Here is a 72,089-nt window from a genome sequence, read left to right on the forward strand (position 1 = left end):
TATATATATATATATATACACAATAACTAGCACTTAGGTCTTTTAATCACATAAATGCACAAGTTATAAGCGTACTAATAATTAAGTATGTACCTTTAGACATGTATAGGAAAAACGGTGTAACGACCCGACTTTTTCGACATGCTTTTGTGCCTTGTGTTTTTGCGAAACTGCGTGCTTGTGCGTACTGTGCTATCTTATACTATGAAATCTTAATACACGTGGTTTACTTTCATTTATATGTTAAAACGTGCCTTAGAGTACATAGGATACTTAACTTGATCATCGGAAGCCTTATTGACCGTTAGTGTCACTTGACGTTACGAACAAACTGCGAACCGCGCACACGTTCAACTTTTGTCGTAATCGGAATATTATGACTACAAAATATTAATTATTATTTTATAATAATAATTACTTGGGTTTAGGATGCTTAATTACGCGTAGTAATTTAATTATGCTTACTAGTTAGTCTTGTTGGACTTTCTACCTTGTTGGACTTAAGCCCACCCTACTCTAGCTAGTAGCCCATTTATTTAGCCTACTTATTAATTACTAGTGACCCAATAATAAGTAAGATAAATGCTCATTTATTAGAGGGAACATACTAGCATTTGTGTCAAGTATTATCCTTAATGTTGCATGGGATCCCAATATAAGCACTTACTTTCCACAACCATTAACCAAAAAGTAAATCTTGTCCCCCCTCCCCCTACCAAAACCTACGGCCCTAATGGCCTCCCCCACCCTCATTTCCTATAAATACCACCCTTATTCCATCCATTTAACACTTGCTCTCATTTGTATTTCACACACACTTACTCTCTTATTTCCTTTCTAGTCTTTCTCACTCTAAAACTTGTAAGTTTTTGATTTTTCTTCTTCTTCTTCTCCTTTCCTTTTTGTGATCATCATCATTCTTTAAAAGATCAAGCTTTTTAGCTTTTGATCTTGATTACATCTTGTAGATTCAAGCATGAATCCTTCAAGAACATGGAAGATTTAAGCTTTCTAGCTTTGAATCTTCACCTACTTTATAGATCTACATCTTTTTATCTTTAATCTTGTTATTTTGTTGTAAAGATTCAAACTTTTGTTTGTAATCTTCATGTATCTTAAAGATCCAAGCTTTATGCTTCAAGATCTTCAAGAACAATCAAGATGCAAACTTTCTAGCTTGGATCTTCATATATTTTGTTGAATCTAAGTTTTCTAACTTATGATCTCATTATTTTATTATAAAGATCAAAACTTGTGTTTATGGTCTTCATATAACTTAAAGATCTAAGCTTTATGCTTCAAGTTCTTCAAGAACACTAAAGGTTCAAGCTTTCTAGCTTTGTGACCTTATAACTTGTGTGAAAGGGATCCAAGCTCTCTAGCTTAGGGTTTCATCACTTCATTTGATTTAGATTGTGTTAATACTTGTTTGATTGAAGTAAAGTTTGTAACTTTGTTTGTAAATAGGACTTGTATTTGTGTTAAGACTAAAGATATGATGTTACCTTGTTTCATCATTCATCTAAGACTCTTGAATGAGTTGTGTTCTTACTTGGTCTTAACATATTGTGTGTTGATGGTAGAATCTTGGTCAAGGTAATGCTAACCCATCAACGAGTTGTACACTTGAAGCTACAAGCATCAAGGATGAGAACCGTGATGAGCATCAAGCACTAAGAACCCCACCGGAGCACCTTACACACTGTTTTCGGGATCTGATCAGACAACTTGTGAAATGTCCCATTCTTATTGATTAAAAACGTTCCATATTAATTGATTTCGTTGCGAGATTTTGACCTCTATATGAGACGTTTTTTCAAAGACTGCATTCATTTTAAAACAAACCATAACCTTTATTTCATCAATAAAGGTTTAAAAACGCTTTACGTAGATTATCAAATAATGATAATCTAAAATATCCTGTTTACACACGACCATTACATAATGGTTTTACAATACAAATATGTTACAACAAATTAAGTTTCTTGAATGCAGTTTTTACACAATATCATACAAGCATGGACTCCAAATCTCGTCCTTATTTAAGTATGCGACAGCGGAAGCTCTTAATAATCACCTGAGAATAAACATGCTTAAAACGTCAACAAAAATGTTGGTGAGTTATAGGTTTAACCTATATATATCAAACCATAATAATAGACCACAAGATTTCATATTTCAATACACATCCCATACATAGAGATAAAAATCATTCATATGGTGAACACCTCGTAACCGACATTAACAAGATGCATATATAAGAATATCCCCATCATTCCGGGACACCCTTCGGATATGATATAAATTTCGAAGTACTAAAGCATCCGGTACTTTGGATTGGGTTTGTTAGGTCCAATAGATCTATCTTTAGGATTCGCGTCAATTAGGGTGTCTGTTCCCTAATTCTTAGATTACCAGACTTAATAAAAAGGGGCATATTCGATTTTGATAATTCAACCATAGAATGTAGTTTCACGTACTTGTGTCTATTTTGTAAATCATTTATAAAAGCTGCATGTATTCTCATCCCATAAATATTAGATTTTAAAAGTGGGACTATAACTCACTTTCACAGATTTTTACTTCGTCGGGAAGTAAGACATGGCCACTGGTTGATTCACGAACCTATAATAATATATACATATATATCAAAGTATGTTCAAAATATATTTACAACACTTTTAATATATTTTGATGTTTTAAGTTTATTAAGTCAGCTGTCCTCGTTAGTAACCTACAACTAGTTGTCCACAGTTAGATGTACAGAAATAAATCGATAAATATTATCTTGAATCAATCCACGACCCAGTGTATACGTATCTCAGTATTGATCACAACTCAAACTATATATATTTTGGAATAAACCTCAACCCTGTATAGCTAACTCCAACATTCACATATAGAGTGTCTATGGTTGTTCCGAAATATATATAGATGTGTCGACATGATAGGTCGAAACATTGTATACGTGTCTATGGTATCTCAAGATTACATAATGTAGTGACCCAAACTTTTCCATGTTTATATATATTAATTGAGATTGATATTTACATGATTAAATGTTTCCAACATGTTAAGCAATCAAACTTGTTAAGACTTGATTAATTGAAATATGTTTCATATAGACAATTGACCACCCAAGTTGACCGGTGATTCACGAACGTTAAAACTTGTAAAAACTATATGATGACATATATATAGGTATATATATATATATATATATATATATATATATATATATATATATATATATATATATATATATATATATATATATAGTTAACATGATACTATGATAAGTAAACATATCATTAAGTATATTAACAATGAACTACATATGTAAAAACAAGACTACTAACTTAATGATTTTTAAACAAGACATATATGTAACGATTATCGTTGTAAAGACATTTAATGTATATATATCATATTAAGAGATATTCATACATGATAATATCATGATAATATAATAATTTAAAATCTCATTTGATATTATAAACATTGGGTTAACAACATTTAACAAGATCGTTAACCTAAAGGTTTCAAAATAACACTTACATGTAACGACTAACGATGACTTAACGACTCAGTTAAAATGTATATACATGTAGTGTTTTAATATGTATTTATACACTTTTTAAAGACTTCAATACACTTATCAAAATACTTCTACTTAACAAAAATGCTTACAATTACATCCTCGTTCAGTTTCATCAACAATTCTACTCGTATGCACCCGTATTCGTACTCGTACAATACACAGCTTTTAGATGTATGTACTATTAGTATATACACTCCAATGATCAGCTCTTAGCAGCCCATGTGAGTCACCTAACACATGTGGGAACCATCATTTGGCAACTAGCATGAAATATCTCATAAAATTACAAAAATATGAGTAATCATTCATGACTTATTTACATGAAAACAAAATTACATATCCTTTATATCTAATCCATACACCAACGACCAAAAACACCTACAAACACTTTCATTCTTCAATTTTATTCATCTAATTGATCTCTCTCAAGTTCTATCTTCAAGTTCTAAGTGTTCTTCATAAATTCTACAAGTTCTAGTTACATAAAATCAAGAATACTTTCAAGTTTGCTAGCTCACTTCCAATCTTGTAAGGTGATCATCCAACCTCAAGAAATCTTTGTTTCTTACAGTAGGTTATCATTCTAATACAAGATAATAATCATATTCAAACTTTGGTTCAATTTCTATAACTATAACAATCTTATTTCAAGTGATGATCTTACTTGAACTTGTTTTCGTGTCATGATTCTGCTTCAAGAACTTCGAGCCATCCAAGGATCCGTTGAAGCTAGATCCATTTTTCTCTTTTCCAGTAGGTTTATCCAAGGAACTTAAGGTAGTAATGATTCTGTTATGAACATCATTACTAACTTAAGTTCCTTGGATAAACCTACTGGAAAAGAGAAAAATGGATCTAGCTTCAACGGATCCTTGGATGGCTAGAAGTTCTTGAAGCAGAATCATGACACGAAAACAAGTTCAAGTAAGATCATCACTTGAAATAAGATTGTTATAGTTATAGAAATTGAACCAAAGTTTGAATATGATTATTACCTTGTATTAGAATGATAACCTACTGTAAGAAACAAAGATTTCTTGAGGTTGGATGATCACCTTACAAGATTGGAAGTGAGCTAGCAAACTTGAAAGTATTCTTGATTTTATGTAACTAGAACTTGTAGAATTTATGAAGAACACTTAGAACTTGAAGATAGAACTTGAGAGAGATCAATTAGATGAATAAAATTGAAGAATGAAAGTGTTTGTAGGTGTTTTTGGTCGTTGGTGTATGGATTAGATATAAAGGATATGTAATTTTGTTTTCATGTAAATAAGTCATGAATGATTACTCATATTTTTGTAATTTTATGAGATATTTCATGCTAGTTGCCAAATGATGGTTCCCACATGTGTTAGGTGACTCACATGGGCTGCTAAGAGCTGATCATTGGAGTGTATATACCAATAGTACATACATCTAAAAGTTGTGTATTGTACGAGTACGAATACGGGTGCATACGAGTAGAATTGTTGATGAAACTGAACGAGGATGTAATTGTAAGCATTTTTGTTAAGTAGAAGTATTTTGATAAGTGTATTGAAGTCTTTCAAAAGTGTATAAATACATATTAAAACACTACATGTATATACATTTTAACTGAGTCGTTAAGTCATCGTTAGTCGTTACATGTAAGTGTTATTTTGAAACCTTTAGGTTAACGATCTTGTTAAATGTTGTTAACCCAATGTTTATAATATCAAATGAGATTTTAAATTATTATATTATCATGATATTATCATGTATGAATATCTCTTAATATGATATATATACATTAAATGTCTTTACAACGATAATCGTTACATATATGTCTCGTTTAAAAATCATTAAGTTAGTAGTCTTGTTTTTACATATGTAGTTCATTGTTAATATACTTAATGATATGTTTACTTATCATAGTATCATGTTAACTATATATATATATCCATATATATGTCATCATATAGTTTTTACAAGTTTAACGTTCGTGAATCACCGGTCAACTTGGGTGGTCAATTGTCTATATGAAACATATTTCAATTAATCAAGTCTTAACAAGTTTGATTGCTTAACATGTTGGAAACATTTAATCATGTAAATATCAATCTCAATTAATATATATAAACATGGAAAAGTTCGGGTCACTTCAGTACCTACCCGTTAAATAAATTTCGTCCCGAAATTTTAAGCTGTTGAAGGTGTTGACGAATCTTCTGGAAATAGATGCGGGTATTTCTTCTTCATCTGATCTTCATGCTCCCAGGTGAACTCGGGTCCTCTACGAGCATTCCATTGAACCTTAACAATTGGTATCTTGTTTTGCTTAAGTCTTTTAACCTCACGATCCAATATTTCGACGGGTTCTTCGATGAATTGAAGTTTTTCGTTGATTTGGATTTCATCTAACGAAATAGTGAGATCTTCTTTAGCAAAACATTTCTTCAAATTCGAGACGTGGAAAGTGTTATGTACAGCCGCGAGTTGTTGAGGTAACTCAAGTCGGTAAGCTACTGGTCCGACACGATCAATAATCTTGAATGGTCCAATATACCTTGGATTTAATTTCCCTCGTTTACCAAATCGAACAACGCCTTTCCAAGGTGCAACTTTAAGCATGACCATCTCTCTAATTTCAAATTCTACATCTTTTCTTTTAATGTCAGCGTAGCTCTTTTGTCGACTTTGGGCGGTTTTCAACCGTTGTTGAATTTGGATTATCTTCTCGGTAGTTTCTTGTATAATCTCCGGACCCGTAATCTATCTATCCCTCACTTCACTCCAACAAATCGGAGACCTGCACTTTCTACCATAAAGTGCTTCAAACGGCGCCAACTATTTTCGAAATCAATAACACATGCTCGTAGCATGTCTTCAAGCGTTTGTATCGTCCTTTCGCTATGCCCATCAGTTTGTGGATGATAGGCAGTACTCATGTCTAGACGAGTTCCTAATACTTGCTGTAATGTCTGCCAGAATCTTGAAATAAATCTGCCATCCCTATCAGAGATAATAGAGATTGGTATTCCATGTCTGGAGACGACTTCCTTCAAATATAGTCGTGCTAACTTCTCCATCTTATCATCTTCTCTTATTGGCAGGAAGTGTGCTGATTTGGTGAGACGATCAACTATTACCCAAATAGTATCAAAACCACTTGTAGTCCTTAGCAATTTAGTGATGAAATCCATGGTAATGTTTTCCCATTTCCATTCCGGGATTTCGGGTTGTTGAAGTAGACCTGATGGTTTCTGATGCTCAGCTTTGACCTTAGAACACGTCAAACATTCTCCTACGTATTTAGCAACATCGGCTTTCATACCCGGCCACCAAAAATGTTTCTTGAGATCCTTGTACATCTTCCCCGTTCCAGGATGTATTGAGTATCTCGTTTTATGAGCTTCTCTAAGTACCATTTCTCTCATATCTCTAAATTTTGGTACCCAAATCCTTTCAGCCCTATACCGGGTTCCGTCTTCCCGAATATTAAGATGCTTCTCCGATCCTTTGGGTATTTCATCCTTTAAATTTCCCTCTTTTAAAACTCCTTGTTGCGCCTCCTTTATTTGAGTAGTAAGGTTATTATGAATCATTATATTCATAGATTTTACTCGAATGGGTTCTCTGTCCTTCCTGCTCAAGGCATCGGCTACCACATTTGCCTTCCCCGGGTGGTAACGAATCTCAAAGTCGTAATCATTCAATAATTCAATCCACCTACGCTGCCTCATATTCAGTTGTTTCTAATTAAATATGTGTTGAAGACTTTTGTGGTCGGTATATATAATACTTTTGACCTCATATAAGTAGTGCCTCCAAGTCTTTAATGCAAAAACAACCGCGCCTAATTCCAAATCATGCGTCGTATAATTTTGTTCGTGAATCTTCAATTGTCTAGACGCATAAGCAATCACCTTCGTTCGTTGCATTAATACACAACCGAGACCTTGCTTTGATGCGTCACAATAAATCACAAAATCATCATTCCCTTCAGGCAATGACAATATAGGTGCCGTAGTTAGCTTTTTCTTCAATAACTGAAACGCTTTCTCTTGTTCATCATTCCATTTAAATTTCTTCCCTTTATGCGTTAATGCAGTCAAGGGTTTTGCTATTCTGGAAAAGTCTTGGATGAACCTTCTGTAGTAACCAGCTAGTCCTAAAAACTGGAGTATGTGTTTCGGAGTTTTCGGGGTTTCCCACTTTTCAACAGTTTCTATCTTTGTCGGATCCACCTTAATACCTTCTTTGTTCACTATGTGACCGAGGAATTGAACTTCTTCCATCCAAAATGCACACTTTGAAAATTTAGCGTACAATTCTTCCTTCCTCAATACTTCTAACACCTTTCTCAAATGTTCACCGTGTTCTTGGTCATTCTTTGAGTAAATAAGTATGTCATCAATGAAAACAATGACAAACTTGTCAAGGTATGGTCCACACACTCGGTTCATAAGGTCTATGAACACAGCTGGTGCATTAGTTAAACTAAACGGCATGACCATAAACTCGTAATGACCGTAACGTGTTCTGAAAGCAGTCTTTGGAATATCATCTTCTTTCACCCGCATTTGATGATACCCGGAACGTAAGTCAATCTTTGAATAAATAGACGAGCCTTGTAGTTGATCAAATAAGTCGTCGATTCTCGGTAGTGGGTAGCGGTTCTTGATGGTAAGTTTGTTCAACTCTCGGTAGTCGATACATAACCTGAATGTACCATCTTTCTTCTTGACAAACAAAACAGGAGCTCCCCACGGTGATGTGCTTGGTCAAATGAAACCACGCTCTAAAAGTTCTTGTAATTGGCTTTGTAGTTCTTTCATCTCGCTGGGTGCGAGTCTGTAAGGAGCACGAGCTATTGGTGCAGCTCCTAGTACAAGATCTATTTGAAATTCAACGGATCGATGTGGGGGTAATCCCGGTAATTCTTTCGAAAATACATCGGGAAATTCTTTTGCAATGGGAACATCATTGATGCTCTTTTCTTCAGTTTGTACTTTCTCGACGTGTGCTAGAACAGCATAGCAACCTTTTCTTATTAGTTTTTGTGCCTTCAAATTACTAATAAGATGTAGCTTCGTGTTGCCCTTTTCTCCGTACACCATTAAGGGTTTTCCTTTTTCTCGTATAATGCGAATTGCATTTTTGTAACAAACGATCTCTGCTTTCACTTCTTTCAACCAGTCCATACCGATTATCACATCAAAACTCCCTAACTCTACAGGTATCAAATCAATCTTAAATGTTTCGCTAACCAGTTTAATTTCTCGATTCCGACATATATTATCTGCTGAAATTAATTTACCATTTGCTAATTCGAGTAAAAATTTACTATCCAAAGGCGTCAATGGACAACTTAATTTAGCACAAAAATCTCTACTCATATAGCTTCTATCCGCACCCGAATCAAATAAAACGTAAGCAGATTTATTATCAATAAGAAACGTACCCGTAACAAGCTCCGGGTCTTCCTGTGCCTCTGCCACATTAATATTGAAAACTCTTCCGCGGCCTTGTCCATTCGTGTTCTCCTGGTTCAGGCAATTTCTAATAATGTGGCCCGGTTTTCCACATTTATAACAAACTACATTGGCATAACTTGCTCCGACGCTACTTGCTCCGCCATTACTCGTTCCGACACCATTTGTTCCTTTTGTTCTATTAACCCCTGGTCCGTAGACCTCACACTTCGCCACGCTATGACCATTTCTTTTACACTTGTTGCAAAATTTGGTGCAGAACCCCGAGTGATACTTTTCACACCTTTGGCATAGCTTCTTCTGATTGTTGTTGTTGTTGCAGTTATTATTGTTGTTGGGATGATTGTTGTAGTTGCTGTTGTTGTTGTTGTTGTTGTTGGGCCGTTTGTTGTAGTTGCGATTGATGTTGCGATTGTTGGGATAATTGTTGCGATTATTGTTGTAATTGCTGTTGTTGTTGTATTGGTGATTCTTATCACCGTTTTCCTCCCACTTTCTTTTGACTTGCTTCACATTGGCCTCTTCAGCAGTCTGTTCTTTAATTCTTTCTTCAATCTGGTTCACTAGTTTGTGAGCCATTCTACATGCCTGTTGTATGGAGGCGGGCTCGTGTGAACTTATATCTTCTTGGATTCTTTCCGGTAATCCTTTCACAAACGCGTCGATCTTCTCTTCCTCATCTTCGAATGCTCCCGGACACAATAGGCACAATTCTGTGAATCGTCTTTCGTACGTGGTAATATCAAATCCTTGGGTTCGTAACCCTCTAAGTTCTGTCTTGAGCTTATTGACCTCGGTTCTGGGACGGTACTTCTCGTTCATCAAGTGCTTGAATGCTGACCACGGTAGTGCGTACGCATCGTCTTGTCCCACTTGCTCTAGATAGGTATTCCACCATGTTAACGCAGAACCTGTGAAGGTATGCGTAGCGTACTTCACTTTGTCCTCTTCAGTACACTTACTTATGGCAAACACCGATTCGACCTTCTCGGTCCACCGTTTCAATCCGATCGGTCCTTCGGTTCCTTCAAATTCCAAAGGTTTGCAGGTAGTGAATTCTTTGTAGGTGCATCGTACACGATTTCCTGTACTGCTAGATCCAAGGTTATTGTTGGTATGTAGCGCAGCCTGTACTGCGGCTATGTTTGAAGCTAGAAAAGTACGGAATTCCTCTTCATTCATATTCACGGTGTGTCGAGTAGTCGGTGCCATTTCCTTCAAAATAGTCAAATGGAACAAGTTAATCATACAGAATATTAAGAGTAGTTAATAGTATTTCGTAGCATAATATGAACTCATTTATAAAAGCTTTTTCTTCATATTAGTGTTTTATAAGTTTAAATTCGGGTAGTACCTACCTGTTAAGTTCATACTTAGTAGCTAATATACAATTCAACTACTACAATTCTATATGAAAAACTGATTATAATAATATTTCGCGTTCAAACTTTTACACAATATTTTACAAACTTACAATACCGCTTATTTTACATATAGCATGAAATATAGCACACAATAAATTTGATACAAAATGGTTGTGAAGATAATTCTAGCTAGTACACAAGTCGTTCAGCAAAGGCAATAAAGACACGTAATTCATACGTCCAGAAACAAGTCATGCATTCTGTTTTACTAGGATTACTTCCCATCCTTGGTCTTGTGGAACATAACCGTTATGGCCTTTGATAAGACAACGTGTTGTAACGTCGTCAAAGGGACGAGGGTTACGTAATGTCCAACAGTCCCGTAACTATCTAAAAACCTCATTTCTTACCCCAATTACCGACTCCGTCACTTGTGGAAACGTTTTGTTTAATAGTTGTAGCCCGATGTTCTTGTTCTCACTTTGGTGAGAAGCGAACATTACTAATCCGTAAGCATAACATGCTTCTTTATGTTGCATGTTAGCCGCTTTTTCTAAATCACGAAGTCCAATATTCGGATATATTGAGTCAAAATAATTTCTTAACCCATTGCGTAAAATAGCATTTGGGTTCCCCGCAATATATGCGTCAAAGTAAACACATCGTAACTTATGGATTTCCCAATGTGATATCCCCCATCTTTCGAACGAAAGCCTTTTATAAACCAAGGCATTCTTGGAACGTTCTTCGAATGTCTTACAAACTGATCTCGCCTTAAATAGTTGTGCCGAAGAATTCTGACCGACTCTAGACAAGATTTCATCAATCATGTCTCCGGGTAGGTCTCTTAAAATATTGGGTTGTCTATCCATTTTGTGTTTTTATACTGTAAAATAGACAAGAGTTAGATTCATAAAAAAAATACTTATTAATAAGAGCAATTTTTACATATATCATAAAGCATAAGCACACTATATTACATATATTACACCACACGAATACAACTATCTTATTCCGACTCGCTTGTTTCTTCTTCTTCGGTTTTGGTTCGTTTTGCCAAGTTTCTAGGGATATATGATGTTCCCCTAATACGAGCCGTCATTTTCCACATTGGTTTAGAAAAACCTGGTGGTTTACAGGTTCCCGGGTCATTGTTACAACTTAAGGACTTCGGGGGTTGACGATACATATAAAGTTCATCGGGGTTGGAATTAGATTTCTCTATTTTTATGCCCTTTCCCTTATTATTTTCTTTTGCCTTTTTAAATTTAGTTGGGGTAATTTCTATAACATCATCGGAATTCTTGTCGGAATCCGATTCATCGGAGAATTGGTAATCCTCCCAATATTTTGCTTCCTTGGCGGAAACACCATTGACCATAATTAACCTTGGCCGGTTGGTTGAGGATTTTCTTTTACTTAACCGTTTTATTATTTCCCCCACCGGTTCTATTTCTTCATCCGGTTCCGATTCTTTTTCCGGTTCCGACTCTTCTTCCGGTTCCTCTTCGGGAACTTGTGAATCAGTCCACGAATCATTCCAGTTTACATTTGACTCTTCATTATTATTAGGTGAGTCAATGGGACTTGTTCTAGAGGTAGACATCTATCACATAATATCAAACGCGTTAAGAGATTAATATATCACATAATATTCACATGTTAAAAATATATAGTTTCCAACAAAATTTGTTAAGCAATCATTTTTTCAAGTAAACACGGTCGAAGTCCAGACTCACTAATGCATCCTAACAAATTCAATAAGACACACTAATGCAAAATTCTGGTTCTCTAAGACCAACGCTCGGATACCAACTGAAATGTCCCGTTCTTATTGATTAAAAATGTTCCATATTAATTGATTTCGTTGCGAGGTTTTGACCTCTATATGAGACGTTTTTCAAAGACTGCATTTATTTTTAAAACAAACCATAACCTTTATTTCATAGATAAAGGTTTTAAAAAGCTTTACGTAAATTATCAAATAATGATAATCTAAAATATACTGTTTACACACGACCATTACATAATGGTTTACAATACAAATATGTTACAACAAAATAAGTTTCTTGAATGCAGTTTTTACACAATATCATACAAGCATGGACTCCAAATCTCGTCCTTATTTAAGTATGCGACAGCGGAAGCTCTTAATAATCACCTGAAAATAAACATGCTTAAAACGTCAACAAAAATGTTGGTGAGTTATAGGTTTAACCTATATATATCAAATCATAATAATAGACCACAAGATTTCATATTTCAATACACATCCCATACATAGAGATAAAAATCATTCATATGGTGAACACCTGGTAACCGACATTAATAAGATGCATATATAAGAATATCCCCATCATTCCGGGACACCCTTCGAATATGATATAAATTTCAAAGTACTAAAGCATCCGGTACTTTGGATGGGGTTTGTTAGGCCCAATAGATCTATCTTTAGGATTCGCGTCAATTAGGGTGTCTATTCCCTAATTCTTAGATTACCATACTTAATAAAAAGGGGCATATTCGATTTTGATAATTCAACCATAGAATGTAGTTTCACATACTTGTGTCTATTTTGTAAATCATTTATAAAACCTGCATATATTCTCATCCCAAAAATATTAGATTTTAAAAGTGGGACTATAACTCACTTTCACAGATTTTTACTTCGTCGGGAAGTAAGACTTGGCCACTGGTTGATTCACGAACCTATAACAATATATACATATATATCAAAGTATGTTCAAAATATATTTACAACACTTTTAATATATTTTGATGTTTTAAGTTTATTAAGTCAGCTGTCCTCGTTAGTAACCTACAACTAGTTGTCCACAGTTAGATGTACATAAATAAATCAATAAATATTATCTTGAATCAATCCACGACCCAGTGTATACGTATCTCAGTATTGATCACAACTCAAACTATATATATTTTGGAATCAACCTCAACCCTGTATAGCTAACTCCAACATTCACATATAGAGTGTCTATGGTTGTTCCGAAATATATATTGATGTGTCGACATGATAGGTCGAAACATTGTATACGTGTCTATGGTATCTCAAGATTACATAATATACAATGCAAGTTGATTAAGTTATGGTTGGAATAGATTTGTTACCAATTTTCACGTAGCTAAAATGAGAAAAATTATACAATCTTGTTTTACCCATAACTTCTTTATTTTAAATCCGTTTTGAGTGAATCAAATTGCTATGGTTTTATATTGAACTCTATTTTATGAATTTAAACAGAAAAAGTATAGGTTTATAGTCGGAAAAATAAGTTACAAGTCATTTTTGTAAAGGTAGTCATTTCAGTCGAAAGAACGACGTCTAGATGACCATTTTAGAAAACATACTTCCACTTTGAGTTTAACCATAATTTTTGGATATAGTTTCATGTTCATAATAAAAATCATTTTCTCAGAATAACAACTTTTAAATCAAAGTTTATCATAGTTTTTAATTAACTAACCCAAAACAGCCCGCGGTGTTACTACGACGGCGTAAATCCGGTTTTACGGTGTTTTTCGTGTTTCCAGGTTTTAAATCATTAAGTTAGCATATCATATAGATATAGAACATGTGTTTAGTTGATTTTAAAAGTCAAGTTAGAAGGATTAACTTTTGTTTGCGAACAAGTTTAGAATTAACTAAACTATGCTCTAGTGATTACAAGTTTAAACCTTCGAATAAGATAGTTTTATATGTATGAATCGAATGATGTTATGAAAATCATTACTACCTTAAGTTCCTTGGATAAACCTACTGGAAAATAGAAAAATGGATCTAGCTTCAACGGATCCTTGGATGGCTCGAAGTTCTTGAAGCAGAATCATGACACGAAAACAAGTTCAAGTAAGATCATCACTTGAAATAAGATTGTTATAGTTATAGAAATTGAACCAAAGTTTGAATATGATTATTACCTTGTATAAGAATGATAACCTACTGTAAGAAACAAAGATTTCTTGAGGTTGGATGATCACCTTACAAGATTGGAAGTGAGCTAGCAAACTTGAAAGTATTCTTGATTTTATGTAACTAGAACTTGTAGAATATATGAAGAACACTTAGAACTTGAAGATAGAACTTGAGAGAGATTAATTAGATGAAGAAAATTGAAGAATGAAAGTGTTTGTAGGTGTTTTTGGTCGTTGGTGTATGGATTAGATATAAAGGATATGTAATTTTGTTTTCATGTAAATAAGTCATGAATGATTACTCATATTTTTGTAATTTTATGAGATATTTCATGCTAGTTGCCAAATGATGGTTCCCACATATGTTAGGTGACTCACATGGGCTGCTAAGAGCTGATCATTGGAGTGTATATACCAATAGTACATACATCTAAAAGCTGTGTATTGTACGAGTACGAATACGGGTGCATACAAGTAGAATTGTTGATGAAACTGAACGAGGATGTAATTGTAAGCATTTTTGTTAAGTAGAAGTATTTTGATAAGTGTATTGAAGTCTTTCAAAAGTGTATAAATACATATTAAAACACTACATGTATATACATTTTAATTGAGTCGTTAAGTCATCGTTAGTCGTTACATGTAAGTGTTGTTTTGAAACCTTTAGGTTAACGATCTTGTTAAATGTTGTTAACCCAATGTTTATAATATCAAATGAGATTTTAAATTATTATATTATCATGATATTATCATGTATGAATATCTCTTAATATGATATATATACATTAAATGTGTTTACAACGATAATCGTTACATATATGTCTCGTTTAAAAATCATTAAGTTAGTAGTCTTGTTTTTTACATATGTAGTTCATTGTTAATATACTTAATGATATGTTTACTTATCATAGTATCATGTTAACTATATATATATATATATATATATATATATATATATATATATATATATATATATATATCCATATATATGTCATCATATAGTTTTTACAAGTTTTAACGTTCGTGAATCACCGGTCAACTTGGGTGGTCAATTGTCTATATAAAACATATTTCAATTAATCAAGTTTTAACAAGTTTGATTGCTTAACATGTTGGAAACATTTAATCATGTAAATATCAATCTCAATTAATATATATAAACATGGAAAAGTTCAGGTCACTACAAAATTTCTTTAACGGGTAGGTACTGTGATGACCCGGAAAATTCTCGCCAAATTTAAACTTAATCTTGGATGATTAACGTTTCTGACACGATAAACAAAGTCTATGAAGTTAAATCTCAAAATTTTGAACTGTTCAATTAACCTTCGATTGTTCTCAACGAAACGCGAACAATTATATATAGATACATATACTATAACTTGAAAATGTAACTAAGTGTTGAGGATATGATACTGTGCATTAAACTTATTGGTTTGATTATCTGATTGATATATTTAACTACAGAGTTAAAAGATTATGCTAAATGATTCTAGTAAAAGATATTTACTGAGTCTCTTAAGAATTATGATATTATTACGTGTCTCTGTTGAGAGGTCCACGTTGATTTGAGAAATCATTCATTTTTAACGGTATTCGGAATAAATGGTGAATTATTTGTTTAAATAACGTAATTTGGACACATACAATAATAAGGAATATTCACTGATAAGAATTAATTATATGAATAACTTGCGATACGTATTTTAAAACGTGTTTATAAATATTGAGAATAGATATTAACTTGGTTATGAAACGTTTGATAAATACTATTATATTAATAAATAATGAGACAATGATTTATAGAAGTAAATGACCAAAATACTCGAAAGTTTAAGATATACTTTGGGTGGTATAATTTAGGGATAATTTAAGGCTATATTTTGACAAAGGTATGTGTCCCAGAATGTAAATTACAAGTTTTCTCAGCGTACGAAGGGACACTCGAAAAACCGGAACCGGGACATAAGTCGCGTAACAACGTACGACTTATCGGAACAAAAATTACAAGTTAACTATGCATGTGAATTTAATATAATATATAATTAATTATATAAATTAAATATATTAAATATATTATTAATAATTATGTCGACAAACAAAAATACAAAAAAATGTGAGTTGGATTTTGGGGCCATGCGATCGCATGGAAAATAGGCATAAAACCCATGCGATCGCATGGGGTCAGATTTCAGGAAAAGTTTATAAATTGAATTCGTTTTGCTTCGAGACACACACACACACCAATCCATCTATCTCCCTCTGTAATATATATTTATATATTATTATTATTATTATTAATTAATTAATTAATATTATAATTAATTTTAATACTATTAGTAGTATTATTATTAATTAATATTATACATAAAATACTACGACGAGGTCATGAGCGTGTCACTTCAAAACAAGTTTTTCGAGTGGGATAAAGCTAAGGAAACTATGGGTTATAGCTATGGAGGTTAGGGGTAATATTCGTGGGTAATATTCACAAGTCAAACCTAGTGTTTATCATCTCCGTTACGTCTACGTACTTTTCTGAAATATTGAATCACAATAATAATACGTAAGCATTTATATTTTATATTTTATAAATTAATTGTGTATCCATGTCTAGTGCTCGAGTATATATATTTATACAGGCTTGTATGCTAAATTTCGTCATTAAATAGTTTATAATGAATCACGAATTAAATACATATATTATTGGTAAAAGGCATATGATATACATGTTTTTGGAAAGCTGGCGAAAAAACAATAACTTTTCATTTAGAAATCGCGTAATTTCGATGAACGAAACAAAAGATATGGTCAACTGAATTATAATTGACGTTAATTGGAATTGATTTTGAATCTGCAATTAATATTTAAACAACTTATTGGTAAGATTGATAAATTGAATTTTTGAATATTACCAACCGAGTAAATGAATCCTTATATAAGGTACGTCTCGTTTTGTTGAACTATTGTCAAAATTGACCTTTCGAAACGACTTTGGATAACTTTTGTATGTCGATCTCGAGCATTAGGATTGTGATACACTATTACCATACCTAGCTTTTTAAACATTTATTGACCAACATATGTTCTCTAGGTTGAGATCTAAGGTTATTTGGGTATTCCTAGTTTCGATCACATTTTGGTGAACAACTTTATGTGCTGCTAAGGTGAGTTTCATATGCTCCCTTTTTAATTGCTTTTGCAATCTATATTTTTGGGCTGAGAATATATGCACTTTATTTTAAACGTAATGGATACAAGTACATACTTAATTCTACACTGAGTTTGAACTGAAATCCCTTAGCTTTGGTAACTAGTAACTGCCAGTTATAAGAACTGGTGGGCGCGAGTAGTTGTATATGGATCCATAGGGCTTGACATCCCCGTCTGTTCCAGGTATAGAAACCCTAGCCTGAACTATAAAACAGACGTATGCTATTTGAGTTTAGTACACGTTGGTTTGCGTGTATTGTACATGTTGGTTGCATGTATGTTAAAACAGGGGTACTTATTATAGACGTTAAAGCTTAGTTACCAGGGTGCTCAATCTTGTTGAATTTTTTGATAAACATTTCAGGTGAAACAACTGAAATCTTGTGATCCACCTTTATATACAGATTATACGAAACATTAAAACTATGAACTCACCAACCTTTGTGTTGACACTTGTTAGCATGTTTATTCTCAGGTTCCCTAGAAGTCTTCCGCTGTTTGCTTATATGTTAGACAAGCTATGTGCATGGAGTCTTACATGGCATATTTTTCAAGGAAACGTTGCATTCACCAAATCATCACCATGTATCTAATTTTGACTGCATTGTCAACGGAAGTACTATTGTAAATTATTATTTACGGTGATTGTCTATATGTAGAAATCATCAGATGTCGAAAACCTTTGATTTAAATATTCATTTATGGTGTGCCTTTTCAAAAGAATGCAACGTTTACAAAACGTATCATATAGAGGTCAAATACCTCGCAATGAAATCGATGAATGACATGTTCGTCCATATGGATTTGGAGCGATCGTCACAGTTGGTATCAGAGCATTGGTCGTAGCGAATCAGGTCTTGCATTAATGTGTCTAACTGATAGATGTTAGGATGCATTCGTAAGTCTGGACTTCGACTGTGTATGCATGTCATAAGTTTTACTTATCATTTCTTGTTGGAAATTACCTGCTTATCATTTCTAGTCAAAGACACGTTTTACTGCATTGATTGCATGAATAGTATATAGACAAAATTCGTATCTTAGTGTATCTGCTAATTTATATCTCAGCGTATATGTTACTGTAAACTTTACCTGACAGCTTTCGAAAAGTTCCTCCGTAATTTACGGACCCCTTGTATTATATATAGGTATTCTATGTAATTAGAATATCATCCGATATCCAAAAATCAATTTATATCAAAAATCCTTTATCCAAACCGTGTAAGATGAATTCCGCATCTAGTTCGAATTCCTCAGATGCTGACAGCTATTCCGATATGGATTTTCACTCAAACTCCGAAGGTAGTGTAACCGAAATGGATCAACTAATTAGCCATCATCTATTCTGGAAGGATTGGGGATGGGTTCGTAGCCTCCTCAATCATTGGAGACAGGAAGAAGGTGATCCCTTCCATCCACTAAATTTTCCTCTTGGCGAAGAACCTGAAGCACTTACAGGCGAACCTGTTCGTAATACCATTTTCTCTCTCATTTCCAGAGTTTCTTGTCACGATTATATACTACATCGAATTTTAGATCTTATTTATCCGCTCGTCGGAATCGATCATCCCGGTATAATAGAAGAAGTCAACGAGCTTCGCGCTCGGGTAGTGACTTTAGAGAATATAGTGTGAAGGTTACAAACACCAGTAGCAGCACCAGCAGCATAACCAGTATCACCATCATCAACACCAACAGGATCATTACCACCACCAACAACAACATCCGCATCACACGACTCAACATCACAAACTGTACCTCGGATATCAACATCATACGCACTATAGATACCAAGGAGTATCAACAACAACAAACTATGAAGTATGGATTCATAACTTCATCGGAGAAACATTCTGCGGTGATTATGTAATCTCTAAAGTCATAGAGATTATCTATTCTAGCCTTAACCATAAATCAGATAGAGTAGAAACCCTGATCGGAATGGTGTATGATTTACAAGCTAAACTTGTTATACCACAACATCAACAACACCATCAGCCTCACCAGCACAGTCAGTGATGTCAACATCATTAGAATCAGCAGCACCTCTAACATCATAAGCTCCGTCAGTTCAAGAAAGCAACGTGGAAAATCATTACGAGTCAATAACGCGTATATTGTATCAACGAGTTATGAAATATTAACTCATTCCTTCTGAAGAATTTATATATATATCTTATATATATAAATTTTTAAAACTATAATAAATCTTTTTGTACTAAGCTATTATGTATGGAACTTAACTACTCAGTTAATTCATAGTAATAATATGCTATGATGTACATTTTTCGTTAGCAACTTAATCATCGTTAACTACAATCTTTGTTTCAAATTCAATGAATTTCATTTCATAATAAATCAAGTGTATTATTCAATAACATGTCTAATTTTACACTTTCATCTTCGGTACCCTCGAAACTTTCTAGACAACATCATTCGTACCTTGAAAAGTTAGCGAGAGTACTATGAGCACCAACATCCTTCACCAAGGAATAAGAATAAATAATGAAGTATTGATTTCATTAATACTCTGTAAGATTATGTAATCTTTAATATTTTAGAGATTATTCAATTCTAAGTCAAGCCAAAAATCAAATGAGCTTAATATGATATTAACTCATTAAATCCGAATTACATCCGAAGAAAATATACATACAGATATTTTCATAAAGACTGTAATGAAAATTGTTTTGTACAAAATATTAATTGTGAAATCTTTAACGGGTAGGTAATACTCAAAAAATATATAAGTTCACAATTAATATGTTACATTGTACATTCTTCAATTTTGATTCAAAAATCATTAACTATACTCACTATCTTCACAACGATATACAATCGTTTTCATACAAGTTCAATTACATATTCTGATATTGACGAATCAGAATTCAAGTAATAACTCTGAACCAGTAACATCATTCTTAGATCTCTACATCTTTCAAAGCTATACTTTGACTTCAAAACTGTGCAAGATCCTTTAGCGTTGTTAATATCGAAAATAATCTTGCCATCCTTTTCAAAGTATCCAGTTTTATCACACTTTCAACTAGTCAACTTTGATTTTTCAGATTAGCCTTATTGTAACCTTGACATATACGTTCTTGTTACTGGGGAACCTTTCATGTTCCACCACATTAGCAGTAAATTTACCAACAATTTCATTTATCCTTGACCTTCCAAAAAATCCTTATACTCATTGAAACCCTATTATGTACTCATCCACATCTAGTAACAATAATGGTCATACGAATTATCGGGAATTAGCAATCAGTATTTTGAAATCTTGTAGCATGTCTACGCCAACAGTTATATGAGTACATATAACGTCTACCTCCTGGACTTACATACTTCGAATGTGAAGTTTCTGAAAAACACCCTGAACTGCGAACTAGTTCTCGAAATGCTGATGAAGCAGCAAAAACTGTAAACGACTTTAACAGTCAAAAGTTTGATGATAAAGAATGGTATGGTGGTAAAGCTGAGAAAAAGAGAAGGTTTGGAACTGGAAAACGGATTGAGCAAAGTATGAAGGAGGCTGTGGATAAATCACAAAGACTGAACCTGCCTTCAAAGAATCCAAATGATTCAGTGTCTGCTGAAATCCTTAGAAAATACCTTACTCCTTACTCTAAAACCTTTACGGACAATATTCTTCATCATCATCATCATTATATTAAATATTCTAAGATATCATCATATCTTTCATTATAAATATCCTCAATATTTCTGAGGATAATTTCGTGACTATCTGAAATTATTCATTCCTTCACGCTATCTGTGTTACATCATAACAGAGACTGTGTTAGTTTCTAAATTCTAAAAAATTTGAATTTAAAATATGAATGTTTTGAAGTAGTGTTGGGAACTGAAGCATGAATTAGTATAATATAATGACACTTGATCAACGTGATTATATTATAGTAAGTCATGCTGAGTTTCTAATGGAACGTGATAAAGGTTCACAGATCACACCCTCATCATGAACCATGTTACATAACTCTTTCATTCTATATAATCTCTAAATATATCAAGAAAATATACTTCTTGATGATTCGGTCTTTTCCAGATATTCTGGTAATTTGACAAATCAAGATCGTGCCATTACAATTTATTTCTTAGAACATTAATTATGTTCATCCGAAATTCATACCTACAAATTCTGGACCATTATCCGCTTAACATAAGGTCGGGAAGAGAAATCGAAAGCATGAAGCTCTGAAATAAAAAGGATAATATAAGCCCGATAACAACTCTGAAATTTACAAACCGTGTATATCAATGCGTATAGCAATATAAAGACACGGGAGAATGAAAAACACTATAACCCCAAGGTAATGGTAAAAGAAAGTAACTTCCTCTGGTGGTAGATGAAAAAGAAGAATGACAGATATAAAAGTTAGGAGTATATCAAGAATCAGAACTAGATGAAGCATTTCACAATCTTTTGGAAGTATGAAATGAGGAAGTATGAAATGAGGAAGAAGATGTAGGAATGGTGAAAATAATGAAACAGAAGAGGTCAATTTATAGCGAAATAACAGACAGAGCAATCAATACAGATGATCGCATATAATTAATGAAGATCTTAATCTCCTTAATTCCCGAAGAATCAAATCTTATTTAGATTATGAAGACTTTCTATTCCTTAAATTCTGAAAATCAATCGTTACTACGTCAAGAGATAAGACGCATCTCTATTCTCTATTTCACTTTATTACGATAACTTCCCTCATACGCTTCAAGTAATTGGATTGTTTTATCCATATTATTCAACGGTGATAAAACTCTATTTATCGACTCATATTCGTCATAAAAACATTTTTATTGTTAGCTATGACAACCTCACTCAAATTTCGGGACGAAATTTCTTTAACGGGTAGGTACTGTGATGACCCGGAAAATTCTGGCCAAATTTAAACTTAATCTTGTATGATTAACGTTTCCGACACGATAAACAAAGTCTATGAAGTTAAATCTCAAAATTTTGAGCTGTTCAATTAACCTTCGATTGTTCTCAACGAAACGCGAACAATTATATATAGATACATATACTATAACTTGAAAATGTAACAAAGTGTTGAGGATATGATACTGTGCATTAAACTTATTAGTTTGATTATTTGATTGATATATTTAACTATAGAGTTAAAAGATTATGCCAAATGATTCTAGTAAAAGATATTTACTGAGTCTCTTAAGAATTATGATATTATTACGTGTCTCTATTGAGAGGTCCACGTTGATTTGAGAAATCATTCATTTTTAACGGTATTCGGAATAAATGGTGAATTATTTGTTTAAATAACGTAATTTGGACACATACAATAATAAGGAATATTAACTGATAAGAATTAATTATATGAATAACTTGCGATACGTATTTTAAAACGTGTTTATAAATATTGAGAATAGATATTAACTTGGTTATGAAACGTTTGATAAATACTATTATATTAATAAATAACGAGATAATGATTTATAGAAGTAAATGACCAAAATACTCGAAAGTTTAAGATATACTTTGGGTGGTATAATTTAGGTATAATCTAAGGCTATATTTTGACAAAGGGACACTCGAAAAACCGGACACTCGAAAAATCCCAGAATGTAAATTACAAGTTTTCTCAGCGTACGAAGGGACACTCGAAAAACCGGAACCGGGACATAAGTCGCGTAACAACGTACGACTTATCGGAACAAAAATTACAAGTTAACTATGCATGTGAATTTAATATAATATATAATTAATTATATAAATTAAATATATTATATAGATTATTAATAATTATGTCGACAAACAAAAATACAAAAAAATGTGAGCTGGATTTTGGGGACATGCGATCGCATGGAAAATAGGTATAAAACCCATGCGATCGCATGGGGTCAGATTTCAGGAAAAGTTTATAAATTGAATTCGTTTTGCTTCGAGACACACACACACACCAATCCATCTATCTCCCTCTGTAATATATATTTATATATTATTATTATTATTATTATTATTATTATTATTATTATTATTATTATTATTATTATTATTATTATTATTATTATTATTAATTAATTAATATTATAATTAATTTTAATACTATTAGTAGTATTATTATTAATTAATATTATACATAAAATACTACGACGAGGTCATGAGCGTGTCACTTCAAAACAAGTTTTTCGAGCGGGATAAAGCTAAGGAAACTATGGGTTATAGCTATGGAGGTTAGGGGTAATATTCGTGGGTAATATTCACAAGTCAAACCTAGTGTTTATCATCTCCGTTACGTCTACGTACTTTTCTGAAATATTGAATCACAATAATAATACGTAAGCATTTATATTTTATATTTTATAAATTAATTGTTTATCCATGTCTAGTGCTCGAGTATATATATTTATACAGGCTTGTATGCTAAATTTCGTCGTTAAACAGTTTATAATGAATCACGAATTAAATACATATATTATTGGTAAAAGGTATATGATATATATGTTTTTGGAAAGCTGGCGAAAAATCAATAACTTTTCATTTAGAAATCGCGTAATTTCGATGAACGAAACAAAAGATATGGTCAACTGAATTATAATTGACGTTAATTGGAATTACTTTTGAATCTGCAATTAATATTTAAACAACTTGTTGGTAAGATTGATAAATTGAATTTTTGAATATTACCAACCGAGTAAATGAATCCTTATATAAGGTACGTCTCGTTTTGTTGAACTATTGTCAAAATTGACCTTTCGAAACGACTTTGGATAACTTTTGTATGTCGATCTCGAGCATTAGGATTGTGATACACTATGACCATACCTAGCTTGTTAAACATTTATTGACCAACATATGTTCTCTAGGTTGAGATCTACGGTTATTTGGGTATTCCGAGTTTCGATCACATTATGGTGAACAACTTTATGTGCTGCTAAGGTGAGTTTCATATGCTCCCTTTTTAATTGCTTTTGCAATCTATATTTTTGGGCTGAGAATACATGCACTTTATTTTAAACGCAATGGATACAAGTACATACTTAATTCTACACTGAGTTTGAACCGAAATCCCTTAGCTTTGGTAACTAGTAACTGCCAGTTATAAGAACTGATGGGGGCGAGTAGATGTATATGGATCCATAGGGCTTGACATCCCCGTCTGTTCCAGGTATAGAAACCCTAGCCTGAACTATAAAACAGACGTATGCTATTTGAGTTTAGTACACGTTGGTTTGCGTGTATTGTATATGTTGGTTGCATGTATGTTAAAACAGGGGTACTTATTATAGACGTTAAAGCTTAGTTACCAGGGTGCTCAACCTTGTAGAATCTTTTGATAAACGTTTCAGGTGAAACAACTGAAATCTTGTGATCCACCTTTATATGCAGATTATACAAAACATTAAAACTATGAACTCACCAACCTTTGTGTTGACACTTGTTAGCATGTTTATTCTCAGGTTCCCTAGAAGTCTTCCGCTGTTTGCTTATATGTTAGACAAGCTATGTGCATGGAGTCTTACATGGCATATTTTTCAAGAAAACGTTGCATTCACCAAATCATCACCATGTATCTTATTTTGACTGCATTGTCAACGGAAGTACTAATGTAAATTATTATTTACGGTGATTGTCTATATGTAGAAATCATCAGATGTCGAAAACCTTTGATTTAAATATTCATTTATGGTGTGCCTTTTCAAAAGAATGCAACGTTTACAAAACGTATCATATAGAGGTCAAATACCTCGCAATGAAATCGATGAATGACATGTTCGTCCATATGGATTTGGAGCGATCGTCACAGTATCAGAGCATTGGTTGTAGGGAATTAGGTTGCATTAGTGAGTCTAGACCGGGTCGAGTAGGATTCACTAATAGGACTAATCTATAACTTGCTCATTTACTTGTTTCTGCGGAACCTGCTGCATGCTACTGTGTTATATTACTGTATGTTACTGCTTACTACTACTGCATGCCACTGCTTACTGTTGGGATTTAACAAGTTTCATAATACTTAAAACCTTTTAAGAATCATTCAAAGCGGAAGCATGTAAATAACCATTTGTTAACTTGTTAATATTTAACCAATTAAAGTTAAAATCCCAATTAGGATCAAGTTATGAAATATGCTTACAAACTACAAGCAAGTAAAGAGATTATACCTACTCCAAGCTTGCTAGTAAATGATGAAGATGATGAAGATGAATGGAGCTCCAAAAGTGTGAAACCTCAAGTTATTATACCCCAAACTTATGCACCAACACCCTTGCTTTTAGTTAGGATTTTGTTTAACACTTGAATGAGCTTGTAAAATTCAAAATAAGAACCCTTTCTTACCCTTCAAAGCCCACGGCTTTCAGCTGCAGAAAGTAGAGGTTTATGCAGTTTTTTTTATGTATTTTGCAAGTGTATCTCTCCACAAAGAGTCAAATGTGCATGTATATGGAAATGGGAAAGTATGGCAAGGTGTAGGGAATCATTAGCATGCCTTCTTACAACTCCAAGGCCACTCCCATATTAGTTTAAATAAAATAGTTTTATATAAGTTAAACTTTTATAAAACTAATATACATAAACTTCCATATAAATTAAAATGCACATTTTATAAACTTGCATATTAATTATGTACATTTTATATAAAATCAATTATAAAGAAATGTAACATAACATTATTAATTATTTAACCTATAAATAATTAAATCCATATTATATAAATTATTCCATAATTTATATATATATGCATACATCAAGTAGTATTTCAGAAAACCATTTTTCTTAATGTTCAAGTGTCGCGTATTTAATCAATGATCCAATCGTTAAGATTAAATACATATAAGGTGTCGGTAAGCTTGTTATTGGTATGACCCGACTTGTATCATAACACATTAGCCACATTAATTTAATATGTCTCTCGGGCATACAAAATACCTTCAATCTCCCACTTGCACGAGAAACATAAGAAATTAATGCAAGTGATGGATACCACCTAATGACCGTCCATCACCCCCAATATGTTATGACTTTGTGTCATTCAATAACATCATCCCTTTCGAGTTCCCATCTCGAATATGAATAGGTAAATCTTTCATTTATCCTTTCATCCTAGATGTCATGTTAAATCCAAGAGACACAGAGTGATCACTCTCTTCTAGATTTAACTTTATCAGACCTTAGACATCTGACTCTCAATGAATAAGAGGGACAAATTCCATCTTGACTACATACGTCCTAGATATATACTTTGTATTACACCTGAGCTCTTCCTTATGAACTACCATATTTCAGAATAGCGAAGGAAAGAATCAAGGCAGAATACTTAGTGAATATCCGAACTCAATATGTATCTCAGGTCAGAGGATACAATGATATTCGCCTTTACTCAAGATTACGTGTGATCAACCACAAAGGTTTCATTTAGTAAATCTTGAGGGCGGGTCTTCCAATATTTGTATCCCACAAATATCTATGAACCTTGGTAGCAACCTTGCCCCACATTCATCCCGAGAATGTATACCAATCCAAGTTCACAATAGTCTAAACCTCACACTTGTTCCCACAAATGTGATCGACTACGGAATTTAGAATAATTACTTATTCATGGATAAAATATGCAAAATAGGAACATAACTCAAAATAATTTAATGCCATAATTATATTAATGAGTTTGAACAATTTCGTTCCATTACAATACTTAAAACAGATCACAACCAATCACTAGAATATCGAAGCCCTAATGCACTAACATGCCCTTGATGTTTCGCACCATGTAAGAGCTTCGTGAGTGGATCCGCTATATTAAGATCTGTGTGAACTTTGCGAATACATATATTTCCCTTTTTAACTTCATCCCTTATGTAGTTGAATCTCCGCTCAATGTGACGGATCTTTTGGTGAGCACGAGGTTCCTTGATTTGAGCAATCGCACCCTCGTTGTCACAAAAGATCTCAAGAGGGTCCTGAATGGAAGGGACTACTCCTAAGTTGTCGATGAATTTCTTCATCCATGCAGGTTCCTGAGCTGCCAATGAGGCGGCAATGTACTCCGACTCCGTAGTGGATAATGCAACAACATCCTGTTTTGAACTCTTCCAAGAGACCGCACCTCTATTTAATGTGAAGACATAACCGGATTGTGAACGAAAATCATCACGATCAGTTTGGAAACTGGCATCCACGTAACCTTTTACAGAGAGTTCCTCCTCACCAGACCCGTATATAAGAAACATATCCTTAGTCCTCCTAAGGTATTTCAATATGCTTTTAACAGCAATCCAATGACTGTTTCCTGGGTTATTCTGGTATCTACTTGTCATGCTAAGAGCGCATGACACATCTGGTCTAGTGCATATCATTGCATACATGATTGACCCAATAGCAGACGCATATGGGACTTTCTTCATTCTCTCCTGTTCATCTTTCGTGGTGGGACACTGAGATGAACTAAGGAGCGTTCCTTTTTGAATAGGTGCCAAACCCTTTTTAGAGTTCTCCATCTTGAACCTTTTCAAGATCTTTTCAATGTATGCACTTTGATTCAAACCTATCAATTTCTTGGATCTATCCCTGTAGATCCTAATCCCCAAAATGTATTGTGCTTCTTCAAGATCCTTAATGGAGAAGCAACCTTTTAGCCAAGTTTTAACTCCTTGCATTGTCGGGATATCATTCCCAAATAATAATATATCATCCACATATAATACAAGGAACATGATAGTGCGCCCACTAGCTTTCTTATATACACAAGCTTCATCACCATTTTTAATGAAGCCAAATTTCTTAGCTTCCTCATTAAAATGATGATTCCACATTCTAGATGCTTGTTTCAATCCGTAGATTGACTTCTTTAACTTACATACTTTGTTAGGATGTTTTGGATCGACAAAACCTTCAGGTTGAACCATATAGACATCTTCCTCAAGATATCCATTTAGGAAAGCGGTCTTGACATCCATTTGCCATATTTCATAATCATAATGAGCAGCAATGGCAAATAATATCCTAATAGACTTTAGCATTGCCACAGGCGAAAAAGTTTCATCATAGTCAACCCCTTGAGTTTGAGTGAAATCTTTTGCTACAAGTCTAGCTTTATATGTATTTAAGTTTCCATGCATATCGGTTTTCATCTTGAAAATCCATTTACAATCAACTAACTTGGATTTAGCAGGTTGTACAACTAGTTCCCAAACTTGGTTGTCATACATGGATTGCATCTCAGCGTTCATGGCTTCCTGCCATTTATCTTTATCAATCCTTGATAAAGCATCTTGGTAGTTTGTTGGTTCATCCAAATCAACCACATAGCAACCATCCATGAGAAACCCATATCTCTCAGGAGGATTACTAATCCTGCCAGATCTGCGAACGTCTTGTGTATTTTGATCATCCATTTGATCATTCTCAACATTTTCATGTTGAGTGCTAGTATTAACCAATTGTGTATCATCTGCTTGATCTTGAACCTCTTCAAGATCTATCTTCCTTTCACTATTTCCTTCCGTTAGGAACTTAGTTTCAAGGAATTCAGCCTTTCGAGCAAAAAATACATTTTGCTCAGTTGGATCGTAGAAATAGTATCCCATATCATCCTTGGGATATCCTATGAAGATACACTTCGTGAATCGAGCATTCAACTTATTGGGGACGTAACGCTTAGGGTAAGCTTCACACCCCCATACCTTTAAGTATGATAGAGATGTAGGTTTTCCAAACCACATCTCATGAGGTGTTCGTTCCACTTTCTTGGTTGGGTCCATATTTAAAATACGAGCCGCAGAGCATAGACAATAACCCCAAAATGATAGAGGTAACGAGCTTCTAGCCATCATAGATCGAACCATATCCATAAGGGTTCGGTTCCTCCTTTCGGAAACTCCATTAAGTTGAGGTGTTCTAGGAGGAGTAAGTTGCGAGATAATCCCACAACTCCTAAGATGATCTTGGAAAGCATCGCTTACGTATTCACCTCCTCTATCGGTAAGAAGTACTTTGATTGTCTTATTGAGTTGATTTTGTACTTCGTTTTGATATTCTTTGAATGCTTCGAAAGTTTCGTCCTTATGTCTTAACAAGTAGACATATCCGAAACGACTGAAGTCATCAATGAAAGTAACGAAGTATCTTTCACCATTCCGAGTTATGGGCTTAAAGGGTCCACATACATCCGAATGTATTAATCCCAATAAGTCCTTAGCCCTTTCGTAGGTCCCTTTGAAAGGTGCTTTAGTCATTTTTCCTTGTAAACAAGATTCACATACATTAAACGAGTCTAGTTCATTTGATTTCAAAAGGCCATTCTTTTGAAGTGTATGCATTCGATTCTTGTTTATGTGACCAAGGCGACAATGCCATAAGTAGGAATCACTCAAATCCCTTTTGAGTTTCTTGGTGCTAGTATGGTATATTGAGCTACTAGATGATGTGTCATCATGAACCAATTCATAAATTCCATTTGAAGGCGAAGCCTTAAAATAGAATACATTATCTAAATAAACGTGGATATCATCATTAACAAAATTAAGATAAAAACCACATTGTTTTAAACGGGATACAGAAATAATGTTTCGAGATAAATCGGGTGCATACAAAATATTTTTCAAAACAAGCTCCAAACCACTTGGTAGCTTTAAAACAAAGTCTCCTTGAGCTTTCACTTGCACCCTTGCTCCATTTCCCATGAAGAGACTTGTTGTTCCTGCATCTTGATCACTTCTTTTGAACCCCTGCAAAGTATTGCAAATATGAGTTCCACATCCTGTGTCTAATACCCATGTATTAGAAGAAGTAATGTATACCATATATACATTACCTGAGGTTTGCCCTGCATCTTGATCACTTCTTTTGAACTCCTTAAGGTAGACCGGGCAGTTGCGTTTCCAGTGACCCATTTCACCGCAACCAAAGCACGGGTCTTCCTTGAGGTTTGCTTGTCCGGCAACCTTTTGCTTCTTGTTCTTGTTTTTGGTTGGGGTAACCATCTTCCCCTTTCCCTTGCCTTGATGAGCGGGTCCTTTCCTCTTAGCCGCCTTAGGCTTAGAGGTGTTATTACCTTTGGACCCACCATCATTGATCATTAGCACGGGTGAAGCCCTCTTACCCATGCTAGTTTCCGTCGTCCTAAGCATGCCATGAAGCTCTCCAATGGTCTTATCCATCCCATTTATATTGTAATTAATTACAAATTGGTCAAACCTCTTTGACAAGGAGTTTAGGATAAGATCCATGGCTAGCTCATTAGATATGTTGAGATTAAGACGGTTTGCGCGATCAATGAGGCTTTTCATCTTAAGGACATAAGATGAAACGGATTGGGAGTCGTCCATACGACATGCATGAAGCGCTCGAACGGTCTCGAAGCGCTCGACACGTGCTTGTTGAAGGAACATCTCCTTCAATTGCGTGATCATGTCGTATACAGTATGATGCTCGAAATCCTTTTAGAGTTCGGGTATCATAGTCCCAAGCATTAGGCAAGTAACTTGCACCGAATCGGCGCAATACTTATCCCAATAAGCCATGCCTTCCGTATCATCCTCGTCGGGTTGATCGGGAATGGGATCTTCCAACACATACGCCTTATCCTCAAGTTTGAGGACAATCCTAAGATTGCGGAACCAATCCATAAAGTTCGTATGGTTGAGTTTGTCTTTCTCGAGGAGAGACCTTAACGATAGGTTGTTCAAGTTAATAGGTGCGTTTTGCATGTTGTTGTTATTGGAGGCCATCTACAAAATTTAACAAAGTTATTTAAGTATCAATTTTAATTTAACAATCAATACCCTTTAAAACCAATTGATATTTATTAAATATTAGAATCCAACGGTAAACCAAATTTCGGTTAGCTGACCTTTATCCTGTCATTTGATTTAGCTAGGTAGTCATTGTATGACAATTTCAATCCTTTTGCAACTTCTAAGTTATGGGATCATGCAATCCTTTTGCATGGCATATTTATCCCATCAACGCCTATTTGTTCCTCATGCTTCGGTGACCCTAAGTTCATGATTCCCAAATCAAGTCGTCCTACTTGTGTAAACGTGTAAATTTAACATACAAGTGGTTAAGTGACCTTTTATCCCATAAGTGTGCGAAATTCACCTTAATCATATTAGTTTGTTCATAACGGTTAGGTGACCTTTATCCCATTATGAGTTCCCTAATATTTTCAAGTGTCACACAAAAGGATGGCGTTTAACTTGTTTGCCTTGTTAATAAGGGATTTTAAGTTTTCATTAATTCTAGTTTGAGAAAACTTTTACACCATACACCAACATGCATTTAGTGTATGGTTTGTATGAAAATCCATTTTCATGTCTTATAATTAAGCCAATTACATGATTTGATATAAACCATTTTATATGAGTGTTAATAACCAATTATTATGTCCTTTTGCCATTTCAATTTAACCATTTAAATTGTCATTTTGCATGTTGTTTAATAACGTCTAATTTAACCAATTAAATTTTAGTTTGTTTATTGTTAACTTGTGTGATTAATTTGTAGCAACCAAACATACAATCTATAGTCAAACAACAAAACAACCACACATGCAAAAAATAAGTTCACAATCAAGCCATTTGGGTAGACATTTGTTTAGCCGAAAACAAATGCCACGGGTTAAGGGTTATAACACAAAGTAGGAGATTTTAAATCTCCCACTTAATCTTGCATCCAAATGCTTCTTCTTGTGTTCTTCATCTTGCATCTTCATCTTTTACAAAAAATATATCCTAATACATTTTTCTCTAAAAAATAAAAATACAACCTAATCTATTTTACATGCCAAATATAAAATAAATTACATAACCAAAATAATAATATTACAAACCAAATGAATGAATTAATATTACATACCAAATGAATGAATTAAATCAACCAAACATGCAACCATTCAAATACAAGGTCAAGGCTTGATTGTGAATTTTAACATACAACAAAATTGACCAAGTGGCAAGTTCCAAAACCCATTTGGAACCTCCTTGAATTCGGCCAACCAACAAACCCACCCAAACACTTTAATTTTTGCATTTTACAATCATGCATGTACATAAAATGCAAAATATATAGTGAGTTTAATAATCATCTCGAAGCATATTTCAACAACTTCGGCTCTAGATACCATTGTTGGGATTTAACAAGTTTCATAATACTTAAAACCTTTTAAGAATCATTCAAAGCAGAAGCATGTAAATAACCATTTGTTAACTTGTTAATATTTAACCAATTAAATTTAAAATCCCAATTAGGATCAAGTTATGAAATATGCTTACAAACTACAAGCAAGTAAAGAGATTATACCTACTCCAAGCTTGCTAGTAAATGATGAAGATGATGAAGATGAATGGAGCTTCAAAAGTGTGAAACCTCAAGTTGTTATACCCCAAACTTATGCACCAACACCCTTGCTTTTAGTTAGGATTTTGTTTAACACTTGAATGAGCTTGTAAAATTCAAAATAAGAACCCTTCCTTACCCTTCAAAGCCCACGGCTTTCAGCTGTAGAAAGTAGAGGTTTATGTAGTTTTTTTTTATGTATTTTGCAAGTGTATCTCTCCACAAAGAGTCAAATGTGCATGTATATAGAAATGGGAAAGTATGGCAAGGTGTAGGGAAATATTAGCATGCCTTGTTACAACTCCAAGGCCACTCCCATATTAGTTTAAATAAAATAGTTTTATATAAGTTAAACTTTTATAAAACTAATATACATAAACTTCCATATAAATTAAAATGCACATTTTATAAACTTGCATATTAATTATGTACATTTTATATAAAATCAATTATAAAGAAATGTAACATAACATTATTAATTATTTAACCTATAAATAATTAAATCCATATTATATAAATTATTCCATAATTTATATATATATATATATGCATACATCAAGTAGTATTTCAGAAAACCATTTTTCTTAATGTTCAAGTGTCGCGTATTTAATCAATGATCCAATCGTTAAGATTAAATACATATAAGGTGTCGGTAAGCTTGTTATTGGGTATGACCCAACTTGGATCATAACACATTAGCCATATTAATTTAATATGTCTCTCGGGCATACGAAATACCTTCACTTACTTCTACTGCTGTATGAACTTGCTGCATGCTACCGTTTCCTTTTACTGCTATGTAAACTCGCTGTATGCTTTGCTTATTCTCGCTACTGCATGCTACTATCTGCTTTTGATTGCATGCTCAATACTGTTACTATTGTAATGCTGCATACTGCTGTAGACGATCTACGCTGCTGTAGTTGTTATGCCTGATTACGCCCTTGCTACATGTCTGCTATTCGCTGTACCAACTTGAAAAATTTATCTTTCATAGTTCAGATGTTTTTCTGAACCCTGTTCCCACTCGTCTAACCCTAAAGATTAGTATTGTAATCCACCTGTTATTACTGTTCTACCATTCCAGAGATCGAAACATTTCTTCACGCAATCTAGAAGGAGTACCCCTGGGATTACACGCCCACGAAGGTTGATCCTCAGAGGAGTAGACATGCGAGGACTTGTCGGAGTAACCGCACCCCGAGCTCACCCTAATTAGCCACGTACAGCGTATAAACATTAAAAGGATGTTCAGTTTCTGCAAGATGACTCATACTGTGACAACCCGGAAATTTCTGACCAAATTAAAACTTTATCTTTATATTATTCCGACACGATAATCAAAGTTTGTTAAGTTGAATATCAAGAAGTGGAAACTATATTCATGCATTCATTTAACCTTGACCAAACCCTGACTATTCACGAACCATTATAATTGGATTAAAAAATATACGTATATATATATATATATGTATATATATATATATGTATATATATATATATATATATATATATATATTTTACAAAAATATAATAGTAACTTAGTCAAAAAAACGTCATGATTTAAAATAATATATTTTGATAAACAACGAGTCACTGATTTATAGAAGCAAATGACCACAACGCTCAATTTTATAAGTTACATTTTTTATAAGATAATTTACTGATGAGTAAGTCAAATTATTAATAAGGGTACACGTCGCGTAACGTAAAAGGCTAGTTTTCTAAACGTATGAAAGTGCGTTCGAAAAACCGAAAGTGGTACACGAGTCGAGTATCAACGTACGAGTCAACGGACCTAAAATTACAAGTCAACTATGTACATGAATATAATAAAATATATATATATAATTAATATAAATTATATATTATATATATATAATAATATGTCGACAAACAAGAAAATAAAAAAATTGTGAGCCAGATTTTGGGGCCATGCGACCGCATGAGAAATAGGCATAAAACGCATGCGATCGCATGGCAGTCAGAATTCAGAAACATTTTATAAATTGGCCAGTTTGCTCAACACACACACACACACATATTAATATCTATATTACTCCGTATTATATTTTATATTTATTATTTATATTTATTATTTATATTATTATTATTATTAAGATTAATATTATTATTAATCAAATAGTTAGGAGTATTATTATTAGTATTATTATACATAAAATACTACGACGAGGTCATGAGCGAATTATTTTCAAACAAGCCTTCCGAGCGGGATAGAGCTAGGGAAACTATGGGTTATAACTATGGAGGTTATGGGTAATGTTCATTAGTATTGTTCGCAAGTCAAACTAGTATTTATCATCTCCGTTGCGTCTACGTACTTTTCTGCAATATTGAATCTCAATATTGATACGTAAGCATTTATATCTTATCTTTTATATATTAATAGTGTATCCATGTCTAGTGCTCGAGTATATATGTTTATGCATGCTTGTATGCTTTAATTTTGTCGTTACATAGTTTATGATGAATCACGACATTGATACATATATTATTGATAAAAGGTATATGATATGCATGTCATTGAAAAGCTGTCGAAAAATTAATAACTTTTCATTTAGAAATCGTATGTTTTCGATGAACGGATTAAAAGTTATGGTCAACTGAATTATAATTAACATTAATTGAAATTGCTTTTGAATCTGTAATTGATATTTAAAAACTTGTTTATAAGATTGATAAATTAGATTTTCAAATATTACTAATCGAGTAAATGAATTTCTATATAAGGCACGTCTTGTCTTGTTGAACAATTGTCAAAGTTGACTGTCTTATCATGTTTTAAAGCTTTATAAACACTATAATCTGATTTTCCAAGTATTGGAAAACTATATGAAAATCATGTTCGATTGCCATGATAATTCAAATATAATATAGCCCCTGAAATAAATAATATTTTGAGTTTGATAAACTATAAATTCGTTCAATTATCAAGACTTATACTATGTTAATAAACATGTATAGATTTAAAGATCATATTGGGTCAGGTTGACTTTTGAGATGACTTTTGTTAAACTTCTGCATGTCGGTCTCGAGCATTAGGATTGTGATACACTATGACCCGACCTAGCTTGTTAAACATATATTGACCAACATATGTTCTCTAGGTTGAGATCTACGGTTATTTTGCATTCCGAGTTCGGTCACATTTCGGTGAATGACCTTATGTGCTGCTAAGGTGAGTTTCATTTGCTCCCTTTTTAATTGCTTTTGCAATCTATATTTTTGGGCTGAGAATACATGCACTTTATTTTAAACACAATGGATACAAGTACATACTAAATTCTACACTGAGTTTGAACCAAAAACCCTTAGCTTTGGTAACTAGTAACTGCCAGTTATAAGAACTGGTGGGCGCGAGTAGTAGTATATGGATCCATAGGGCTTGATATCCCCGTCCGAGCTAGAGCACTTGCCTTTTAACGGACGTATGCTATTTGAGAAGCGTACACATTGGTTTGCGTGTATTATTAAGATGATTATACAAAGGGTATGAATTATATATACGTTAAGTTTAGTTACCAGGGTGCTCAATTTTGTAGAATATTTTGATAAACGTTTCGGATGAAACAACTGAAATCTTGTGATCCACCTTTATATACAGATTATGCGCAACATTAAAACTATGAACTCACCAACCTTTGTGTTGACACTTTTAAACGTGTTTATTCTCAGGTTCCTAGAAGTCTTCCACTGTTTGCTTATACGTTGTACAATCTATGTGCATGTTGTAGAGACCCGTCCTAATCCATCCGGACGAAGTCCACATCGATTATAAACAATTCACAACAGTTGATTTCATCGCAAGGTAATTGACCTCTATATGATACATTTTACAATCATTGCATTCGTTTTTAAAAGAAAAACTTTGTTTACATCGAAAGTTGACGGCAAACATACTATAATACCTCCAACTATAATTGACTTAATAATAATCTTGATGAACTCGATGACTCGAATGCAACATCTTTTGAAATATGTCATGAATGACTCCAAGTAATATCCCTAATATGAGCAAATGCACAGCGGAAGATTTCTTTCATACCTGAGAATAAACATGCTTTCAAGTGTCAACCAACAGGTTGGTAAGTTCATAATTTTATCATAAAACAATAAAATTCAATATTTTGATAGACCACAAGATTTAAATCCTGCATGGTACAAATGGGCCTGAATCCTATACCCACATGTAATGTACATGCGATATCTTTTAAATACAGTACACCTTTCTCGTGTACGCAACCATTTTCATAAATCTTAGTAACCGTACACATATCTTGTGTACAAAATATAATACACATAACCTATGTATAAAAAGCATTCTCTCGATACATAACATTCATATCAATTGGTGGCAATTATCATGTCCACATAATTCAATGGTGGCAATTATCATGTCCACATAATTCAATGGTGGCAATTATCATGTCCACATAATTCAATGGTGGCAATTATCATGTCCACATAATTCAATAATAATCTCCAGAACTTCTGTCTGCATAATAATTTATTCGAGGAATGTTTTGCTTGTGTCTATCTCGTCAAACATTTATAAAAGCATTTTATGTATTCGCAGTTCAAAACATATTTCAAGAGCATTTAATAAAGCAGTTGTAAAAACAGCGCATGTATTCTCAGTCCCAAAAATGTAAAGAGTAAAAGGGAATCAAATGAACTCACCTAATGTATTTTGTAGTAAAAATACATATGACGACATTGAACAAGTATAGGGTTGGCCTCAGATTCACGAACCTATATCATTTGTATATATATTAAAATATATAATCGTAATCAAACAAGTGTATATCTATTATTTTATGTATTAAGATTAATGTTCTTATATATATAATTTTATTAATACTTACTTTACATTATGATACTTATTTGATATTTAATTAATGTTACTAGTTAAAATGAAATTTTATGTAGTATTAGTATACTTTCTTTAGTAAATATATCTGTATTTATATATATGTATATCGTTTGTTTTGTGAAATTATCAATTGTAGTAATACTAGTTTAAGGATAATAATAATACTGATAATAGTAATTTTAGTAAAAATGGTAATTCTATTAATAATGATAAAGTAAAAATAATAGTTTTAGCAAAAATAGCATTTTCAATAGTAATGGTAAGTTTAATAATAATTATCGTTTTTAAATAGAAATTTTTAGTGTTCATAACAAATAATACTAATAATATTCTTAATCGTATCTAATAGTCTAATAATGATAATAAATAATAACTTTTATAGATATACCCATTTTAGTAACAATAATCATAATAATAATAATTATAATACTTTTAATGATGATAATAATTAATATCAACAATAATAAATAATAATAATAACAATAATAATAATAATAATAATAATAATAATAATAATAATAATAATAATAATAATAATAATAATAATAATAATAATAATAATAATAATAATAATAATAATAATAATAATAATGGAAATAAAATATATACCCTTTTTAAAACTTCCTCCAAAAAAGAAAAGCCTGAGACGGGACTCGAACCAGAGACCTCTCAACTAGTACCAACCACTTGAAACCATCCCTCTGTCTGTTATCTTTCTGTTTTATTGTTATCTTTCTATTTTATGACACAGCCTAATTCTATATATCCTTGATTTCTGTTTCCTACTTTAATTTCCAAACTAATTAACTCGCTAAACTTATTTATCCTCATCTTTTTCACCCCAAACTTAAATCAACTAGATGTATCTCGGCCCAATAACAGTTACGGCCCAACAGCAGAAATAAGCCCAAGAGAGGAAACAAGGCCCAACAGCACAAGTAATCACAACAGTCCAGCTTTTATTGAAAAAAAATATTTGCAGTCTGCTGGTTTCGAACCCACGACCTACTGTTCAACACCCACGCTCCAAACCAATGAACTATTCTATTTTTCCTGTTCTAATGCACAACATAATTATATATAATTCGTTTTAAACTGTTTCTATTTCTTCTAAATCAAAACCCATAACTATCCATTGTCTTTCTTACATATCATCTTCATCAAGATTGTTATCATCATTAACATGAAGTGTTCATTATCATTATAAAAAATCACCATAATAACATCATCGACTCATCACCATCATTACTCACTTCACGATCACTATAATCATCATCATTAACGATTTCTATTTCCATCATGATTATTTTTATCATCATCAACATTTTAATCAAGTATCATCCCATCGTCTTTATTACCTATACATCCATTCATATCCCTCTTTGTATCAATCAACAACCAAATAAGCATCTGAATTGTAATAGGCGACAGTATTTATTGAAACAGAACGGTTCCATCATCATAGAATTTAAATGGGTTTTAAATTTGAAGAAGCCCAATCGGAAAGTAACTAAATAACCCGCCCAACTTCGATAGTTTATAAAACATGCAGCGAAATTTAAATATCCAAATAAGCTTATCCTTATTATAACTCGAGTGGGGGGTTCACCTTTATTTATTGATTTTCGGCTAATATGTATTATAGTAACATATTTAAATGATTAAAGTAAGCAGAAAACAAAGGTGGAGTAATAGTAGTTGTCTTTGAATTTACACAGAAATATTACCATAGCTATATCGTAATAGAAGTAAGATAAATCGAGCAGGTGGATGTTACGAATAAGAAACGAGAACGTGAAGTAGTGATGGTCTCGTGGTGGTTGAAATAGAAAGGAAACAGAATCAATGAGAGATAGAAAAAGAAGTGGTGAATCACGTAGGGTGTTTGTGTAAGGGTGGTGGAGATGGTGAGATCGTGGTGGTCGACGGGTGGTCTTCAATGGTGGTGTAAGGTGGAGATGTCGTGCTCACGATATATGGTAGAACAATTAAGGTGATGGTTATGGTGGTATGGTGAAGAATCAAATAAGTGGGTCTTGGTGGTGGAGGGTGGTTCATTAGTGGTTTCAAGGTGGCGAGTGGTTGTGATGGCGGTTAGACTGTGATGGTGTTAAAGGCCATAGGTGGCTCTATATGGTGTCTCGGATTAACAGCAAGAAATGGGTTTAACATGGGTCAAGGTTGGTTGAATGTGCAAGTGATCTTGTGTATTTGCATAAATATATATATATATATATATATATATATATATATATATATATATATATATATATATATATATATATATAAATAATAATACTATAATAATACTCATAAGTGTAATAAGAACGTGGGATGCAATCAATTAGTGCAATTAATCATAGAATAGTAAAAGAATATATTAGCAGCCTACATTTTAACTTCATCTACCGACAGTTTTGAAGGGCTATTATATCGTGCCCCGTTGTTCACTCAGTGGCGAATTAAAAGTACTCTGAAAAATTCCATATTTTTATAATAATTATCTTTATTTATTTCAGTCACTATGGTATAAAATTCGATCATTAATTTATTAAATAAAAGTTACATCAACTGTCCCTCTCATTTATGGGTAAAATATAAAAAGTGTTAAAATTAAATAACTAGATCTTAGATATACTTTTAATAAGCCTATAACTTATATAACTCATTTTCGGATCACCTTTTATTTTAAAATCATATAAGTTCGAATTAAACTTCTTTAAATAATAATCGAAACGTCCAACGAGTATTACAATCACCTAATATTTATTTTTAATATACTATATATACATATATATATAGTTATGTTTTAAATAATAACTATTATAATATTCATATTTTATTTTATCTTACATAGTAAATTCAGATAATTGATTTATATAATATTCCAAATTAATATATATATATATATATATATAATCAAGTATATACATTTCTATTTACAAATAGTTGTTCGTGAATCGTCGGGAATGGTCGAAGGTCAATTGAACATATGAACAGTTCAAAATTTTTGAGACTCAACTTTACAAATCTTGCTTATCGTGTCGGAATCACAGTAAGATTAAGTTTAAATTTGGTCAGAAATTCCCGGGTCATCACAGTACCTACCCGTTAAAGAAATTTCGTCCCGAAATTTGAGTGAGGTGGTCATGGCTAATAATAAAAATGTTTTCATGACGAATATGAGTTGATAACTTTAGTTTTATCATCATTGAGTAATATGGATAAAAATAATTCGATTATTCGAAGAGTACGAATGAAGCTATCACCAAAGAGTAAAATAGGAAAGTAAAGATTCATCTTAACTTTTGACAGAGTCAGGGTTGAATTCCGGAATTCAAGGGATTTAAAGAAAATCTTCGAAATCTAAAAGATTTGATTCTTCGGCGAGTAAGAAAATTAAGATCTCTATAATTAAATACAGTGATCTGCCTTGATTACTTTGTCTGATATTTCCATTATAAATTAAGCTCTTCTGTTCCATTATTCTCATCATTCCTATACTTTCTTTCTTAGTTCATACATCCAAAAGATTGTGAAAATGCTTAGTCCAGTTCTAATCCCTAATATTTTCCTAATTATTATTTCTGTCATCCTTCTTTTCAATCTTCCATCAGAAGAATCTGTTTACTTCTACTATTACCTTGGGGTGATACTATTCTTAATTATACCGTGTCTTTATATTGCTATTCGTATTAATATCCAAGGTTTGTAATTTCTGCGTTGTTGTTAGATTTTATATCTTCCCTTATATTTCAATGTCCCTGCTTCTGTCTCCTATAATTGTTGTCATCCATAGTTAATGCGCTCTCTTATTTGCTGCGATTTATACCCCCTTTCTATTTCGGAGCTTCATGCTTTTGTTTACTTTTCGCAAGTAATGGTCCAGAATTCATAGGTATTGAGTTTCGAATTATCATAATATACAAGGTAGAAAGAAAAGGTAGTAGCACGATTTGTTTTTGTCAAATTACCTGAATCACTGAGAATAGAACTATCAAGAATATATTTTCTTGATATGTTCAGAAGTTAAGAAGAATGAAAGAGTTATGTAACATGGCACATGATAACGTTATGATCTGTGAATTATCACGTCCCATTAGAAACTCAGCATGACTTACTGTAATATAATCACGTTGATCAAGTGTCATTATATTATACTAACTCATGCATCAATTCCCAACATTACTTCAATAACATTCATATTTTAAGCTCGAAAGTTTACAGAATATAGAAACTAACAGTTTCTATATGATGTAACACTGATAGTACGAAGAGATTAATGATTTCAGATAAGAATAGTTAAAAAAAATATCTTCAGAAATATGGAGGATATTTATAATGAAAGATACGATGATATATTGGAATTCTTAATATCGAAGGATGGTGAAGAAAATTTGTCCGCAAGAGTTTGGAGTCAGAAGCAAGGTATTCGCTAAAGATTTCATCAGAAACAGAATCATCAGGATTCTTAATGTACAAGTTTAGTCCTTGTGATTTGTTCAGAGACTCCTTCGTAGTTTGCTCAATCAGTTTTTCAGTTTCAAACTTTTTCTGAGCTTTGCCAACATACAATTCTTTATCATCGACTTTTGGCTGTTGAGGTCGTTTACAGTTTTTGTCGCTTCATTCAACATTTTCAAAATTCATAGCATTAATTTGCAGACTGGGTGCTTTTCAGAATTTCAGAATTGGAATTCGTACATCCAGGAGATAGAGGTTATATTTATATATATATAAATTGTTGTCGTAGAATCGCTGAGAATTTCGAGATCATCGATTGATGCCTTCCGGTACTTGGTATAGTAATTATCGTTACAGAATACTAATGAGTTCATGATAAGACTTCAATAGATAAATATATGGAGTTCATGATAAGACTTCAATAGATAAATATATTGATTTGTCGTAGAGATTTGAGCCAAGGAGCAACGAGGTTGCTGGTACGTCTGCTGGTAATATGATGGAATATAAAAGAATTCTCCGGTATCAAAAGGGTAATCGTATATATCAGGATTATAGTAAGGCTACTTAGAATGAAAAGTCGAAGTTGACTTGATGGAGCTGTGACAAAATTGGCTACTTTGAAAAGGGATCGCAAAGTTATTTTTGCTAATAAATGCCAAAGGATCTGACGCGGCTACATGTTAAACTTTTACTCAGTTGCCGAGAGTTTTCAGGTGCATAACTATACGCATCAATCTTTCTTTCCGTAGATGAAGTGCGGTTGGTTCATTATCTTGATTGAGGTGTTTTTAAGAATCATGAAAGGTTTGAACGCAAATTGTAATCGTCAAGATACAAATGAGGTTTAAGATGAGATCAAGTGGCAAACTTGAAGAATTGTTTAGTTTCATATGTTATAAACAATATTTTAATTCATTTTAATTGTCCAAAATTATTAGTCCACAGTCGATAGTCTATAGTTAACATTCCAATAATTCATATATAGTTTAACATATAATATTCGAATTAATTAATACGTGCTGTGACCCGTATTCGTCTCAGACTCGTTCACAACTCAAACTATATATATTATTGTAGAATCAACCTCAACCCTGTATAGCTAACTCCTGCATTACTGCATATAGAGTGTCTATGGTTATTCCAAATAATATATATAGATGCGTCGATATGATATGTCAAAACCTTGTATACGTGTCCCGATATTTAAAGTGCGTAAAATAAATAACAGAAATTAAATGAGGATAAATAAAATTGCGAGAATTTAAATTGCGATAAATAAAATGTAATATGGAATTAATCAGTTAGCTAGGAACAGTTAGCTAGGAACAGTTAGCGTGGATTCTTATCAAAATTCTTCTCATAATTAAATTGTTTGTTTCTAACAAGTTTTATTTTTGTCCAATGTTTTCTTCATTATGCCACTTGTTGGATTCTGTTAGGTCAAAATCCAAATATGAAATTGAATGAAAATGGTTATTCTGTGGTGAACGGATACGTATATCAGTGGTTGTAAGTAGGATAGTAAATGACTGTTGAATCGGATTCAAAGAATGTACAGTGTAACTTATTAATGTGAAATCTAAATATTTCTAGGGTATTACCTACCCGTTAAAATATTTTTTACCATTAACAGTTTGTACAAAGGAATTTTTAATTACAATCTTTATGAAAATATATATACGTATATATTTTCTTCAGATGTAATCATAGATTTAAGGAGTCAATATGATATTAAACTCATTCAATTTACCATTAGAACAAGAATATATAATCTCTAAAACATTAGAGATTACATAATCGTCATGTCGAATGAAGATAAAAGATGTAGAACGATTCACAGATTGATGATTATGCTCGAGGTACATAATGAGATGTTGAGGTGTGAGATGTTGAACTTGGGTTGTTGGTGGTACTGGTGTTGCCGGTACTGTTGTTGAAGCTGGTACGTATTGCACTATATTTTCCAAGGCTACAACTCGGGCGCGAAGCTCGTTGACTTCTCTTATTATACCGGGATGATTGTCGGTTCGGACGAGCGGATGAATGAGGTTTAGAATTTGAGATAGTATATGATCGTGACGAGATACTCAGGAAATGAGAGAAAATGGTGTCTCGAACAGGTTCGCCAGTAAACGCTTCAGATTCATTGTCAAGAGGTGAATTCGGTTAGTGGAAGGTATCGCCTTCTTCGCGTCTCCATTGATTAAGTCGACTACGAACCCATCAGATGAATTGGGGATGGTTTATTGATTGATTCATTCTGGTGACACCACTTTCGGAGCTTAGGTGAATATCCATGTCGGAATAGCTGTCGGAATAACTATCGGAATAGCTATCGAAATCTGAGGAACTCGAACTGTTGAGGGATTCATCTCGTACGATCAGATGAAGGATTTTCGATAAGAAATAGATTATAGGATGTAGATTAGTACCCTGCAATACATAATTTACATATGCATATATAATACTAACATCCCCTAAGTTACGGAGGAATCTACGGAAGTTGTCAGGCAAAGGTAACAATAACAGATACGCTAAGATATGAATTTATCTATACACTGTCTATGCAATAGAGGCAGTAAGACGTGTCTAGACTTTAAGGATGATAAGAAAATAATTTTTGACACTAATGATAAGCAAAACTTTTGACATGCAGACACGGTCGAAGTCCAGACTCACTAATGCATCCTAACGACTTATCAGTTATATACACTAATGCAGACCTGGTTCGCTAAGACCATCGCTCTGATACCAACTGTAGAAACCCGTCCTAATCCATCCGGACGAAGTCCACATCGATTATAAACAATTCACAACAGTTGATTTCATCGCGACGTAATTGACCTCTATATGATACATTTTACAATCATTGCATTCGTTTTTAAAAGAAAAACTTTGTTTACATCGAAAGTTGACGGCAAACATACTATAATACCTCCAACTATAATTGACTTAATAATAATCTTGATGAACTCGACGACTCGAATGCAACGTCTTTTGAAATATGTCATGAATGACTCCAAGTAATATCTCTAATATGAGCAAATGCACAGCGGAAGATTTCTTTCATACCTGAGAATAAACATGCTTTCAAGTGTCAACCAACAGGTTGGTGAGTTCATAAGTTTATCATAAAACAATAAAATTCAATATTTTGATAGACCACAAGATTTAAATCCTGCATGGTACAAATGGGCCCGAATCCTATACCCACCTGTAATGTACATGCGATATCTTTTAAATACAGTACACCTTTCTCGTGTACGCAACCATTTTCATAAATCTTAGTAACCGTACACATATCTCGTGTACAAAATATAATACACATAACCTGTGTATAAAAATCATTCTCTCGATACATAACATTCATATCAATTGGTGGCAATTATCATGTCCACATAATTCAATGGTGGCAATTATCATGTCCACATAATTCAATTGTGGCAATTATCATGTCCACATAATTCAATAATAATCTCCAGAACTTCTGTCTGCATAATAATTCATTCGAGGAATGTTTTGCTTGTGTCTATCTCGTCAAACATTTATAAAAGCATTTCATGTATTCGCAGTTCAAAACATATTTCAAGAGCATTTAATAAAGCAGTTGTAAAAATAGTGCATGTATTCTCAGTCTCAAAAATGTAAAGAGTAAAAGGGAATCAAATGAACTCACCTAATGTATTTTGTAGTAAAAATACATATGATGACATTGAACAAGTATAGGGTTGGCATCAAATTCATGAACCTATATCATTTGTATATATATTAAAATATATAATCGTAATCAAACAAGTGTATATCTATTATTTTATGTATTAAGATTAATGTTCTTATATATATAATTTTATTAATACTTACTTTACATTATGATACATATTTGATATTTAATTAACGTTACTAGTTAAAATGAAATTTAATGTAGTATTAGTATACTTTCTTTAGTAAATATATCTGTATATATATATATATATATATATATATATATATATATATATATATATATATATATATATATATTGTTTGTTTTGTGAAATTATCAATTGTAGTATTACTAGTTTAAGGATAATAATAATACTGATAATAGTAATTTTAGTAAAAATGGTAATTCTATTAATAATGATAAAGTAAAAATAATAGTTTTAGCAAAAATAGCATTTTCAATAGTAATGGAAAGTTTAATAATAATTATCGTTTTTAAATAGAAATTTTTAGTGTTCATAACTAATAATACTAATAATATTCCTAATCGTATCTAATAGTCTAATAATGATAATAAATAATAACTTTTATAGATATACCCATTTTAGTAACAATAATCATAATAATTATTATTATAATACTTTTAATGATAATAATAATTAATATCAACAATAATAAATAATAATAATAACAACAACAACAACAATAATAATAATAATAATAATAATAATAATAATAATAATAATAATAATAATAATAATAATAATAATAATAATAATAATAAAAATGGAAATAAAATATATACCCTTTTTAAAACTTCCTCCAAAAAAGAAAATCCTGAGACGGGACTCGAACCCGAGACCTCTCAACTAGTACCAACCACTTGAAACCATCCATCTGTCTGTTATCTTTCTGTTTTATTGTTATCTTTCTATTTTATGACACAGCCTAATTCTATAAATCCTTGATTTCTATTTCCTTCTTTAATTTCCAAACTAATTAACTCGCTAAACTTATTTATCCACATCTTTTTCACAACAAACTTAAATCAACTAGATGTATCTCGGCCCAATAATAGTTACGGCCCAACAGCAGAAATAAGCCCAAGAGAGGAAACACGGCCCAACAGCACAAGTAATCACAACAGCCCAGCTTTTATTGAAAAAAAATATTTGCAGTCTGCTGGTTTCGAACCCACGACCTACTGTTCAACACCCACACTCCAAACCAATGAACTATTCTATTTTTCCTATTCTAATGCACAACATAATTATATATAATTCGTTTTAAACTGTTTCTATTTCTTCTAAATCAAAACCCATAACTATCCATTGTCTTTCTTACATATCATCTTCATCAAGATTGTTATCATCATTAACATGAAGTGTTCATTATCATTCATCACCATCATTACTCACTTCACGATCACTATAATCATCATCATTAACGATTTCTATTTCCATGGTGATTATTTTTATCATCATCAACATTTTAATCAAGTATCATCCCATCGTCTTTATTACCTTTACATCCATTCATATCCCTCTTTGTATCAATCAACAACCAAATAAGCATCTGATTGTAATAGGTGACATTATTTATCGAAACAAAACGGTTCCATCATCATAGAATTTAAATGGGTTTTAAATTTGAAGAAGCCCAATCGGAGAGTAACTAAATAACCCGCCCAACTTCGATAGTTTATAAAACATGCAGCGAAATTTAAATATCCAAATAAGCTTATCCTTATTATAACTCGAGTGGGGGGTTCACCTTTATTTATTGATTGTCGGCCAATATGTATTATAGTAACATATTTAAATGATTAAAGTAAGCAGAAAACAAAGGTGGAGTAATAGTAGTTGTCTTTGAATTTACACAGAAATATTACCATAGCTATACCGTAATAGAAGTAAGATAAATCGAGCAGGTGGATGTTATGAATAAGAAACGAGAACTTGAAGTAGTGATGGTCTCGTGGTGGTTGAAATAGAAAGGAAACAGAATCAATGAGAGATAGAAAAAGAAGTGGTGAATCACGTAGGGTGTTTGTGTAAGGGTGGTGGAGATGGTGAGATCGTGGTGGCCGACGGGTGGTCTTCAATGGTAGTGTAAGGTGGAGATGTCGTGCTCACGATATATGGTAGAACAATTAAGGTGATGGTTATGGTGGTATGGTGAAGAATCAAATAAGTGGGTCTTGGTGGTGAAGGGTGGTTCATTAGTGGTTTCAAGGTGGCGAGTGGTTGTGATGGCGGTTAGACTGTGATGGTGTTAAAGGCCATAGGTGGCTCTATATGGTGTCTCGGATTAACAGCAAGAAATGGGTTTAACATGGGTCAAGGTTGGTTGAATGTGCAAGTAATCTGGTGTATATGCATAAATATATATATAAATAATAATACTATAATAATACTCATAAGTGTAATAAGAACGTGGGATGCAATCAATCAGTGCAATTAGATCTTAGATATACTTTTAATAAGCCTATATGTCATAACCCGACCTTAACCATAAGGACGAATACAATAACATATGATTTCATCGCGAGGTATTGACCTCTATATGCGACGTTTTTCAAAAAACTGCATTCGTTTTTACAATACAAACCATAGCTTTTATTACAAATACAAGGTTTAAACAACATAATAATGATTATCGTTTTGCCATAATCTTAGCCTTACAAATTTTACATGTGATGATAACAACATGATATCCAACATATTTTACATTACAAATTCTCCGATATGCAGTTTTATTTTTGACACAAATATGCATACTCAAGATCTTGCTTAAATTCAACATGTTACAGTGGAAGCTTTTAGTTATCACCTGAGAATAAACATGCTTAAAACGTCAACATAAAGTTGGTGAGATATAGGTTTAATGCCGGCAGCGTTATAAATATAGACCACAAGATTTCATATATAAACGTTTTAATAAAAAAAAATATTCTAAGTTGTTGAGCACTTGATAACCATACTTAACATTTAATCAACGTCGCATATTCCCTTTATTATGAAATCTTACTACACCGTACCAAGTGTAGTCACCGAAACGAAGTACTGTGCAACCGTTGAATACTGGTCGTCCAGTCCGGTTGTGGTTGTCAGGCCCGATAGATCTATCAACAGGATTCGCGTTTACAATACCTCATGTAAATAGTAGTTACCAAGTTACAGGGAAGTATGCCAGTGGTACAACTCAATGTAGAATATATATTTTTAATCACTTGTGTCCATAACGTAAATCATAAAATGCATTTATTCTCATCCCGAAATATTTAGAGTTTAAAAGTGGGACTATATACTCAATTTTGCCTTAAAGGTATTTAACACGACTTGGTCTCCGATAGATATCACGAACCTAACCATATATATAATATATCAACATATTTTCTTTTTAAGTAATCGTTACATATATATATACTTTTAATACTTTTAATATTTTTTTAGTCCGTAGTTAGCAGTCCGATGTTAGTGGTCCACAATTAGTTGCTTAAATAAAATAAATAAAGACCCCATCGTATTCGTATTGATCAGAATTAATCTCAACCCATGGTACCATGTTGTCAAATGACGTGTTGCGTACATAAAGTACCGTGTTGTCAAATGATGTGTTGCGTACAATCATGAGGTCTTATGATTAATCTTCTCGTGTTGTTTACGGGTGGTCCTGAAATATATAAAATCAAATCATAAGTAATTATATATAAAATATCATATTAATTAGAAAATATATGATTAATTTACTTTTTCTCCAAATATTTTCGTAGCTAAACTAGCTTCGGATACCCAATCTTGTTTTAGTCGCAGTTTCTTCATTACAACTCCGTTTTTGTTTATTCAACTTGCCACTTCCTTGGATTGAGTCAAATTTTAAGAATATGAACTGAAAATACCTTAGTTTGTATTCGAAATCATAGGTTATAGGTCAAAATTTGGTGAAACTTATGAAAGTGATCATTTTCCATCATAAAAACAACATTTAATGATCATTTTTCTAAAAATACTTACACTTTGAGTTAAACCATGAAATTTTTATGTGTTAACATATTCATAATAAATATCATTTTTCCAGAACATGAACTTCCAATTCAAAGTGCAAGATGGTTTTTAATTATCCAACCCAAAACAGCCCCTGGTTGCACTCCGACGACGTAGATTCAGTTTTTAAGATGTTCTTTGTAAAACCAAGTTATATCTTGTTAATTTAGCATATCATTATGATATATTATAGGTCTTGAAGTGTTTTAAAACTCAAGTTAGAAGGATCTATTTAGTTTGCGAACAAGTTTGAAATCATTCAAACTATGTTCTTGTTGTTAAAATTTTATACCACAAAATAAGATAGCTATATGAATATGAATTGAATAAGATTATGAACAAGGTTACTACCTCAAGTTACTTGGACAAAGTTACTGCAAAAGATAAGAAATAATCTTGGAATCAAAGAGTGGTGGAGTTAGATCAAAAGGTTGGAAGTAAACTTCTTCAAATGGGTGGTTATTTTGATATGTTCTTGAAAGAGTTTTCTTATAGTGTTTAAGGCTTGTAATTGAAGCTAAATGATGGGGAAAATGCTTGGAGATGATCAAGTATGAAGTTAGGAGTATTTTGAGAGAGAAATGAGGGTGTAGGTATGAGAAAATGGAGTGAAGAAATGGTGTTCATTCATAAAAATGTTTTTAGTTTATAAAGAAAGAAAAGGATTCCTAATTTTGTTTTCTTACTAATAATTCATGCTACTTGACAAATCCTAATTACCTTATATCTAAGGCAGTAATAATGTTGATTAGGATATTGATTTGATGTATATATACCAATAGTAAATACGTATAGAAGGTGGGTATGATACGGGTACATATACCCTAGATATACGTATAGAAATCTTGAGGAAACGGAACGAGAATTAAAATATAGCTATATTTTGTGAATATACTTATATTGTTTTATGTATTTAAGTCCTTAAAAAGTGATTACATACATTATATATACTATATATGTATAAGCATTATAGGTTATAAGTATATATATCAAAGAATGTTACGTATAGTTATCGTTTTGAAAACTTAAGTTAGTAGTTTCAAAATATACTTATAACTCATTGTCATTAGTACACAATGAGATGTTAAACCATCCTTAGATCATGTTAAATATATATAAATACATATATATACACAAACGTATAATTATCATATGTTATATAGTTCATGATATCATCGGTCATATTGGACGGTCAAACGTTGTGTAAAACTCTTTTTAAAAAACACAAGTCTCAACAATTTGGATTGCTTATCATGTTGGTATGGTTTAATTTATGTAAATATTAATCTCATAAGTATAAAATGATCAGAAAAATCTGGGTCGTTACAGTACCTACCCGTTAAATAAATTTCGTCCCGAAATTTTAAAGTTGTACCTATTTTGCGTTCTCGGGAAACAAATGTGGGTACTTTTGTTTCATCTGATCCTCTCATTCCCAAGTAAACTCGGGACCTCTTCGAGCATTCCAACGAACCTTAACGATTGGTATGTTGCTTTGCTTGAGCCGTTTAACTTCACGGTCCATGATTTCGACTGGTTTTTCTATGAATTGTAGTTTCTCGTCGACTTGGATTTCTTCAAGAGGAATGGTGATATCTTCCTTTGCAAGACATTTCTTAAGGTTTGAGATGTGAAATGAATTATGTACTCCGGTGAGTTGTTGTGGTAACTCGAGTCGATATGCTATCGGTCCGATGCGTTCGATGATCTTGAACGGGCCTACATACCTTGGGTTCAGTTTACCCCTTTTACCGAAACGTATTACACCTTTCCAAGGGGACACCTTTAGCATAACCATGTCACCGATCTGAAACTCTAATGGTTTCCTTCGGACATCGGCGTAGCCCTTTTGGCGACTACGGGCTGTTTTCAATCTCTCCTTGATTTGTACTATCTTCTCAGTCGTTTCGTGTATGATCTCGGGACCAGTTAATTGTCGATCTCCTACTTCATTCCAACAGATGGATCTACACTTCCTTCCATATAATGCTTCGAATGGTGCAGCTTTAATGCTCGCATGATAACTGTTATTATACGAGAATTCTGCTAATGGTAGATATTTATCCCATCCGTTTCCAAAATCGATCACACATGCCCTGAGCATGTCTTCAAGAGTCTGAATTGTTCTTTCACTCTGCCCGTCAGTTTGCGAATGATATGTGGTGCTCATATCCAAACGGGTTCCCAGGGCCTCCTGTAGTGATTGCCAAAACTTTGATGTAAATCTACTATCACGATCGGATATAATGGAAATAGGTATTCCATGCCTTGAAACAATTTCCTTTATGTATAATCGTAATAGTTTCTCCATTCTATCCGTTTCCTTTATAAACAAGAAATGTGCAGATTTGGTAAGACGATCAACTATTACCCAAATGGTGTCATAACCCCAAACAGTCTTAGGTAACTTCGTGATGAAATCCATGGTAATACCGTCCCATTTCCATTCTGGGATTTCTGGTTGTTGAAGTAACGCTGACGGCTTCTGATGTTCTGCTTTAACTTTGGAACAAGTTAAACATTCCCCAACATATGTTGCAACATCTGTCTTTAAATTAGGCCACCAATAATGCGTCTTAAGATCGTGATACATCTTTCCAACTCCAGGATGTATCGAGTATCTTGTCTTATGTGCCTCGTTCAATATCAACTTCCTTAATCCACCCAACTTTGGTACCCAAATACGGTTTGCAAAATATCGAATTCCGTCTTCCCGTATAACGAGTTGCTTCCCATACTTCTTCATTATTTCATTTCCTATGTTTTCTTTAGTAAGAGCTTCTCGTTGAGCCTCTTTGATTTGTGAGTTGAGATTCATGCGAATTTTTATGTTCATTGCTCGTACTCGAATTGGCTCTCGTTCCTTTCTTCTTAGAGCGTCGGCCACTACATTCGCTTTCCCAGGATGATAGCAAATTTCACAATCATAGTCATTTATCAGCTCGACCCACCTACGTTGCCTCATGTTCAGCTGTTTCTGATCAAAAATATGTTGAAGGCTTTTATGATCAGTAAACACAGTGCATTTAACCCCATATAAATAGTGTCTCCATATCTTCAATGCAAACACTACTGCTCCCAATTCTAAATCATGCGTCGTATAATTATGCTCGTGAATCTTCAATTGTCTGGATGCGTATGCTATAACTTTCTTCCGTTACATAAGGACGCAACCAAAACCTTGTCGCGACGCGTCACAATATATCTCAAAATCATCGTTCCCTTCAGGTAACGATAAAATAGGTGCTGTAGTCAACTTCTTCTTCAGTAATTGAAATGCACTCTCCTGCTCAGAAGTCCATTCGTACTTCTTCCCTTTTTGCGTTAACGCTGTTAATGGTTTAGCTATTCGAGAAAAATCTTGAATAAACCTTCTATAATAACCAGCTAAACCCAAAAATTGGCGTATCTGCGTTGGTGTCTTAGGAGTCTCCCATTTTTCAATGGCCTCAATTTTAGCTGGGTCAACCTGAATTCCTTTGCTACTAACAACATGGCCAAGAAATTGCACTTCTTTCAACCAAAATGCACACTTAGAAAATTTGGCGTATAACTGTTCTTTTCTTAACAATTCTAATACCAACCTTAAATGCTGCTCATGTTCTTGCTCACTCTTGGAATAGATAAGAATATCGTCAATGAAAACGATAACAAACTTATCTAAATACGGACTACAAACTTGATTCATAAGGTCCATGAATACAGCTGGTGCATTTGTTAATCCAAACGGCATGACCAAAAATTCGTAATGACCGTAGCGTGTCCTGAAAGCAGTTTTCAGAATATCTTCTTCTTTGACATGTAGTTGATGATAGCCCGATCTTAGGTCGATTTTCGAGTACACACATGATCCTTGCAGTTGATCAAATAAGTCATCAATTATCGGTAGTGGATACCGATTCTTGATATTTAACTTATTTAATTCACGATAATCTATACACATCCTAAAAGATCCATCTTTCTTTTTAACAAATAAAATTGGAGCTCCCCACGGTGAAGTACTTGGTCGTATGAATCCACGGTCCAGTAATTCTTTTAACTGACTCTGAAGTTCTTTTAACTCGGATGGTGCAAGTCTATATGGAGCACGGGCAACTGGTGCAGCACCTGGTACAAGATCTATTTGAAATTCTACAGACCTGAAAGGAGGTAGTCCCGGTAATTCTTCCGGAAAAACATCGGGAAAGTCTTTTACTACATTTACATCATTGATATTCTTCTCCTTTTCTTCAACTTTCTTTACATGTGCTAGGATGGCATAACATCCTTTTTCTAAGCACTTTCGAGCTTTCAAACAGCTAATGAGATTTAGGTTTGGGTTACCTTTATCTCCGTAAATCATTATCATTGATTTATCCTTTCGAGGAATACGAATTGCCTTTTCAGCACATACCACTTCGACTCCTACTTTGGACATCCAGTCCATGCCGATAACTACGTCAAAACTTCCTAATTCTATGGGTATCAAATCAATCTTGAATGTTTCTCCGGCTAAATTTATTTTACAATCATGGCAAATTTTATCGGCTTTAATTAGTTTACCATTAGCTAACTCAATCATGTACTTAGCATCTAGAGGTAATGATGAACAATTCAATTTAGTGTAAAAGTCTCTACACACGTAACTTCTATCGGCACCAGTATCAAATATAATAGATTCTGATAAGTTATTAATGATAAACGTACCCGTAACAAGCTCCGGGTCTTCACACGCCTCTCTAGCATTAATAATAAATGCTCTTCCACGTGCAGATCCGTTATTCTTCTCTGGATTCGGGCACTGACTCTTATAATGACCCTGTTTCCCACACCCATAACAAGTAACAGTGGCCAAGGCAGTTCTATTTGCATTGGTGGCAGGAGTCTTGGTGCCATTGGTATTTGTAACAGGAGTCCTACAATCTTCAGCAAGATGACCCCTTCGATTACAATTATCGCACACCACATTACAATAACCAAAGTGATGTTTGTGGCATCTGTTACATAATGGATTTCGTCCTTTGTAACCTAAGCTTGAACCACTACCCACACCTTGCGTGGTTTCTTGTTTCTTGTTGGATTGTTGATTACCTTCCCACTTTCTTTTGTTTTCTGATGTCTTGACATCGGTGTTCTTATCCAGAATAATCTGGTCCATCAACTCGTTTGCCATGGTGATGGCTTCATGAATAGTCTTGGGTTTCGATGCTGTACCATTTGCCTTGACATTTTTAGGCAAACCATCTTTGTACAGTTCTATCTTCCGTTCTTCGGTTGGTATCAATTCGGGACATAGTAAAGCTAATTCCATGAATCGCTGATTGTAGTTGGTGAGTTCAGTACCAACAACTTTCAGGCTTCGTAATTCAGCTTCCAACTTCCTAACCTCGTTCCTTGGACAATACTCGTTGATTAGCATTGTTTTGAATTCTTCCCAGGGAGTATCATAAGCTACATCTCCCCCTACGGCCTTCACATAGTTTTTCCACCACGTGAGTGCACTATCTTGTAAGGTGCACGACGCATACTTGATCATGTCCTTCTCAATACAACCACTGATTTTAAACACAGACTCAATCTTTTCGATCCACCGGGTTAAACCGACCGGTCCTTCTGTTCCACTGAATGATGAGGGCTTGCAACCTTGAAAAGTTTTGTAGGTGCATCCCACACGAGGATTTGGGTTAACTGCAGCACCTCTTGCAGCCTCGACCCATAACATTCTGTCGTCCACTCGCCCTCGATTTCTTGTTCCGTCGTTCGGTTCAATCACGCCATAATCTTCAATAAGAATGAAAAAAATAATTATTCACATGGAATATTATAGATGTAGTGTGTAATTACAGTACTTCGTAGCTTATTAATAATATGAACCAGTTATTATTATAAAAGCCTTTTCTTCTTATTAGCGTTTTATAATTATATCTAGGGTAGTACCTACCCGTTAGAGTTCATACTTAATAGCTTAGTACGAAAATCAATTACTACCACCCAAATAATACTCAACCATGGAAAATTATTGCATTTCACACTTCACTATTTTACAAATGCTTATCTTACATCAAACATTAAGCAAAACACACTAGTAATATTATACAAAACGTTATATGATCCCATGGTTTAAAACAACAGCGCATCATTTAACCCAAAACGTTTGTGTTCAAAGAAATCGCTTAAAGGTTATCTTGACTATCTCCCTGCGTTTTGGCTGAGGGGCTGAAGAACTGGATGCCGGGATAGAACTAATAGGAATAGTGGGAATAGGGGTGGAGGTGTCTGGTGGAGTTGGTGGCACAACATCCTTACTAAACTCGGGATTTGGATTTTCCAATTCAGTAGCCTTTCGTTTCTTTCCTCTTTCGAACTTGTCTTTCATGATTTCCTGTATTTCTTCCTCCTCAGGATCACTTTCCGGTTCCTCTTCAATTGATTCATCCTAAAATTGTGAGTCTTCCCCAAAGGTATCATTTTCATCATCGGACAGGTTAATGACTGGAACACCATCTGAAGATTCTGGTTCGGAGTCGCTGAATATGATAACAAGTTCTAAGCCAGACATCTATCACATAACAACTAGCACGTTAGTACCACATAATATTTACATATTAATTTTTTTTAACCAACAAGGATAAGCAATAGTTTTCGAAATCAAACACGGTCAAAGTCCAGACTCACTAATGCATCTTAACAAACTTGATAAGACACACTAATGCAAATTTTCTGGTTCTCTAAGACCAACGCTCTGATACCACATGTCATAACCCGACCTTAACCATAAGGATGAATACAATAACATATGATTTCATCGTGAGGTATTGACCTCTATATGCGACGTTTTTCAAAAAACTGCATTCGTTTTTACAATACAAACCATAGCTTTTATTACAAATACAAGGTTTAAACAACATAATAATGATTATCGTTTAGCGATAATCTTAGCCTTACAAATTTTACATGTGATGATAACAACACGATTTCCAACGTATTTTACATTACAAATTCTCCGATATGCAGTTTTATTTTTGACACAAATATGCATACTCAAGATCTTGCTTAAATTCAACATGTTGCAGCGGAAGCTTTTAGTTATCACCTGAGAATAAACATGCTTAAAACGTCAACATAAAGTTGGTGAGATATAGGTTTAATGCCGGCAGCGTTATAAATATAGACCACAAGATTTCATATATAAACGTTTTAATAAAAAAAAAATATTCTAAGTTGTTGAGCACTTGATAACCATACTTAACATTTAATCAACGTCGCATATTCCCTTTATTATGAAATCTTACTACACCGTACCAAGTGTAGTCACCGAAACGAAGTACTGTGCAACCGTTGAATACTGGTCGTCCAGTCCGGTTGGGGTTGTCAGGCCCGATAGATCTATCAACAGGATTCGTATTTCACAATACCTCATGTAAATAGTAGTTACCAAGTTACAGGGAAGTATGCCAGTGGTACAACTCAACGTAGAATATATATTTTAATCACTTGTGTCCATAACGTAAATCATAAATTTCATGTATTCTCATCCCGAAATATTTAGAGTTTAAAAGTGGGACTATATACTCACTTTTGCCTTGAAGGTATTTAACACGACTTGGTCTCCGATAGATATCACGAACCTAACCATATATATAATATATCAACATATTTTCTTTTTAAGTAATCGTTACATATATATATACTTTTAATACTTTTAATATTTTTTTAGTCCGTAGTTAGCAGTCCGATGTTAGTGGTCCATAATTAGTTGCTTAAATAAAATAAATAAAGACCCCATCGTATTCGTATTGATCAGAAGTAATCTCGACCCATGGTACCATGTTGTCAAATGACGTGTTGCGTACATAAAGTACCGTGTTGTCAAATGACGTGTTGCGTACAATCATGAGGTCTTATGATTAATCTTCTCGTGTTGTTTACGGGTGGTCCTGAAATATATAAAATCAAATCATAAGTAATTATATATAAAATATCATATTAATTAGAAAAGATATGATTAATTTACTTTTTCTCCAAATATTTTCGTAGCTAAACTAGCTTCGGATACCCAATCTTGTTTTAGTCGTAGTTTCTTCATTACAACTCCGTTTTTGTTGGTTCAACTTGCCACTTCCTTGGATCGAGTCAAATTTTAAGAATATTAACTGAAAATACCTTAGTTTGTATTGAAAATCATAGGTTATAGGTCAAACTTTGGTGAAACTTATGAAAGTGATCATTTTCCATCATAAAAACAACATTTAATGATCATTTTTCTAAAAATACTTACATTTTGAGTTAAACCATGAAATTTTTATGTGTTAACATATTCATAAGAAATATCATTTTTCCAGAACATGAACTTCCAATTCAAAGTGCAAGATGGTTTTTAATTATCCAACCCAAAACAGCCCCCGGTTGCACTCCGACGACATAGATTCAGTTTTTAAGATGTTCTTTGTAAAACCAAGTTATATCTTGTTAAGTTAGCATATCATTATGATATATTACAGGTCTTGAAGTATTTTAAAAGTCAAGTTAGAAGGATCTATTTAATTTGCGAACAAGTTTGAAATCATTCAAACTATGTTCTTGTTATTAAAATTTTATACCACAAAATAAGATAGCTATATGAATATGAATTAAATAAGATTATGAACAAGGTTACTACCTCAAGTTACTTGGACAAAGTTACTGCAAAATATAAGAAATAATCTTGGAATCAAAGAGTGGTGGAGTTAGATCAAAAGGTTAGAAGTAAACTTCTTCAAATGGGTGGTTATTTTGATATGTTCTTGAAAGTGTTTTCTTATGGTGTTTAAGGCTTGTAATTGAAGCTAAATGATGGGGAAAATGCTTGGAGATGATCAAGTATGAAGTTAGGAGTATTTTGAGAGAGAAATGAGGGTGTAGGTATGAGAAAATGGAGTGAAGAAATGGTGTTCATTCATAAAAACGTTTTTAGTTTATAAAGAAAGAAAAGGATTCCTAATTTTGTTTTCTTACTAATAATTCATGCTACTTGACAAATCCTAGTTACCTCATATCTAGGGCAGTAATAATGTTGATTAGGATGTTGATTTGATGTGTATATACCAATAGTAAATACGTATAGAAGCTGGGTATGATACGGGTACATATACCCTAGATATACGTATAGAAATCTTGAGGAAATGGAACGAGAATTCAAATATAGCTATCTTTTGTGAATATACTTATATTGTTTTATGTATTTAAGTCCTTAAAAAGTGATTAAATACATTATATATACGATATATGTATAAGCATTATAGGTTATAAGTATATATATCAAAGAATGTTACGTATAGTTATCGTTTTGAAAACTTAAGTTAGTAGTTTCAAAATATACTTATAACTCATTGTCATTAGTACACAATGAGATGTTAAACCATCCTTAGATCATGTTAAATATATATAAATACATATATATACACAAACATATAATTATCGTATGTTATATAGTTCATGATATCATCGGTCATATTGGACGGTCAAACGTTGTGTAAAACTCTTTTTAAAAACACAAGTCTCAACAATTTGGATTGCTTATCATGTTGGTATGGTTTAATTTATGTAAATATTAATCTCATAAGTATAAAATGATCGGAAAAATCCGGGTCGTTACACTATAACTTATATAACTCATTTTCGGATCACCTTTTATTTTAAAATCATATAAGTTCGAATTAAACTTCTTTAAATAATAATCGAAACGTCCAACGAGTATTACAATCACCTAATATTTATTTTTAATATACTATATATACATATATATATATAGTTATGTTTTAAATAATAACTATTATAATATTCATATTTTATTTTATCTTACATAGTAAATTCAGATCATTGATTTATATAATATTCCAAATTAATATATATATATATATATATATATATATATATATATATACATATATATATATATATATATATATATATATATATATATATAAAATTAAGTATATACATTTCTATTTACAAATAGTTGTTCGTGAATCGTCGGGAATGGTCGAAGGTCAATTGAACATATGAACAGTTCAAAATTTTTGAGACTCAACTTTACAAATATTGCTTATCGTGTCGGAATCACAGTAAGATTAAGTTTAAATTTGGTCGGAAATTCCCGGGTCATCACACATGGAGTCATACATGCTTTATTCAAGAAAACTTTGCATTCACAAAATCATCACCATGTATCTTATTTTGACTGCATTCTCAACGGATGTAGTATTGTAAACTATTATATACGTTGATTTTCTATACGTAGAAATCATCAGACGTCGAAAACCTTGGATTTATATATTCATTTATGGTGTGCCTTTTCAAAAGAATGCAATGTTTACAAAACGTATCATATAGAGGTCAAAACCTCACTATAAAATCAATGAATGATGTATTCGTCCAAAGGGATTTGGAAGGATCGTCACAGTTGGTATCAGAGCTTGAGGTCATAGGGAACCAGAATTTACATTAGTGTGTTTAACTGGTAATTGTTAGGATGCATTAGTGTGTCTGGACTATGACCGTATTTGTTCTTACCAATTTTCGCTTATCATTTCTTGTCAGAAATTACATTCTTATCATTCCTAAGTCTAGGCACGTCTTACTGCATTTACTGCATAGATAGTGTACCGACAAAATTCATATCTTAGCATATCTGTTACTGTAAACTTTTCCTGACATCTTTCAAAAATTTCTCCGTAATTTACGGGATTTTGGTATTATATATACATATGTAAATTATGTGTTGAAGAGTACCAATCTAAATTCTATAATCTATTTCATATCAAAAATCATCCCTCTAATTATACAAGATGGATCACGTATCTATTTCAAATTCCTTAAACTCCGACAGCTATTCCGATATGGATATCAACCTGAACTCCGAAGACAGTGTAACCGAAATAGATCAACCAATTAGCCATCATCTATTCTGGATGAATTGGGGATGGGTTCGTAGCCTACTTAGTCATTGGAGACAAGAAGAAGGTGATCCCTTCCATCCACCACATTGCCCTCTTGGCGAAGAACCTGAAGCACTTACCGGTGAACCTATCCGAAGCACCATTTTCTCTCTCATTTCCAGAGTATCTCGTCATGATTATATACTATCTCAGATTCTGGATCTTATTCATCCACTCGTCCAAACCAATAACCATCCCGATGTAATAGAAGAAGTCAACGAGCTTCGCGCTCGGGTAGTGACTTTGGAGAATAAGGTGCAAAGATTACAAGCACTAGCAGCATCACCGGCATCAACAGTACCACCATCATCAACACCAACAGTATCATTACCACTACCAACAACAACATCTGCATCCCACACCTCAATATCACAATCTGTACCTCGAACATCAACATCATACGCACCATAGATACTAAGGAATACCAACAACAATAAACGATGAAGTATTGATTCATAACTTCATCGAAGAAATATTCTACAGAGAATATGTAGTTTCTAAAAGTTTTAGAGATTACTTATTCTAATTCTAATTGTAAACCAAATGATTGAGCGAATAGAAATGATGAAATAAAACCCTGATCGGAATGGTGCACAATTTACAAGCTAGATTTTTTTTACCAGCAGCATCAATAGTACCATCAGTATCACCAACACCGGCAAAACCTGTAGCACTACAAGTTCCGCCTATTTCATAATCACCAACATCATCACAAATTAACAACGCGTATATTATATCAACGAGTTACGAAGTATTAATTCATTTCCCCTGAAGAAATTATATGTATATTTAATATATATGAATTTTGAAATCAAAATAAATCTTTTCGTACTAAGCTATTACGTGTGAATCTTAACTAGTAGGTACTACTCAGTTAGTTCATGTTACTGATATGCTATGATGTACATCCTTCGTTAACCATAATCTCCATTTCAACTCAATGAATTCCATTTCATAATAAACTAAGTATATTATTCAATTATATGTTTGATTTTATACTTTCATCTTCGATGTATTCGAAACTTTCTAGAAAACATCATTCGTACCTTGCGAAGTTAGCAAGAGTTCTATGAGCACTAACATGATTCACTGAGGAAATATCAATAAAACTGAATAACGAAGTATTGATTACATTAGTGAAATACTCCGTGAAGATTATTAAATCTTTAATGTTTTAGAGATTATTCATTTCTAATCCAGCCGAAAATTAAATGAGCTTAATATGATATTAACTCATTAAATCTGTATTACATCTGAAGAAAATATACATACATATATTTTCATAAAGACTGTAAAAAAAATTTCTGGTACAAAATATTACTTGTGAAACTTTTAACGGTTAGGTAATACCCGAAAGATATATAAATTCACAATTAATATGTTATATTCTTCGATTCTGATTCAGCAAATCATCAACTATACTCAATACTTTCACAACGATATACATTCTTTCATAGAAATCAAAATAACCATTCGCATCCAAATTTGATTACATATTCTGATTTTGAAAAATCAGAATCCAAGCCCAGATTTAACAGAAAACATCACTCTTAGATTTTTACATCTTTCAAATGCCATACTTTGAATTCAAAACTGTACTAGAACATCATATGTATACATATAACATTCATCTCTTAGAATTATGAGCTTTCATTCTGAAAATCTTAAAAGCAACCAGTCTACGAATCAATACTATGAATGTTGAAAAAGCTGATGAAGCAGCAAAAACTGTAAACGACCTTAACAGTAAAAAGTTGATAATAAAGAATACTGTGCTGGCAAAGCTCAGAAAAAGAAAAAGTTTGGAACTGGAAAACGGATTGAGCAAAGTATGAAGGAGGCTGTGGATAAATCACAAAGACTAAACCTGCCTTCAAAGAATCCAAATGATTCAGTATATGCTGAAGTCATTAACGAATACCTTGCTCCTGACTCTAAACCTTTGCGGACAAATCTTCTTTATCATCTTTCGATATTAGAAATTCTAAGATATCATAGTATCTTTCATTATAAATATCCTCGATATTTCTGAAGATATTTTCATAACTATTCTTATCTGAAATCATTTATCTCTTCACGATATCAGTGTTACATCAGAAAGGAAACTGTTTTAGTTTCTAAAATCTGAAAAGTTTGAACTTAAATGTTATTGAAGCAGTGTTGGGAACTGAAGCATGAGTTAGTATAATATAATAACACTTGATCAACGTGATTATATTACAGTAATTCATGCTGAGTTTCTAAATGGAACGTGATGATTCACAGATCATAACGTCATCATGTGTTATGTCATACGACTCTTGTATTCTATTTAATCTCTAAAATATCAAGAAAATATTTCTTGATGATTCGGTCTTTTCCAGGGTATTCTGGTAATTTAACAAATCAAGATCGTGTCATTACCATTTTATTCTTAGAACATTAACAATGTTCATTCCGAAATTCATATCTGCTAATTCTGGACCATTACAAGCAATGCTTAGTCACAAGAAGAAGAAACGAAGGGACAAAACTCCGAAATAGAAATTGGGGTATAAATCGCAGCAAATAAAAGAGAGCATTAACTGGGAATGACAATAATTATAGAAGACAGAAGCAGGAACTTTGAAATATAAGGGAGAATATAAAGCCCGATAACAACACATAAATTACAAACCGTGTATATCAATGTTTATCGCAACATAAAGACACGGGAGAATTAAAAGCACTATAACCCCAAGGGCAAAGTAGAAGTAAGCAGATTCCTCTAGCGGAAGTTAGAAAAGGAGAATAATTGTTGCGATAGTAAGGATAAAGACAAGGATCAGAACTGGATTAAGCATTTTCACAATCTTTTGAATTTGGGAATTGAGTATAGGAATGATAAAAGTAAGGAAACGAAGGGGGTGGATTTATAGTGAAATATTCGACAGAGTAATAAAAACAGATGATCGCATTTAAAGAGAATCCTAATTTCCTTGATTTTCGAAGAATCAAATCTTATTACTAAGACCTTCTCCAAATCTCTTGAACTCTGGAAATCAACCTGTCTACGTCAAAAGATATGATGAAACTTTACCTACTCATTTCACTCCTTTGTGATAACTTCATTTATACTCTTCGCGTAACCAAATTATTTTATCTATATTACTCGCTGATGATAAAACTTTAATTTTCAGCTCGCAAGCATCATGAAAACGTATTTATTGTCAGCCATGACCATCTCAATCAAATTTCGGGATGAAATTTCTTTAACGGGTAGGTACTGTGACAACCCAAAAATTTCTGACCAAATTTAAACTTTATCTTTATATTATTCCGACACGATAAGCAAAGTTTGTTAAGTTGAATCTCAAGAAGTGTAAACTGTATTCATACATTCATTTAACCTTGACCAAACCCTGACGATTCACGAACCATTATAATTGGATTGGATATATATATATATATATATATATATATATATATATATATATATATATATATATATATATATATATATATATATATATATATATATTTTACAAAAATATAATATTAACTTAGTCAAAAAAACATCCTGATTTAAAATAATATATTTTGATAAACAACGAGTCACCGATTTATAGAAGCAAATGACCACAACGCTCAATTTTATAAGTTACATTTTTTATAAGGTAATTTATTGATGAGTAAGTCAAATTATTAATAAGGGTACACGTCGCGTAACGTAAAAGGCTATTTTTCTAAACGTACGAAAGTGCGTTCGAAAAACCGAAAGTGGTACACGAGTCGAGTATCAATGTATGAGTCAACGGACCTAAAATTACAAGTCAACTATGTACATGAATATAATATAATATATATAATTAATATAAATTATATATATATAATAATATGTCGATAAACAATAAAACAAAAAAATTGTGAGCTAGATTTTGGGGCCATGCGACCGCATGAGAAATAGGCATAAAACTCATGCGATCGCATGGCAGTCAGAATTCAGAAACATTCTATAAATTGGCCAGTTTGCTCAACACACACACACACACACATATTAATATCTATATTACTCCGTATTATATTTTATATTTATTATTTATATTTATTATTTATATTTATTATTTATATTATTATTATTATTATTATTAAGATTAATATTATTATTAATCTTATAGTTAGGAGTATTATTATTAGTATTATTATTAGTATTATTATACATAAAATACTACGACGAGGTCATGAGCGAATTATTTTCAAACAAGCCTTCCGAGCGGGATAGAGCTAGGGAAACTATGGGTTATAACTAAGGAGGTTATGGGTAATGTTCGTAAGTATTGTTCGCAAGTCAAACTAGTATTTATCATCTCCGTTGCGTCTACGTACTTTTCTGCAATATGCAATCACAATATTGATACGTAAGCATTTATATCTTATCTTTTATATATTAATAGCGTATCCATGTCTAGTGCTCGAGTATATATGTTTATGCATGCTTGTATGCTTTAATTTTATCGTTACATAGTTTATGATGAATCACGAATTTGATACATATATTATTGATAAAAGGTATATGATATGCATGTCATTGAAAAGCTGTCAAAAAATCAATAACTTTTCATTTAGAAAGCGTATGTTTTCGATGAACGGATTAAAAGTTATGGTCAACTGAATTATAATTAACATTAATTGAAATTGCTTTTGAATCTGTAATTGATATTTAAAAACTTGTTTATAACATTGATAAATTGGATTTTCAAATATTACTAATCGAGTAAATGAATTTCTATATAAGGCACGTCTCGTCTTGTTGAACAATTGTCAAAGTTGACTGTCTTATCATGTTTTAAAGCTTTATAAACACTATAATCTGATTTTCCAAGTATTGAAAAACTATATGAAAATCATGTTCGATTGCCATGATTATTCAAATATAATATAGCCCCTGAAATAAATAATATTTTGAGTTTGATAAACTATAAATTCGTTCAATTATCAAGACTTATACTATGTTAATAAACATGTATAGATTTAAAGATCATATTGGGTCAGGTTGACTTTTGAGATGACTTTTGTTAAACTTCTGCATGTCGGTCTCGAGCATTAGGATTGTGATACACTATGACCCGACCTAGCTTGTTAGACATATATTGACCAACATATGTTCTCTAGGTTGAGATCTACGATTATTTTGCATTCTGAGTTCAGTCACATTTCGATGAATGACCTTATGTGCTGCTAAGGTGAGTTTCATTTGCTCCCTTTTTAATTGCTTTTGCAATCTATATTTTTGGGCTGAGAATACATGCACTTTATTTTAAACACAATGGATACAAGTACATACTAAATTCTACACTGAGTTTGAACAAAAAATCCCTTAGCTTTGGTAACTAGTAACTGCCAGTTATAAGAACTGGTGGGCGCGAGTAGTAGTATATGGATCCATAGGCTTGATATCCCCGTTCGAGCTAGAGCACTAGCCTTTTAACGGACGTATGCTATTTGAGAAGCGTACACGTTGGTTTGCGTGTATTATTAAGATGATTATACAAAGGGTACGAATTATATATACGTTAAGTTTAGTTACCAGGGTGCTCAATTTTGTAGAATATTTTGATAAACATTTCGGATGAAACAACTGAAATCTTGTGATCCACCTTTATATATAGTTATGTGCAACATTAAAACTATGAACTCACCAACCTTTGTATTGACACTTTTAAACGTGTTTATTCTCAGGTTCCTAGAAGTCTTCCACTGTTTGCTTATACGTTGTACAAGCTATGTGCATGGAGTCATACATGCTTTATTCAAGAAAACTTTGCATTCACAAAATCATCACCATGTATCTTATTTTGACTGCATTGTCAACGGATGTAGTATTGTAAACTATTATATACGGTGATTTTCTATACGTAGAAATCATCAGACGTCGAAAACCTTGGATTTATATATTCATTTATGGTGTGCCTTTTCAAAAGAACGCAATGTTTACAAAACGTATCATATAGAGGTCAAAACCTCACTATGAAATCAATGAATGATGTATTCGTCCAAAGGGATTTGGAAGGATCGTCACACATATCCCGTACACTTTCATGACCGTCACTTATCTCTTCCATTCTCCACCACTACTCCACGATCTAACGACACTTCTGGACTTAGGTCCCTAACACTCATAGGCATTGGAGAAGTCAGGGAGGCATCTCCTTTCACAAGGTCAGAGTGCCTTCTACTGATGCTCAGCTATACCCAAAGACTTGGGAGTCACCTCAAGACATATCGTATTACTACTTGCTACACGTACAACTCGACGCGAGACCCAGATTGAATTTCTAGAAAGGAACCTAACGACGTTACCTGAACCCGAACATTTTAAAGAAATTTCGGGACATTTAGGCATTGGCGCATGACCTACAGAACCTACGCACCCACACCGAGAAATCGTGAGATTAATTATGTAGATTTTGTTTTGAGATAGCATAGATAAAGCACCGTTGGATGAAATTGAGTAGAACTGGAAGTGATCACGTTACATTGACCATATGGAGTGATATTGGAATGAACGTACAATTTAGTACAATATAATGATGCCAGGCCAGCGTAATTATATTGAAGTAAATCATGCAGAAGTCCCAATGTTACTATATAAGGAATATGAAGTGATTCAGAGAAAATTTTGGTAGGAACAACTTGAGTATACGCATTATGGTCTATTAGAGGTAGGGAAAGAATAACCGCATAGCCCAGATACTGTACAAGAAGGGCCTTGATTGCAGAATTGATAACCCGAAAATTTGTTATAGATATAGAAACCCTAGATGTAAAGACCTCGACCATATCCTCCCGGACGAAGTCTTCAACAGTTGATCCCATCGAGATGATCGACACCAAGTAAGGTCCTTATCATGAGCAAATGCACAGCGGAAGACTTAATTCGTACCTGAGAATAACATGCTTTAAAATGTCAACATAAAGTTGGTGAGATATATAGGTTTGATGCAAACAGCGATATAACTAGGGACCACAAGATTTTAAGTTTATAAACATAATACACTCGCAAATGTATGAAAAGCATTCCAAGCAGTGGGCACCCGGTAACTAGCCTTAACAAGAGTGTGTACCCCTGAGTTATAATAATATGTGCACCGAATCAAGTGCGTTCCGTTAACCTCGAAGTACTAAACACCCGTTCTTCTAGTTTACTAGAACAACATCTGGGTGGGGGTGTAAAACCCGATAGATCTATCTTTAGGATTCGCGCCTACCAGTTCATAAACCAATAGTTAAAGTTACCAAGCTAGGGGATTTTTGATTCAAACCCATGTAGAACGTAATTTTAGCCACTTGTGTCCATAACGTAAATCATTTATAAAAACAGCGCATGTATTCTCAGCCCAAAAATATTTAAAGTTTAAAAGGGGACTATATACTCACCTAATGTATTTTGTAGTAAAAATACATATAACATCATTGAACAACTAGACAATGTGGGGTTTGCCTCAGATTCACGAACCTAAATCAATTGTATATTTATTAATATACATGGTTGTAATCGAACTATATATATATATATATATATATATATATATATATATATATATATATATATATATATATATAAGTTATTATTTGAATACTTTTTATATTAATATATATATGTTTCATATTTTCATTTTATTATATAAATCATTTGTATGTTAATAGTAATATTTATAAAATCAGAATAATTTTAATATTGGTGAAAATGTTAGTAATTATAATATTTAATATTACTAATGAGATATTAACATTAATAATTCTGTTATTTATAAAAAAAAAAAAAAAATACAAATACTAATATTTATGAAAAAAATAATAATTATTTGTATTATTTCCATAAGAAAATCATATTAACCATAATCTTAATGATGATATTAAAATTGATATGTTTAATATTGATAATGTTATTAACATTTTTAATAATTTTATAGATAGTGATTATAATACTTGTACTTATAGTAGTAATAATAATAATAATAATATTAATAATAATAATAATAATAATAATAATAATAAAAATATATTCTACCTTTAAGGGCTTAAAAAAATATTAAGCTGCTAGAGCCGGGAATTGAACCCGCGACCACCCGCTCACCACAAAACTCCCTAAACCATCCTGCTACGAGTGTATTTCTGTTTATAATTAGTTTCAAGTGTTTAAAACCCGTTTTATTAGTTCATCTTCTCCATAAATTTCAATACAGTCAGAGATCGAATCCTCTTTTTTTCACACTACAAAATTGTTGTTTTCAGAATATTACTTCAAGCATAAAATGATTCATAAACTGCGTTTGAATCAATTAATTTAAGAAAACCGATGAATCAGATTGTTTTGACCCGTTATGAACTCCAAATCATATTCGACTTTTAAGAATGTTTTAAGTCACGATCCCAACAAGAAAAAGACTCTAAGGATTTATTAAGAACTATCTGGACTATCAATTACAATTAAAACATTGAAACAAACTCAAATTTGATGATGAACTCCAAGTTTGTCTTTTTAAAATAAATCCTCGGTTTCAAAAATTCGAGCTTGATAGATGGATTTGGACTTTGAAAATTTGCAGTTAGATTAACTGAAACATTCCTAGCTACACTGCAATAACTGATTTTAAAGTTCAAATCGATTTCGAGGTCATTGATCTAAGAACACTCGAACAGAGGGTTTTCGGTAAATAAAAAAAAATAGCAGTTTGATTCTTCTTATAACAGTTGTATCTGATTTAGAGGTGCAGATGATGAATGAATTCTGAAAAGAAACCGAAGGATTTATGGAGAAAATAGCCGACCGAAAATCACAGGATAAACAAAGGGAAACAGGAACTGATAAAGACATAAATTGATATTTTACTTTAAACGCGTAAGCTTTCTGTTTTAAAAAAAAAAAATCTATATCCGGTTCTCTCTTTTTTTTTTTTTTTAATTCATAATTTTGGTTATTAATAAATATATATATAATTAATTATAATTCTTTTAATAAATTTATGGAATTAATAATAAAGATATTAATAATAATTATATCAAGACAAATAAAAAAAAAAAAAAAAATCATAATTTTTAGTAAGGATAGTAAATAATACTAGTAATAAGAACAATGATAATTATTAATAATGATATTGATAATGATGTATGTATATATATATTATTATAATATCTAATGATGTTTAAATTACAACTAAATTATAATTTTAATTGTTCTTATACTGATATTCATACTTAATACCTTTATCTTAATCTTATTAACAATAATAATAACACTAATATTAATATTACAATATTGATGTTGAAAGTAATAATAATATTACTATAACAATTATTTTTAATCTTACAGTTAGCTTTAACATAATACCATTTATTATTTATGTAATATTTTATGATGTCATTTACTGAGTAGTTAATATTTATCTATTTTATATATATTTATTTAATAGAAACGTATATAGGTTCATAAATACATATGTATATATATCTTACAATACTTAAGTTTATCTTTTGTTATAGTTTATCACATAACAGTTCAGTTTATAATATATAATTTTTCTTGTATATAATTATTTATATATACATTTCTATTTACAATTAATGATTCGTGAATCGTCGAGCACAGTCAAAAAGGTAACTGATTAACCGAATATAGAATTCAAATTTTCTAGACTCAAAATTACAGATTTTGCTTATCGTGTCGGAAACATATAAAGGTTAAGGTTTAAATTTGGTCGGAAATTTCCGGGTCGTTACAGTACCCACCTGTTAAAGAAATTTCGTCCCCGAAATTTGATAGAGGTCGTCATGTCTAACTGTAGAATGTTATTATGACGAATATAAGCTGATACATAGAGTTTTATCATGATTAAGAAATACGGATAAAATAATTCGATTTCTCGAAGCATATGAGTGAAGCTAGCGTAAAAGAGCGAAATGAGTAAGTGTAGAATCATTTTAACTGATGACGTAGTTATGATTAATTTCCGAAATTCATGGGATTTAAAGAAAATCTTCATGATAAGATTTGGTTCCTTGGCAACTAAGAAAATTAAGATCTTCTTTGATTAAATGCAATAAGCTATTTCAATTGCTCTGTCGGATATTTTTCTATAAATCCACCTCCTTCCCTTCCTTATTTCCATACCTCACATCTGCTATCCTTTCTCCCTCAATTCATACTTTAAAATATTCTTTAAAATGCTCCATCCCGTTCTGATTCTTATTATACTTCTAACTTTCCTATCTTTCATTCTCCTCTTTCATTTACCGCCAGGAGAATCTATTTACTTCTATCATTTCCTCATAATTATAATGTTTTTAATTCTCCCGTGTCTTTACGTTGCAATACGTATTGATATACACGGTTTGTAAATCCTAGGTGGTCTTCGGCCTTTGTATTCTTCATTATTTTTCAAAGCTTCATACTTTCGTTTTCTCTTCCCGACTTCGAGTCAAGCGAGTAATGGTCCGGAATTCGTAAGTATAAAATTTGGAATGAACATAGCTGATGTTCTAAGAAAGAAATGGTAATGACATGATTTTGATTCGTCAAATTACCAGATTATCCTGGAACAGACCAAATCATTAAGAAATATTTTCTTGATATGTTTAGAGATTAGATAGAACATAAGAGTCGTGTAAATGGCACATGATGATGGTACTGTGAATCATCACATTCCATTAGAAACTTAACATGACTTACTGTAATATAATGAAGTTGATCAAGTTTCATTATATTATACTAATTCATGCATCAGTTCCCAACACTACTTCAAAACATTCATATTTTAATTTCGAAGGTTTCAGAATTTTGAAACTAACACAGTTTCTTTTATAACGCAGATATTACGGAGAAATACATGATCGCAGATAGGAATAGTTGTGAAAATATCTCCAGGAATATGGAGAATATATATAACGGAAGATATGAAGATATCTTATAATATCTAAGATAAGATGATGATGAAGAATATCATCTGAAAAGGTTTAGAATAAGGAGTAGGGTTCTTACTAACGGTTTCAGCCGGCACTGAATCATTTGGATTCTTTGAAGTCAAACTTATTCTTTGTGATTTGTTCACGGTTTCCTTCATAGTCTCGCATAATCCACTTTTCGGTGCTAAATTTTCTATTGAGTGTTCCTAACACTTCCTT

Source organism: Rutidosis leptorrhynchoides, chromosome 4, assembly GCF_046630445.1.
Source record: "Rutidosis leptorrhynchoides isolate AG116_Rl617_1_P2 chromosome 4, CSIRO_AGI_Rlap_v1, whole genome shotgun sequence".
NCBI classification, from domain to species: Eukaryota; Viridiplantae; Streptophyta; class Magnoliopsida; order Asterales; family Asteraceae; genus Rutidosis; species Rutidosis leptorrhynchoides.